Consider the following 66027-nt stretch of genomic DNA (forward strand, 5'->3'; position numbering starts at 1 on the left):
CCCTGCAAGGGCTCTTGAAGGATCACTTGGTTGAGAAAACTTCACACTTTAAGCGAACCTGGACAAGACAAAGTGGAATGAAAGGAGCTCTTTGAGGACTCTGTCAGGACACTGACTTCCCCTTCTTCCAGTGATGCTTGTCTTTTTTTCCACTAAGGAACAATGCTTTGGAGCACGCTGCCAGACTTGGTCATGCCGGCGGCCCAGACAAGAGCAGCAGGGTGACATGGCCACTCTGCTTTTCGTGTGGTTCAGAATTGCATCTCTGCAGCTCTGAGAGGAGCCTGGGCACGCTGATCCAAGCCTCCTTCCCAAACAGTAACTTACTGTTACGAACTGTGCCTGAAGATGTAGGGAGGCACCAAAGCTGGTACAACTCTTGCAAACTACGGCAGCTGCTCGGTAGGACAAACCTTTGAATCTGTAGGGTACCTGTCCTCCACTGAACTTCCACCGTGCATCCATCGCTTGGATGCAAAAGCCTTTGACAGCTGCAAATCCAGCTGTAACAAGGATTATTTACTAGCTGACGCTTTCTGCCTTCCCCTGTGAATGAATCGGGGGAAGAAAAGACAAGACTGAGTCAAAAGCTCCTTTTTTGTATGATGAGCTTGGAGTCAAGAGTGCTCTTTGTGCCTGTGCAGTAGCAGAGACCGGCAAGAAGAAACCCGTGGTCATGGGAGGATCACCAAGCTGAGGCTTTTCTCAAAGCAATGGTATCTCTCCTTGCCTAACCCTTGCATTTCCTAGAGTCTTGTTCGGAATTCCAGATGGGTTTTGCATTCGTTGCTGGTTGAATTTCAACAACAGGTGGAATTGTTTGGTGTCTGAGGTTTTTCAAACAGCTGCTGAGAATTGTTCTGGTCAAATGTCATCATCCTGGGAAGGATCCTAAGCCCGGTTTCTGTAGCTATCCTTGTAAAACCCTTCATCTTGTTACGGGTAAATAATCAGCAAAGCAGCTTTTGCTTAAAGACTATCCTGCAGTCAGGACTGTCTTGAGAGATCAGTGGGGTCCCTTGGAAATACTGAAGGTTTAGAATTTTAAAGCTGCATGTTAAAACCGGCTTTGTCAGAGGGAACAGGTTTTTCTTCATCTTGTCTTTAAAAGAAATGGCTCTGTATGTCTCAGGGGTACAAATTTAAGAGTCAAATCCTGTGGGTTTGAATAAGAAGTGTTTAGATGACAAAATACTTTTGAAGGGTCCTGAGAGAGCAGGTGTTTACCTGTGTGCAAGTAGGTATCATTTGACTTCTTAATGCCCAAGCCTAAGGGATAATAGAATTAAAACAACTGTGTCATGTTACTTAAAATTTCCCTTTAATCTACCTTTAGAAAGATGTGATGAGACTGGATTCCCTCAGGACCTAAATAGTGGTTGGGGCTTTTTTTTTTTTTTAATCAAGCAATTTTTTATAGATCCTGGGTTAGGAAAGGTAGAATACTGTGGTCCTGTTTGTGTAGTTTTCGCAGCTCAGCTCTTTCCTGAGTTGTGATGAGACTGGTAATAATTCGGACACTTGACTTCATGTTGTACACAGAGTGAAGCAGCACAAAGAAAGCTTGCGTTTTCCAAACCAAAAAGAAACATTTTTTAGAGAAACATGTTTTGGGGGTATTGAAGGCTTTTATTGGTACAAACTGGGAGGGGTGGATAGAACAGAAAGGGGGTTTCTTTCCCCCTTCTCCCTCCTTTAGGCAAGTACGAATTAAAATAACATCTGCAGTGGGAGGTCCTGATGCATTCGTTTTGGAGCAAAAGCTGTGGTGATCTGGGAAGCATCTGTTGGTCTGAAAGTTGCAGGGAGTTCAGGAAGCTCCCAGTCACCAAATCAAAAGCGGATTTGACAGACAGGTCAACAGCCAACATCTGGTAATTTAAATTCTCTGCTGTGAGTTTTGTGCTGGCCCTTGGTGGAAGATACAGGGCGCAGGAGCATGTAGCCTCATGGTTTTAAGACACAGGTGAGCAGCGTTGCAGGGCTTTGTGCTCCACCTACCATAGATGTTCTGGGCCTCGCCTAATTTTTACGGAAGAATCCACTGCTCCGAAATCCTCTGATATTGCAGATTGTTTTGTTCCACCACGTCCTGTGAGGTGACAGCGTTTCACACCAGCCCTGTGTGTGTCTGCAGGCCGTTGGCTGTGCGTCGGTCCTCGTTGGAGCCAACCTTTTGATGCCGCAGTGGCCTTGTGCGGACACCTTCGGCGCCTTGGTGGCCTCCATAGCGTTCATCCGTGTGCTCTGGAGTGGTGCCACGACACTGCTCGGAGGCAACTTTAAGGCTGGCCTGGGCCGGGCCGCCTCCCGGCGTGGCCGTAGGTGTGAGGGAGCGGGGATGGCCGGGCGGAGCGCCGGGGGTGGGCGCTGGGGGTCCGGGGGTACCGGAGGTGCCGGCCTTGGGGGTGGCTCTGGGGGCGGGCGGGGCCCCCAGGGGTGTTGCCGGGGGGGGGCGGGGCCCGCCCCTCGCCTGGGCGCTCCTCGCGGCGCGGCCTCCTCTCACGAGGGAAACGGCACCGAGACTTTTGTCTCGCCTCATGGGTGGCTTAGCCAATCACAGCTCACCGGAGATGAGCGACGGGCCTCCCGCCAATTATCAACAAAGGGCGCCGCCACCCCGGCGAGGCCAATCACGGCAGAGCAGACGTATTGCTTCACCAATGAGCTGCTACAGATGAGGCAAGGTGCCTCAGAATAGACGGTGAGGCGGGCCAAAGGGCAGAGTGGCAGGGCGCGGTCAAATAGAAGCTCGCAATAGGGTTTGAACCGCCCAATGAGGACGCTGTAGGGAGGCGGGCCTTAAGGTGGGTATAAAAGGCGCTGCCGGTGCGGGCGGCGGCCGCAGTTGTCACCGGCAGCGGCAGGGCAAGGCGTAGAGGGGGAGGGTGGTGCGTTCCCGGGACCGTCACTCCCCGCTGGCCTCTCAACGGAGCCCTTTCCCCTTCGTCCGTCTCCTCCGTCCCTGCCGCCATGACCACCACGACCACCTTTTCGGGCATGGATCCCAGTGGCAGGAACAGCTCCAGGTCCGGCGAGGGCTCGGGGGCCGTTAGGACCATTAGGGCGGTGGGGCTGAGGGCGTTCGCGGCGGGGCCGTCACTCCCCCTCGCCCGGAGGGCCCGGCAGGGCGTGCACCCGGCGGCTCTGAGTGGGGGTGGCGGGAAGCGAGGCGTGGTGCCGGGGCGGGTGGGAGCGGCCGGCGCTGGCCGGGTAGAGGCTCGGAGTGTCCGGTTCCTCTTCGCCGTTCCTCGGCCCCTGCCGGGCGGGTCGGCAGGAGGCGGGGGCGGCCGCACCCACCCGGGGGCAGCGGGCTGGCTGTCGGCTCGGCGAGACAGCTGCGCTGCGGGGGGGGGGGGGTGGGGGTGGGGGGTGGGTGGCGGTGGGGAGGCGCGGGGGGGGGGGGGGGGGCGGGCAGGCCGTGTCCGTGCCCGTGCCCTGCCGCAGCTGCCCGGGGAGACGGGGGGGGTGTGGGAGCTGCAGGGGTGGGAGCTGCCGAGACCCACCCCGGGCTGCTCGGGTGTGCGTGTGCGTCCGCGTCCCTGCCTCTTCCTAACAAAGAAGGGAGGCGACTCCCTGCTTCGCTGCGCGGCCACGCCGCCCCATCGCGGGGGGGAGGTGGGGGGCCAGACCCACGCTGCTCCCCTCCTCTGCCCGCCGCCTTCCCTTCCCCGCGGCTGCGAACACCGTCCTTACCCCTCGGCCTGGCGGAGCAGCCCCGGAGGCTGCCGCGTTCTGGGTGGGGCCGAGCGGGCTCCATTGTCTGCTCTCCCCGGCCTCCCACCTGCCCGCCTCGGCGGGAGCCCGCGGCTCGGCCGGTGTCGCGCCCCGCCCGCGGCTCCGTCCCCGCACGCCGCTGCGCTCGGCGGTCGCCCGGTCCCTCGCCCTGCCCGGCGTGGCCGTTGTGTTGAGCTGCTGCCGCTTCGACCGGCGGCTTCGCAGGCAGCGTGCTCGGGGGTGGGGGGCTGTGGCCTGCCTCGAAACAAAGAAAACTTGGCAGGTACGTCTGGCGGAGGAGATGCGCGGCACTTCGCCGGGCACCCGCGTTTGTGCAGGAGGAACGGCTGGCTTGGAGAGGGTCGTGTCGTTTTTTCAAGCTGTCGTGTGTTTTTGTTTTTTTTTTTCTGTGAGGTTTTGGCCTGACAAAGGAGATGCTTCCTGTTCGCTTTTAGCTTTTTGGGGTGCGTTTTAAAACAAAGCGGGTAAAAAAAAAAACCCAAAACCAAACCCTTTACAAGAGTGCTCCCTGGATGGAGGTGTGGATGAATTGTCAGTATACATCACTGGGCATCAGGTGCAATTTTAAGAGCAGTTCATTGCTCGGAGTGTTAAATGTGGCTTTGATGAAGCAGGTTACAACATCTTGAGGTTGTGAGAGGCTTCTAATAAAATCTGTCAGCCTTTAGCTGAGGTTGGCAAGAGGGATTGTTCCTCTTTAACAGTTTGAGTGATGGCTTTTTTCCTTCAATTGCCTCTTCTGTTAATTTCATTAAGGCCGTCAGTGGAAACTGTTGTGCCGTTAAGAGACTACTGGTTTCGCGACTCTAGTAAAATAAAGGTGATCTAAGATGTGGGAACAAGCCCTCCTTTGAACAGACTGTTCTTCAAATTAGTAAGTGCAGCACACCTAACTAAGAAAATAAACCTTCTACATGGGGACATTTGCTCTGGGAAAAAAGATAAGGGAGCGATTCATTCAAGACCATTATACCATATCTCTTGAGTCAGAAGGGAGACAAAGCAAGTAATAAAAATGTTCTGGATTTTTAAAACGTACTATACAATCTCCTGGGATCCTCCTATTAGCAGCTGAGCGTTAGTAATTGGAACTTTGGAGAAGAATTTTGTAAGGAAAAGTAGTTTGCCCGTTAGGTAGCGGTAAATATCCATGCCACACACCTTTGTGAATTTTTCTTGCTGTTGTGGTGTTTGAGCTCTATAGGCTGCGGAAGTGTTTTTGTGTTGGATCTGGAATGAAAGGGGCACAAAGTCTCAAAAGATCTGAAAGCTTTTACCAGTGGTGATGATGCTGTAAAATCAGACCCGTTCTTTGTGTTGAATTCCTGGGTTTGGTGCATTAACAGGCTGTGTACTCTTTTTCTGTCATGAAGTTCTAGCTTTATTAGATTATTTTTAAAGAAGAGGATGTGTGCACCATCCCTGGCTTGTTCTGGTCTTCGTTTCAGAGCACTGGATGCCTTGAAAGCCCAGCTCTGTTGGTGTACTTGCATCTCTCTGGGACTTACATGTTTTATTCTCCTGGCTTTTGTATGGCTCCTCCAGCTAACACACCAGCTGTGAAAAGATCTCATGCTTAAGAAAATAAGATCTGAAGGAATTTACATTTAAGATTTATTTTGCTGCTGTTAATTTTGGTTGATTTCTGCAAGTTGGAAAGCAAACCGCAATGTAGCTCATGAAGTACCAAGCAGGCTTCTTTTGTGCCTGTCTCAGAAGATTGCTAGATTTAGGTTATATATCTGGAGCTTTGTACACGTCTCTCTCCTAATAATAGTCTAACTTAAAATGGTTTAATTGCACTTTTAAAGTCTGGTCCAGTAGCATGCTGCAGACTGGAGGGTTTTTCTGATGAAACAAATCTAGATAAAGGCTGCAGCCCCAGTCATCAGTGATGCAACCAGTGCTTTGGCTTATGTGCCAAACTTCTGTCTTTCCTGTGCTGCCAGTCTGAAGATTAACGTCAGCCTTCTCAGGGTTCTCTTTAAAAAGCTGGAATTTGAAATGCCCATGGACTTAAAAATTTTTTTTTAATTGGCTCGGATCGAAGACTGGTAGCTGCAGCTCTTGTTGACACCAAATGAAGCCAGGGCACAAGTAGAGCGCAGGAGTGTGTTATTTTTGTAAGTGTCGCTAAAGAGAAGAGTAGTGGAGATACAATGCCTGGGTCGAAGGCTGGCAGGCAGCTTACCTTTGTAGTTCAAATTAGGCACTGAAGGCTTGATGGGCTGTGTCATTTGTTAAAGCCACTGCGTAATACAGTCATCTCACATTTGGAGAGGATTTAGTCTGCGTGACTGCCCGTTACAAGAGCCAACAGGGATCTCTTGGCTGGTTTCGTACGTTGGAGTGCAGCTTGGTAAGGGTACGCGCAAGGTTGTAAAGCTGACTCTCTCTCCAGAGTGCTGCGTCCTCCTGGTGGCGGCTCCAACTTTTCCTTGGGGTTTGATGAACCAAAAGAACAACCTGTGCGAAGGAACAAAATGGCATCCAGCATCTTTGGAACTCCTGAAGAAAACCCACCTTCCTGGGCTAAATCATCGGGTAAGAACTTCGTGCTTTGTTTCCAGAACTGCTGACGTGCATGAACTTATTTTTTGTATCAGCCTGAAGCTGCTGGTGGCTCAGTGTGGAAAACCAGAGTTTGCTTCCTGCTGGGTAGTTTAGGGCTAGAAATGGTGTCTGCTTGTGTGGGACTCTATTTCTGATAAGCAAGTCTTGGGTGTAGAAGTTGCAAGCAGAGAATTGTATTTTGGATGCAATTTCTCCAAGTCAAGTCACACAGTAAGGTGGACTTGTGTCTTCGTATTTGGAGTAGCACCGATTGCTCTTAATAATTCAGGGGAAGTTTAGCTTTGTGTTGGACTCGCAGCTGGGATTAGCTTCCATTTCTGCAGAGCGCTGGCACCATGGATGGCCTTGGCACCCTGGGTTCTGTCTGTTTACATGACACCCTCAACTGCATGGGGTGCTGTTGTAAGACATAACTTGCGAGTTATTATCTGAAGGACCAGGACTTCTTAGAATGACAAAACTTTAATTTAAAAAAGCAAAGAAAACCCCCCCAAACCACCAGGCTTCCCCCCAAACCCCTGACTATTTATGATCTGCTTTCCCAGTAAGTTTATCTTGCAGCCTGATTAGAATCAATCTCTGCTTATAGGGACTAAGCCAGGTGAAATCAGAGACGACTGTGAATCCTCTGGACCACAAAGAACAAACTCAACTGATGCAAACTGTGGAGACTTTGTAGATCCCAAGGTCAGTACATTAGCTGTGAAGAGCCTGATAATGGGACAATTCACGCTCTGTGTGCGATTGCTTTATCACCGATGTTCACACAGTTGGAAGCATTGTAGGATTTGAAGCCTTATTCTCAAATCTGTTTTTTTTCCTGAAGGTTCTCTTCCATGTGATAAGTCTTCCAGTATGTGGATGATCCTTTTTTCTAAAAAGACCTACTTTGTAGAGCTCTTAACTCTTCTTATTGATGAGACAGTAGATTTTTACAAACAATAGTTACCTACAACGAACTCTGTGTGGGCCTGACAAAGGACTTGGTTTCACATCCCAACAAGTTCTTACCTCAGTAGCCTGGATGCTTGTTTTATTTCTGTTTCTGTCTTTATTAACACCATCAGGTGTGGTACTTTCTATATAAACTGTCTACTTGGTAGCAATATGGAGCATGATTTGTAGCGTTAATGTGGGATTTGCTAGATGTAGGATTACGTTTACTGGGAAAAACAGGATGAAGAGTATAATTTCTCTGAATTTAGAAAAACAGGAACCTAGGGTAGGCTGCACTTGCATGAACTGGTTCTAGAAGTAAAAAGAAACCTTGTTCTTTAAAGCTCTTCAGCTTTAGGCTTTCTGAAAAGAATGGGGTAGGTGAACTGTTGATAGCAAATGCTGTGGCAGGTACCTTTCGCCTCAAGGGTTATAAACAGCAAGTTCTATTTTGATAAGTGGCATCGATCATCACTACCCATTTTTGTTATTAATAGGCACTCTGAGCTACAAAACTTCTTTGTTGCAGAAAATGTCTTGTTCCAATTTAGCGAATAAAAATGAGATGAAATTTATAGCTGCTACCACAGAAAACAAAAATAAACTGTTTAGTCCAATTCTGTTTTCTGCTTAAATGTTGTTTACCATTGCTGTGATTCTCAGCTTTGCAAACAGATTCTTCCAACGTGGAATATCTTAATTTTATGCAGTAGTTACAAAGGGCAGAAGCTGGAACTAGTGTACTGCAGCCCAGTGAGATTTAAGGCGATACATTTGTGTGAGTTTCTGTGGATTTAGATCCTGATGACTGCAGTTTCTCTATGTAATTAACAATGTTAAACCTATGATAAAACCTCATGCTGTTGGGGAGCCTTGGCTGCTGCTGGAAGGCTTTGTATCTTTGTGTCAAGTTGCAGCCTGTGAACAGGTTCAGTATGAAAAGAATGTTTAGCTGTTCATGGAGTGAAGGAAACTTTATCAGTAACACTGCAAACAAACTGATCTGTGTTTCAGAGATGAAGTTAAATATCCTTTTTAGAACGAATGCTCTTGACCTTGCTGACAGATAAATGTTTGGTGTTGGAAAGTTGCTTGGCAGAAAGGACACTGAGCTGCTGCTAATTGCTTACAGTATAACTTTCTTGTCACTGCTGCTCAGCAGTTACAATGTTCTGGTTACTGTCAGTGCTGCCTGGTGTAGGATGCGGTGTATAATAAAGTGTTCTTGCCCACCCACGTCCCCCCCAGTGTGGGAATACCAAGTGTGCTGCATGTTGCAGGTCATCGGGATTGCTTCTGTGGTATCGGTCTGTTCAAACTTTCAGAAGTACGTTGGGTAAATAAACAGCTGATGAACTTGCGTTAGTCACTCCCTAGGAACTGGCGCTTATAAATCCATACGATTAATCTGCAGAAATAATGTCTGCAGAACCCACCGTGCTGCTCGGATACCTGTCCCTGGGAGCCTGCTGCTGGTCTCAAAGTGCTTCATTGGGTCTGTCACTCAGAAAGTGCTGGTGGATGGAGCAGTGTGCCCAGCCGCTGTGGTCGTAACGTGGAGTACTGAGCACCCTCTTGATGGAAGGGGAAAATACATGGTGAAGTGTGAGATCTAATGTGTTTCTCTCTCTTCCAGGGAGGAGATGGTGGTGGTGAAATTTCCGGTGAGTAATTCTTTTGGACTCTTCTAGTGAAAGCCTTTTGGAGTTAGGGGTTTTTGAAATAGAAGAGGATATAGGATTTATAAACGGTCCTGTATTAGGAGAGAGACGGCTTGGAGTTGTTCCTTGAATCCATCAGATCAATAATGTGACCTGACTGCTTCAGTGGAAGTGTGGATATGGAATGAAATGGCGGAGTGCCTGTTAGTCACCAGGTTAAAAATGAGAGCAGTCCTGTTCATTTGTTTTGCCGGCAGCAGTTGGTGTCAAGATTTGTTTAAGTCCTAGAAGGCAAGGTGGGTACCCTCTTTCAAAGAGTACGGTGATTGAAAGACTATGCTACTGTTGTAGTAGCTTATACTTAGATAATACAGGCAACTTAATTGATTTTGGTTACTTCTTTCCTGTTGTCTTCTCCACTACGGTCACAGAAATGCTCAAACCCAGCTGCTGCATGTGGAAGTGTCTGCATTAACTAGCTTTTAAGTTCCTGTCGCTTTTTAAATGCTGATTTTTGCCAAGGAAGTTCATATGCATACTGCAAACTGCATGTAAACAGAGGCATTTCCCCCAGCAGCAGGCATGTTAGCCTTGAAGTGTTTGTTTCTAGCTCTGAGGCTGGAAATCTCTCCTTTGTAAGATTCACCTTAAGAATAGCTCACTTCCTGAGGAGAGGAGTGTACTCCCGTGTTGACTGCAAGCAGTGCTGCTTTCAACACCTCAGAGTTGTGGGTGATCACTAAAGCCATTAGCAGCTCCATGTCCTGAAAAGACTTCTACTGGGAGGGTGAGAGTTTTTCCAGAACGTTTTTAACTACCTCTAAGTGGTATCTGTGCCCAAAATAAGTCTCGCTTCTTTAGCAGGCTGCTTCGAATCAAACTACACAGGCTTCTCTAGTATTTCTTTCCCATGTCTGTCTCATCTTACTTAGTGCTGTAGGCATCTAGAGTTTACGTCTCAAGTAGGAGGATGTGGTTTGATAATAGAAGTAAACTGATCTAAGGGCTCCGCTGCTTCTCCTGGTGCTTGTTTAAACCAGCTCACCCTGGGGTCAGATGAGAGCCTGCAAGCAGCGGTGAGGGAGGAAGGGATGGGATGGGAGGAGGCAGAAATAGGGCTGCCTGGGTTAGCAACAGCTGACTGAGACTTTGAGTACAGAGTTGTATTCCTGACTCTTAGAAAAAGTTTGCATTTTCACAGGTGTCGTATTTGTTGGCTTTTGGTTTGTTTCTGGTAGGTGACAGTGAGGGAAGTTCTTAGCAAGTACCAAGTAGATGTATGCTGGGAGGGGGTTTAGAGAAAAAAGTGTTACCGGAAGGTAACTGGGATGGGTTTCTGTTGTGGCCATGACTAAAAATTAACTTTCTGAAGATGGTCAAGATGAAATAAAAATGAAAGGCAAGGGTTTGAATGTTAAACTTCCACTGATGGTACTTGGGAAGGATCAGAAAGTTAATGCTTCCTGAAATGACGTCTGTGGCAGATGCCTTGAGAATCCTGGTGAATTGTTAAATTAATTTCTACCATTGATAGCTTTTGGTATCGTAGCTTAATGGAGCACAGAGTCTTGCTGAGCTAGCAGTGTCACTCCATCACTTGGTCGTCCTGCTGTGTGAGATGGCAGGCATGTGCTGGTGAACGTCCTGCCTGTCACACACGTGATTTTTGTACTTGATGTTGGAGAATAGTTTCTGGGGTTTGAAAGGGGCTGAGTGAATACACCTCCAAGTAAAAACTGTCTGCTTACAAGTTCGCAGGTTAACTAGATTCTTAATAGGTTTCCATCATTAAAAAAAAATGTTAAGTCTTTTGAATTTGGAAATCATTTTCTTTATGTAACTGATTACAAAACCCCAAGTAGGCGTCGGGTGGGGTATGCATATTTATTAATTATGAAACAAGAAAACTTGCTCCTTCTGCAGCAGTGCTCTTTGCTTCCTCTTTGGAAGCTGTAGTCCCTTTCTGTGCATCAAAGTTTCCAGTGGTTTGTGGTATACTCAATAGAAAGCTGTTTTGGAGACTATACCCTTTTCTGATAAGGGAAGAACTTTAACGCTTGATCCGATCCTGTTGCGTTTACCACTTGAGTTCTTAGGTTGGCAAACTTATCTATACCTTGGTTATGTGGGAAGTACTAATATGTGTATCAGCTGGCTACACAAGCCTCTAAATGCTATAGAAACTTCCCCCCCAAGTCAGCTGAGGTCGTAATTCTTGTTTCTTTTGTGATTCAGTTAACGCTGTGTACTTAATGAATGTGGCTAGCTAAGGAGAACTAGCCAGCCCTCGATAGACTGTCACCAATGACCGACTTTACATGATCCACGGGAAGGTGGAGTCTGGCATTTGCTGGGCAGATCATCATCATGAGCGCTGCACGGTCCTGGGGCTGTCTGCGGGAGGCAGGGACAATGGCGCATTCAGCGCTGCGAGCGGGGGCACGGCCGTGGCTGTTCTCGGCTTGCTGAGTAAGCAGGCAGTGGGTGCGTGAGCTACGGCAGCTTCGAGCTGAAAACTTCCTATTAACTGTTCTGTTCAGACTGTGGATATTGCTGGTTGCAGGGGGGCTGTACGAAGCTGCTGGGCTGCTTTGCGGTGGTTGTAAGTGTAGATACAGGGTGTTCAGTGGGCATGAGTGGGTTTTCAGCGTTTCTGATCAAATTCTGCATCAAAGAATATTGAACAAAAACCTGAGTCGCGACAAGATGGGAGGAAAGCTGCTCCTGTGGATAGGAAGGTAGCGAAAGAATAGGAGGCAAAGGGTGGGGCTTAGTGATTGCTTTTCAGGTTGGAAAAATGAGCCATGGGAAGTGATGCTGGGGCTGGTTTTGTTCAGCGCCCTCATCCATGACCTGGAAAAGGTAATGAACTGTGAAGCCTCCAGTTTTGTTGGTGATATTAGGTCTTTCAAGTAGTCAAATTGTGCTGATGGTCAGAAAAATCTCACTGTCGGAAGGTCTAAACTAAACAAGGTAGGCAGGTAAAAAGGTGGCAGAATGATTTTGTATAAGTAAGTAGAAAGTAAGGCATCTAGGGGGACAAAAACCCCAACACCTAAACCACGCCAGTCTTGTGTTCAGGATCTGCCTTGGGTCTTACTACTGAAAGTTCTCCGAAATGTTTGGAGGCACCAGCGAAATACTGAATGTCATCAGGGAGGGAATGGGAAACAAGGCCGCATTTTGCCTCTGTAAACAATGACGTACCCACATCTTGAGTCGTGTATACAGTCCTCGAAACGTAAAGACCAGCAGGTTGTAGTGGAGGTAAACAAGGGACAGAGGAAGGAGGGTGCAGGAGCTGCCTTAGGAGGAGAGGCTAAAATAGCTGTGCCTCTTCAGTGTGAAGAGAAGGCTGGGGCAGAGGGAATGTGGTCAAGATTTCTGAAGTCACGAAGGTGGTGGTGAAGGTGGACGTGCAGCTGTTCCCTGAATCCTCCAAACCAAGAACCTGGTGATCATCAGATAAAACAAAGGGGTCTGTTAAAAACCGGTGCGGTCCATCTGCACAGAGCTGGCGGCGCAGCTTCGCTCCCCTCACCCCCCCCAGGTATCCGGGCCTCCTTGGTGGTGATTTGGGCCTTTGGCTCATAACTGATGGTGTTAATCCATAAAAATGTGAGATGCTAATGTACTTGCTGTGCTCCTTAATTAATTGTCAACGAAGCAGATACATTAGTTATTTGCTGCTACAGTATCTAAAGTGCTTCCTGTGAAGAATTCCTTCTGTGTCCTGTCTGCACTTGTGGTTGTTCAGAAGTATTTAAGATAGATTAAACTATCATGTGCTTTCCAGGGAGCGTACAATGCATGGCTCTTCCCTCGTCTCTTCTCTGTGAAGCCTCAGAAGTGTCTGTCAGATCCTCTCCCCTCTAGTTACGGAATTGGGAATGTAGTTTGAATCTGAGCTCTTGCTTACACATACTGGTGCTTCTGTGACTTGGGTTCCAGCACCTGCTCAGACTTGAGTTACAATAGTCACAGTCACACACTGACTGATACGTACAAGACTTAAGCTGCTTGTCATTTAAAAAAAAGGAAAAAAAAAAAAAAAGAAATTGCTGGGATCCCCTAAGCAGCTGAAGGAACGTAGCTCTTGAATGCCTGAGATTGAGCTGCAAGGCATCGGAGTTCATCTGAAAAACACTTCAGAGGGCTGAAGCCCACCCTGCCAGCAGGTTACAGCAGCACTCTGAGTTTCTGGAGAAAACTTAGAGGCGCTGATCTTCTGCTTAAGCCAGCAAAATGCCTGGCTTTCCTCATCCCCATCAAACACTTTAAAAGCTTCTTTTCTTCTAGAAAACACTGAGGCTGATGTAGAAGCTGCCCCAGGTCAGAATGAAGAAAAATCCCTGCCTGCTGCACCTGTTCCTAGCCCAGTAGCACCAGCACCTGCACCGTCCAGGAGAAATCCACCCGGTGGCAAGTCCAGCCTAGTCCTCGGTTAAACCTTTCCCTTCCTGACTGTTTTGAACTCGTGTCTGTTTCTTTCCCCCATGCTTGTGAACTGCACAACTTGAGCCTGACTGTACATCTCAAATTTCTTTCATTAAAAAGAAGCACTTTATGTACTCCATCTTTTTTCGAGATCAAGGTTTTTTTTCCACTTCTGTCCAGTGTTTCCCCCAGATCTACTGGAAGTGACATGAGTGTTTTCTAGTGATAGACTTGAGGGAAAGCTTTATGAAGTCTAGTAACGTAATTCAAAGGAGAGTAGATTGGTTCTAAGTGTGCTTAGAGGGTTTTTGTACTGAGATTTTTTTAGAACCCCTTAGCTTTACAAGGGTCTAGAGTCCTGGTTAAACAGGCCAGCGAACAATCAGCAAGAGCAGTCCCTTCCTCCACATGTGGGCTTTGGGGATCTTAAAGGCTTCATTGACTGCATGTGGTAAATGCCTTGAGCCCTGCTGTGCCATATAAATCCTAAAGTGGTTAGTGTACACCATGCTGCCTTCAAAAAACAAACAAAAAAATCTTGATACTGGACTACCATGAAGCAGGGTATGTGCCAAATAGAGGGCTGATGACCAGAGCCACCTGGCCTGATGCTAGGAGGGGATTTACTCAGTAAAGGTGGAGTGGATCATATAAATAAATAAAAAAATTACAGGGCATTTTTTTTACAACTGACTCAATGCTGTGCATGATCATGCTGGTGCTTGACCATGAGGTGAAAATCTCATCCTTTAAAGTGTGTGTTGTAATTTCACAAAGCTGGACTGTTGCTTAAAAGTAAATAATATAGAAATTTTGAAGCAGTGTTTCCTGTGTGGGTTTTATTTCATGGGTTTTGGTTTTGCTTTGTTCTCAGTTCTTGTCTCAGCCGATCTGCGCTGCTCTAATAGAGGTGGAACGCAGCAGAGGAGGAGAGTTCTTATACCTGGCCTGAGGTCACCATCACCTGCCGTCTTCCCCTGAAGAAAGTGTCTGACTTTTACCTCATTGTTTTTGTCTTCTAGATCAGAGAAGCGTGGAATATGGCTTGGTATATCTAACCTGTTTTATCCAAAATACTTGTTTCTCAAGGAAATAGAGGGAAGTTTATTCTCCTTACCAAAAAAAAAAATAAAAAAAAAATTAAACAATAGGCCCTGACAAGGGAGGGGGTGGGAGGGAGACCAAACCATGAAGTTCTCTACTGTCCTGGAGGGGATCTGCTGTGGTAAGCCGAAGCGCTGGATTTGTACAGAACTGGTATGTCCGGTGGAGAAAGTGTGGCTTTTCCACCCTCCTCCTGGAAGATCCAGTGCCTAAAAATACCCTGGCTTTCCAAATCCGTTTTGGAGAAGCCCTAGCCTTAGGTGCTTGACCTACAAAACTGGATTTTCTCTGCCGTGCTTCTCCTCTCCTGCGGCTGGGGGGTGGTGTTCCGCACAGCCGGTGGGAAGCGCGGGGTGGCAGCCGGCTGCCTCTCTTCGGGCCCGGCAGGAGGAGGAAAAGGATCCGCTTCTGTTTCCCCTGCGAGCCCCGCGGCCCGGGGAGCCGGTTCAGCCTCCCCTCGGGGTGCTGCGGCTTCGGCCAGGCCGGGCCGCCTCTCTCGGGGGGAGCACGGCGGCCGCTGACCGGGCCGGTTGGGGGGGGTGGGGGGGGTGGGGAGCGGCTTTTCCTGCCGGTAAACCCGGCTTCGGCGCCAGCGGGATCCCCGCCCACGCTCATGCATAGTCATGAGGCGGAGGCCCGCCCCGCTCCGGCGGGTGGCGGCGGCGGCGGCGGCATGGGGAGCGCGGCGGGGCCGCTGCGGGTGCTGGTGGACATGGACGGCGTCCTGGCCGACTTCGAGGGCGCCGTGCTGCGGGGCTTCCGCGCCCGCTTCCCCGGGGAGCCGCGGGTGGAGCTGGCGGCGCGGAGGGGCTTCTCGGTGCGGGAGCAGTACCGGTGCCTGCGGGAGGACCTCGGGGTGAGCGCGGCGGGGCGGGGGCCGCGGAACGGCGCTGAGGGGCGCGGCGGGTCTAAAGGGCTCTGCCTGCCCCCCCCCATGCCTCGCCCCCGCTGTGGGCAAAGGAGATGTCCTCTCCCTGCCGGCCGTGGGTGCGCGCAGCGGTGGGGGGGTGGGTGAAGAGGGTGCTACAAAGGGTTGTTTCATGCTAGCGGCCTTAATTTGTAGAGGAATAATTAGTGACTTCTTCCAGGAGGATTGCCAGCCCTGTACAAAGGGATGTGTGTGCGGGAGCTGGGAAGGAGGGATTCTGTCGTAAAAATAGCTGGACGAGGCTGTTGGCTGAACCGTCTTCAGCTCGGTCTGTACCTGCTGGTGAACTGCCCCTGCGACGCAGCGCCGGTCACACCCTGCCTAAAGCGCGCTGAGCGCTCTGCGAGGGGGTGTTAGCGGGGCTCCGCAGCAGGATGAGAAATGTAAATATGATCAAGGGGGGTTTGGACAGTGAACGGAGCCCTGGCTCGATACCATTACCTCGGCATGCTCCAACAAGCGAAGCGCACGGTAGGTACATCATCTGCAACAGTATGTAAAAAGCCGGTGCTACACCCTACATGGGCACAAATGGTTGCTATTTTTAATGTTTGTTAATGACTGAGTGAATATAAGAGACGTTTGCAAGGCAAAATCAAACATACTGTGAATCCAGACTTCGCACTTCCTTCTGGTTACCACAGGACAGTCGGGGACTCTTAAGAAACCGGAATGGGTGCTGGTCCAGGCTGTGCCATACGCTTTCCCTGAGAGGTTCATTGATAATTTTAAGATCCTATACCGAGCCTGGGTTTTTTGCTGCTGAGAAATGAGGATTCACATTCATTTGCCTCCTGTTCCATAGCGAGGTACGGGCTCCTGCACCAGTGTGATGGACAGGAGTGCTGGGTCCAGGCAGCATTTCCACAGGCTCCAAACTGACTGAGCCCTAGTCGGTGATTATTGATGCTCAAAACTTCCTGGAACTAGGAACCTGGAAATATAGGGGAGGACGCATGATTGGTTTATCATTTTATGTAAATAGACATGATTTATTGCTTCAGTGAGCATTCCTTAAGTGAATCCCATTTAGGTATATTGGGACAAAAAAAAATCAGGTAATTTAAGAGGTCGTGGCTTTTTATTTGTTCTTAGTTGGAAGGTCTACAGTCTGATCTGTCCTGAAAGGTGCGTTCAGTTCTATTTCTGGCATTCCCATTCCCTAACTCGGTTCATGCTCATCCTTTCCTTCCCAGACCTTACGTGTGTCAATGAAATAACCAGATAACTGGTTTGAATCCCACGCAGATCAGCAGTGGCAGAAAGCTCTTCTCTTGCTGTTTGTTACTAGCCTGGCTTCCTAAGGAAATTAGGTTTATGCAGTTGTGTGTCTGTCTCCCTCTTCAGTAACCTCTGGATCTCTGGGCTGTTTTAGGCACGTTTGGCTCTCTGTGGCAGGTGTCTGCGGTGTCTGTCCGAAACCGCTCGTGGGTGAAGATGCTGTCAGACCGGGGCTGCGGGAGGTTGTGATAATGATTTCCCCGTTGCCCTCTTACCAAGCGTCGATGCTTTGTTAGCGCTCGGCAGCTGCCTCTTGAAACGTGAACCGTTACTTTGTTTTTTCTTTCTTTTTCGATCGTGAGTTGATCATTAATTTCACGTTGTAAATCCATTTCGTTTACAAAGTATTTTGCTCAAGACTTTCTTTACTTGCCTATCTGGGCTCCTGCGTCTGTAGCGATTTTGTTGGTGGGGGTTTCTCTCCCAAGCGTTTCGGATGTGTTACCTGGCCTCAGACAGCTTCAAAAAAAGGGATTCAACATCTGCAGCGGTGGCAAAAATTTCTAGAATTATTTTTAAGTATTGCAAATGGGAAAGCTTAGGGATAGATGTAATTTCTCCAGTTTTGTATCCAAATTGTTATCTTGCTAATGGAAGTTAAAAGGGAATGTTCAGCAATGATGGCACGAGAATGAGGAAAGAAAATTGGTTTACTTTTTTTTTTTTTTTCCCCAGTCACTTTTTTTTGTCAGGGGAGAGGGGAGAAATTTGGTTCTAAGAGTCATCAAATCAAATTTTTTTCTCCAGTAAAGCCAGACTTTCGTGACGTGGTGGAAACTTGCCAGTTTCTGGTGTCTTGCTGTAGGATAAAAGAGCTTTCAGACACAAGCCCTGATTCTGTAATTGAATCTCCTTGGGAATTGCTCCAGGGAATTGTTGCAGAGATCAGTGGGGCTTTGCATGGAAACGGAGATCTGGGCAGATCTGATTGCCACGTCTTCACCTAGACCCTGACCCTCTGCTGATTTGCATGTGCAATCAGGCAGTGCTTCCAGATTCCTGCCTGTTGATTTAGGAGCATTTGTAAGTTATGAGAGCTGAGTGAGCTCCGTGGGCTGGGAGACTTGTTTAATGCTGACTCCTCATCGCTGCTTAATTGAAATGGGTTTTATGTTGATGTTCCGCTGGTGATACAGACCATCAGCTGGACTATACAGCAGTCTGGTGCAATTTCCAAGCGAGGGCTGCCAGCCTGCCTTTGAAGAACACTTACTGAGAACTAAGTTTCCCAAGTTGTTCCATGGCACAGGAACAGACAACTTCAATGCTTGCAGAAAAATGCTATCTTGACACCTCTGAAGGTCACTGCGTGACCCTAGGGAAGGTAAGATTCGTGTGTCTTAGGGTGGAGGAGATACTGGAAGCTTAACCTCTCTATCTGAGAATGAAACTTAGGCCTGGAAGTGGACTCAGCCCTTAATGCTGCTGGGATGGCAGCTGCTGCTGCTGGTGCTTTGTCCTGATGGGTTGTGTGATAAGGGGAGCTGCCTGCTGAAGTGCTCTGATTTAACACAGGCCACGGAACGGTCACCAGGGAGCAATTTTTTAAGTTAACCAACCATAGTTAGATTCGAACCAGTGAACTTCCCCATAAGAGAAGGTACAAGAATGTCTTATCTGTAAATTAAAAAAAAAAAAAAAGACTGGAAGGACTATTTAGAGTCTAGAGACCCAGGAATTGCCCTGGAAATAACTACTTTTCCTTTTAGAGATTAAAGACGCCTCTGCACTGTATCATATTAAATTCCTTTTACCTTTGTGCACCATTTTTGGCTACTTTAGCCTAGGAAAATGTTGCTCCTCCAGTAATCTTGTTTTTTCGTACTTGCACTCACTTAAAAATTATTCTAACTTTAGAGGGAACCTCCTTTGCCACTTGTTTATCATTAATGACTTCTCTGATTCGTGTGGCATCCCACATGCAGGTATGGAAGGTGGGTTTACCCCTGAGAGCAGGTGAGGAGGGAAAAGGGACAAGGCTGTAGTCCCCTTAATCGCACTGCTCAGTCCACCACTAAGGTTGTGTGCTCCGAGCCAGATGAGGGGAGCAGTAGGTGAGACCCACCTGTATCCCCACCAAACTGGGGCTCCTGGGGGCGCACAGGTCAGTTCACGAAGCCAAAGGTTCTTGGGGCAGCACAGGGATCCACCTCGGAATTTCCTGCTGCGGTCTCGCACTCTTTTGAGTAGACTTTGCACCAACACGTTACCACCGAGGAGCAGCTCTCCATGCTGAAGTCAAGATCTGCGCCCTTAACAACTTATTTTAGTGTGTGATTGAAAATCGTAGAAAGCGACACAGAAATGTAGCTTTCCTAGTTCTCCTGTCCTCTTCCTTCCCTCTTGCCCAGTTGTTCTGGTCTAAAAGGATTAACCCCAAATGTGTGGGTGTGCTGAGCTGGCCCCTCTGCTGGGGATGGTCTTTCGCACGGTCACCATATTGCCCTTTTTGTTCTGAAGGAAAAGCGGGCTATTGGGTGGTACGTGTGTCTGCCCACTCATCCCTGGTAAGCTCCTGAGCCATAAGCACATTTCAGTCAAATGTGACAGAGGAGCAGAAGCCTCAAGCTTGTTCCCTTGATTTTCACCAGAGTTAGGAGAGAGAGACCTGCTGGGGAGGGGTGAGGCGTGAGCCACCTCTCTCAGCCACCAGCCAGTCGAGCTGTAGGGCAGTGCTGCGTTCGTGGTGCCGCTCGTGGAGCGGCTTGTAGAAACAAAGCCAGGTCAGGATCAGCTCTGCCTCCTCACTCCAGACAAGCCACCGGAGAGTAACTCCTCGTTCTTGTATGCCTGAGCTGGACTTTTCCTGGATCCCTAAAGGTGAGAAACTCTATAATCCACTCTTGGTGTAAAGCATCACCTCACTCTCTAAAGCGCTGGCCCCTTGATGGCTCTTACTCACGGGGTAACTGGACAACTGTTGTGCACAGGGCTCGGATAAAAGCACGGGCATTGCTAATGGTCCTCGTGTCTCTTGCAGGCTAAGGTAGCCAGCGTCTATGAATCGCCTGGCTTCTTTCTAGGGTTGGATCCAATTCCAGGAGCTCTTGAAGCCATGCAGGAGATGATCCACATGCAGGAGTAAGGACACTTTGCACTCTGCAGCCCTTTTCGATTATCCTATGCACTTTCCCCTGACTGCTAACGAAGGCTGTTCCTTTTCAGCACCGAAGTTTTTATTTGCACAAGTCCTCTCCGGAAATACGAGCACTGCATCGTGGAAAAGGTGGGAGAGAATTTATTTTACGGGTTTTAATGCCGCTTTTGCACAGCCGTGCTGTTTCATACCACCCAAGTTGGAGTCATTCATTTATAAAGACAGTAGCTGGCGCAGGCTGCCAGGCTTCCCTGCGATCCCCGTGTCTGAGGGGCAGCTGCCCAGGCACAGAGTAATAGCGCAGGACGAGGAATCTTGGAGTGATCCGAGCCTTATTGCAGGGCATGTGAGCCCTGTGCTCTTGGAGCTGGCACGTGACGCTGCAGGTGACAGCAAAGGAGCTGGCGTAGCGTGGCCCACAGCGATGGGATATTCCCGGGGGATTCCACACCGGAGAATCCTCAACTGACAAAACCTTACTCTGTCTAAATCCGGAGTCTGAGGTACCCAGCTATGCTGAAAGAGGCCAGTGCTGAGTTAAGAGGAGGCCACAGCATTGGAATTAGTCCAGTCTGCCCCTGGCACAAGGACGGAGCGGGGGACCTTAATCACTGGAATGACTTAGATGGACACAATCCACGTGCTCTGGGCAAGCCGCCAGCGCCGCTCGCAGACCCGGCAGCAATGAGGCATGGCAAGCGCAGCGCTGACTGAGGGCCCTTACAAGTGCAGGTTAAATCAGCGTCCTGGGCCGTGGCCAGTCTCTGCGGTGGGGATTTGCAGACGCAGATGTAGGTTTACGTGGGAAAAGATTGCTGTGCTAGGGCTGATCCGACTTGAGCAATGGGCAAACGGAAAGTCACGGCAGAATTTTCTCCTCTCTTATTTCTTGCCTCCGCAGTATAAATGGGTAGAAAAACATCTGGGACCCGAGTTTGTGGAGCGGATTATTCTAACCCGAGATAAAACCGTCGTATCTGCTGACTTGCTGTTCGATGACAAGGATACCATCAGAGGTTGGAGAAGCATTTGCATCGCTTGCTGTTAGCTGGGGAGGAAACCCACCCTCCCAGCTGACTGCAGCTTTCCTCCCTTGCCCTCCTCAGGCGCGGAGCTGAACCCGAGCTGGGAGCACGTCCTGTTCACCTGCTGCCACAACAGGCACGTCCAGCTGCAGGCACCGCGCCGGCGGCTGCTGTCCTGGGCGGATGATTGGAAAGCCATCTTGGAGAGCAAGCGCGGGCAGTGAGGGAGGAAGGGGGTGCTGTGCTGTTCCCACTGCCGGGGGGAACGACCAGCTCATCCGCTGGCAGGGAAACCCGTTCCCAGGAGGCAGCGAGCACCGTCCGCCCGGGGGTCAGTTACAGTAAGAAATGAGCTGCCCTCGTTAGACGTGCTGCGGAGCTGACTCCTCTCCGGGTTTCTGGAAGATTGCTCTGCATTCCATTAATCCCTGTAGAGTTTTGGATGTTTGCTGTTGGTGAAGAGACACTATAAAATACAAGCAGTTGTGCGTGGTTCGTTGGTTGTTTTTTTTTCTTGCACGTGTGTGCTTTTAACCTCGCTCTTGTTTCTTCTGGGCTGACTGGGGGTGGAGGGGGGAAAAGAGGAAGAAATAAAGCTCTGAAACTTGAGCAGACAGCGTGGGTGTCTGTCAGGGAGCACTGTGCTCAACAGCCAAACCCTTTTAAATTTTATGTATTTAGCCACCCTGGCTTTTGGGTTGCCTTTTGCATCATTGGCTGATAATGAAAGGAGCCCAAGCTGGCTTCAATCTCTGGCCTGTGTGCATGAGTAAAAGTGGGCAAAGGCTGGGCTGCAAGTGCTGTAGAGAAATATTTATGAGCTTATACAAAACTGTTTACACAGCATTTGAGTTAATGTTTTATTAAGAGAAGGGTTTACAAGACAGCTGTTCTCGTGAGCCAGGCTGCCATGAGCCTTTTTTTTTTTTTTTTTTAAATCTTCACCTTTCTCACTGGTGGTAATGAAAGAAAAACAACTTTCCACTTCCTGATTTACAGGATAGCCACAACCTGCCCTGTGTAGTGATTCACTAGCCTGTGCCATGATGATACGATGGTAAGATCGCAAACTGCCAGGGCAGGAACTGCAGGAGGAATAAAGCTTACGTGATGTTTCAAAGTCATTTGAGTTGACACTGAGGAGGAGAGCTGCAGCAAAACCTGCCAGGAACTGGAGGGGATATAAGCTGCCTGATAACCCAAGCAGAAAACTCCCTAATTGCTGGGAAAAGGGTTATTTGTGCAAGCTGGGGGCTGGGCTGCACTTGGCAACCTGCTCTCTAAGAGCCATGACCTGTTCTGTTTTAAATATTTGCTCGCAGTTTTAGCTGCGTGCTTGGCCTGACTGACATGGTAGTGCCCTACCGTCCTCTTTATTAACTAAAATCCGGTGCTGGTATGACCAATTTCCCTCTTTAATGTTTTTCTTGACATGCTCTTGACCTGCTGAGCAGAAAGCGGAGGCCTGGGAAAACAGAGGGAGGTCTCTCTTTCAACAGCTCCGCGCTGTTCTGACAGCTTCAGTCCTTGGGGAGAGGAATCCCCACCGCTGTGTGTTTGCTTAGATTCCTGGCCTCTTCCACTTGCAGCGGCGTGCAGTAATCCTCCAGGAAGACAGTTGCCAGATTGCTCAGCCTTCTGCTGGCCGAGAGAGAGAAGCGAAGCATGCACTCCACCACGGGGAGAGCCGTGGTCTGCTGACGCGACTGCGGCGTGGTCAGGTACATCAGCGTCGTGACTGCCGACATGACCGTCTCCTCGTTGGAGCTGGAGAGGCAGTTGATTATGGGCTCTACCCCATTCGCCTCCAAGATGTAGTCTTTGTTAGTTTTATCCAGGCACAGGTTACAAAGACCGCCTGAAACAGCAAAAGAAAATGTCCAACACATGCAAGACGAACTATTCTTTCCACACCCTCATCTTTTTCATGCTAAGATTCAAATTCACCGCTGATCCCTTTTTTCTAATACAGAAATAAGCATCCAGATTTTCTGTGAGATTTGGATGGAAAATTCTTAACGGCTTCCTGGGCAATCTCTTCTTGATTCTTTCCCCAGATTTTCCACCAGCACATTCCTCCCCCGGTACGTCATTAGAGGGCACTGTTACTGCTGGACGTAACCTCTTCCACGGAGCGAAGATTTCCAGTATCACTTAACCCTAAAGAGGGCTACAAGCCAGCAGTTCACTGCAGATGTTTTAGAGAGCAGAGGTAACAGTCCTAGCCAAGAGGTACAGAAGCTTTGTACTTGAAGCTTTTCAGATGCAGCCATCCCCTGGCATAGCTCAGCCACAAATCTTAAATATCAAATATATTTACTGTCATCTCATGGCATCACTCACAATGAGGATCTGGACCCTTAGTTTATGGTCAGACCACAAGAAATCACCTTAAGGCAGTTCCTCAGAGGACTTAGTAAAAAATTTCAAGTAAATATTCTAGAAGACTGGTTGTCAATAGCAGAATGATAACACTGGACCTGTACGTTATAAATAGAAAAAATGTATGTATTTATGACTGCTTCTCTATAGAAAAGATTTTGATAAACTCATTCAACTACTGTTTACTTACAGTCTTAAAAAAGAAACTAAAATAATTTCTAGAAAGAATAATTTTTAAGCACAGCAGCTATATTAGGGTGAAGAGGAGGTGCCTACCTCCTACCCCTCATCCCATTCCCATCATTCTCCACTGAAGGAGCCCTTACCAGCGCAGCGTGGCTCTGTTTTTCCAGCACAACTCCCACCTGCCTCCCAGGGGGGAAATAACCCCCAAACCGAAGCGTCAGGCCTGGCGTCCCCTGGCCTGTCAGCCCCTTACCAGGGCATTCAGGCGCAGTCCTTACCCATCGCAAACTCCACAAGGGTCTCGTTGTCTTCGGTGAGCATGTCGAGGAACAGATCCAGGACCTGGAGCTGCCGGAGGTACTCATAGTTTTTGGGATCGTAGGCGAAGTTGGCCAGGTTGGCCAGCACCTGCTCCTTGGCCTCTGCAACGGAGAAGCATCAGGTGTGGGGGGAAACACACTCAACGAGAAGAGCATCAGCAAGCAGCGGTGCCCGGGGGTTACCTGGGCTGTCTGTCACCTGGAACTCGGTGACGAGGGCCTGCAGGTACTCCAGCCGCCCCAGCTCCATCCCGGGCACGGCCGCGATGCGATGCTCCAAGCTCAGCCGCTAAAAACCCGGCTCCTGCGAGACACCCCGCGCTCGGCTCGGCTTTCCCCTCCCCTCCCCGGCAGGCCGGGGCACGGGCAGTGCTTCCTCACGGCGAGGCTGCCCCACGGCCGCGTCCCGCGGGGGGGAGACGAGCCGGCGGCGGCGGCAGGGACGGTGGGGACCGTGCGGCGGCCGCCATTTTGTGGGCGCGGCGGCCGCCATTTTGTGGGCGTGTCGCGGCGGCCCGTTGCCCTCCTCAGGCGGCGGCGGCGGCGGCGGCGGCGGCTCCCGGTGTGCGGGGCCCGGGGTCGGTGCTGTGAGGCGGTTCCCGGCTAAAGGCAGCCGGCTGGAGCGCAGGTCCCCGCGTGGGGCGGCAGGCGAGCGCTTTGCGCGGGTGTTCCTTTGCCCGCGGACCGTGAAGCCGGTTACCGATAGCAGCAAATAAATGTGCCTCGGGGTGTCCGACTCTGTGCTTCTATGTGCGGCAAAACTTCGGTATTTAAACACTTTGCTGTGGAAAGGAGCTAAGCTTTCCACACCCACGAGTTACTGGCTCAACAAATGTTCGCGTGTATATATTTTTCTTGCTTGATTCCAACACCGCCGTCCTTCTCCGTTCTTCAGGGTTGGAGCAGCGCGGATAAAGGCCGAGCTGCCGCCAGGCCATGGCCCTGCTGACCAGCTTCAGGGGTGAACCAGTCCTGGGCCGAGCTGCCCGATGGGTCTCGGGGGTCTCCTGGGGCGGTGGGTGTTCGTGGTGGTAAATACGGGACAGGCAGAGGGGAAGGCGATGGCTGTGGAAGGGGCAGCAGGGAGAGGCGGTGGAGGGGATAAAGGTTTGATTGGTTTCAGTTTTAATACGGGATTGTCATTCGTGGGCTAAAGAAGGAGATGGAAGGAGATTTTTTTTGCCTTTTTGTAAAAAGGTGAAAAGATTAGAAGCTGAGGGAAAAGGTAAAAAGAGGGCACGGTATGTGCACGGTAAGATAAATTATCCGGGGGGAAAAAAAATGAGGTGAAGCCAAGGAGTGAATTAAAACAGCAGCAGGTAGTTCAACCCTGGTTGTACAATGCCCTGGTCTCAGCACGAAGCAGAGCAATTACGTGATTCTGAAATAGCACAGTTCCAAGAAACCACTATGATTATAAGTGCTGCAAGTGGATTCAATTGTGGTTCGTGTCATGTAAATCTATAAGGTAAAGGTACATAAATATCATAAACTGGGGGGGGAGTGGACTCTGCAGAAATTTCTGTGGCTTTTATTGAAGCAATTAAATGCATGGATGTTCTGTAGATAAGGTAGGAAGCAGGCTGTGAGCAGATGTGGTCTGTTGTATTATCTCAAATGCAGTTGATTTTCATACAAAACAAATTGAACATGGCCTGGTCTGCCAAATGCGTGGCGTCACTGGCAAGCGTGTTGGGTTGATGATCTCTCCTAGCACCCAGCTGGGTGTAGTAAAATATCTGCCCGTGACCGCATTAAATAGAAGGATGAGCAAAGAAGCTCTGCGGCGTGCGGTAATGCTAAATCTTTTAACGTTGCAATGGTGTGGGAAGCCAGAGAATGTGGAAGTGACGATATTTATTTCTACCTGGTATAGAAGTTTAAGCCAGGCCTATGCTAGCAGCTTCCCCTCTCGTAATTATCAGCTGAAGTCAGTGTATCTCTATGTCTATGTACATCTCTATGTATATGTGTATGTGTATATATATCTGTATATATGTGTATATATATCTGTATATATGTGTATATATATGAAAATGTTCAGCAAAGGTGCTACAGGCTACTGTATTAGAATGTTTTGGTAGTGTATTAACAAATCTCTTTTAATGTGTGCCTTTGTAAGCGGTGTTGACATACTTTAAAGCCACCTCTGTGGGTACGTAGAGAGTGAATGACTAACGTGAGAAAGCAGGAGCAGAGAAAGCAAACACAGAGGAGCTAGTCGATACAAAGAGAAGTGATTAAGGGTACTGGGATTGACTAATAAGGGGTGAAACCCCATATTTAAAGAGGAAAAATGCAGTGACTTCGGTTTGTAAGTACCACCTTTGTGGTCAGTCAGTATAATTTTGCATGCACAGAAGCTGTAGGAACTTTGTCCCCTGGAGTGGTTCCTCAGACAGCTTAGAAAAGGCTGGTGTCTGTGCTGGCTGGGTTTCGGCTGATGCATCTCCAGGTCATGCTGTTCAGTGCGTGACAAGAAGTAACCAGGAGGAGGGGAACACCTGTACTTGTCCTCCTGGGAACTGTGAGCTGCGCTCCTCCTGGCCTTTGCCTTGTGTCGAGTTTAATGAAAGCTGGTTCAGAGATGCGAGAAACATTTTACATTTCATTTGCTGTGTTGGAGCTGCCTCCTGGAGGAGAGTTTGATAACGTCCCCTGGTTCTGAGGTTTTCTGCAGGAGTTACAGACCGTGCTAGTACTGATTACGCGGCTTGCTGTGTTACCAGCTGAGTGCTGGTCTTCGTGCAGACTTACTGCGGGGAGTTTGTGCTGATCATCCAGAAAGATCACTTGGCAGGAGGCAGAGTTGGCTCTTGACTCACACTATATTATTTAATCGCCTGAATGCTCCGAGCACTTGCTGATTGCCAGAAGAGTTAGCACAGAATGGGCTAGTGTAGCTGGGGTATCCACAGCTCCAGGGGCTGGTCTGCTGACACTGATAGCATACCAAAGTCAGGATTCAGTGAATTCTCATTTCTAGTAGTTATTATTTCTTTTCTTGCAGTTACTAGCCAGGTCTGCAGACAGGATGCCAAGCTCTTAATTTGAGTGATTTTGCACTTCTGAGTGAACTTTAGTGTGTCTAAGTTTACTGTGACCTTTCTTTGGGTTTTTATTAAACTTTCCCAGGAATCATAATGGCAGAGCATCTAAGGCTTTTAAGGATCACAATCCTGTAATATTTCAGCATGAACTTCCTGGTGAATGTTTCAGTGCAGTAAGGAAAGGTGCTTGTTGCAAAAATGCTTGCCTTGCAAGGTTAATGATACTTCAAATGATAAAGGGAGCAGGACGGGGTGAAAGGGGACTAGGGAAGCAGGGGCATTTATTTCTGGCCATTTTTTGTTGCTCTGCTGGTTCTCAGAAGTTTATAACCTGGCTGAGGTATTAGTGTTTGTCCATAATTAAAGGCAGGGATATTTTACTGTCTGTAGGTGTTAAAAAAACTGCTTCAGGGGGGCTGTGGCTGCCTTGCATAATGGGACAACCTTAAACTAATGAGAGGAACTTTTATTGCTTTCTTTTTCTTTTGGGCCTCAAGGTTCTTAAGGACTGAGTGTTACTGCTCTGGTACGATAGCTCTGAGGGGGAGTATTTCTCCTGTAGCACGCTCAGTATGCCTGGTCCCTTCAATTACGCTTTACAAAGCTCCTGCTCAAGGCAGCGTGGAGTTCAGCTTCAAAAGAGAGGTAGGAGACGAGAGGAGAGGGGTAATTTTCTTTATTATGGGAGCTCAGACATCTTCTTTACCTGTGGAAACATAGCCTAAAATGTTACCTCTTACCTATCCACGATTTGTTTTCAACTTGTGGTTGTGGATTACTTCTAAAGGGTCTATGGCAAATGACCAGGGGAGACAACCCTGTTTCCAGGCAGCTTAAATTCTGTAAGGCTGTTAGAAAGTTTGTAGTCACCAAGTTGAGAAACATTAAAATAATGGATTGGTGAATTCTTTGTTTTTCTTCCCAAAGCCATCTCTCTGCCCCTGCAAATAAGTCCCAGTGACCCTGGTGTTGAGCCTGGCAGTGTCAAAAAGCAGTTCGATAGAGCACTCTCCTGACTTTCCATCCGAAATTATCTTGCACTGCAGTGCACAGCTAAGAAAGAGTCAAACCAGATTTCTTTGGCGTGGTGTGGGAGGAGCTGATCTCTGTGTGTCAGCTTCAGTTGGTGGGTACTTTATTTTTTTTCTCCCCTCCCTTGTATCTTGCAAGCCTGTGTTAAACTGTGCGTTTCCTTGCTTGTGAGCCAGCTAGGGCTAAAGCGTTGCAGATAGAGCAGTTGGCTCCACACAGAAGATGAATTCTATCGCTCCTTCAACTAACCTTTATTTTCCTGTGATAAATTTTGATGGGTTGTAGCTTACACCATATCTTGCCTGTTTTGCCCGGGACACTTGTAGCAGTGAGAGGACTGGGGACAATATGACCCCGTATTTCTGGAAGAAAACAGAAAGGGAATGTAGAAAGGTGAACAGAATGTAAAACTGAAGAATTACACGCAGAAAAGATGGCAATCTGTTCAGCTGCTTAGCTGTTTTATTTGCAATAGCTAGAAGAGATTTGTGACTTGGTCCCTTTTCATTGTGTTTTTTGAGAGGGAGAAAGCCCCCTCTTTTTCCTAGGAACATACAGCAGTCATTGTTTTGGTAAGCTGGGAAGCACCGGTCCTTGTTTACTTCGTAGTTATGGACTATGTAAGCATTACCCAAGTTAATAAACATGTGTGATGAGAGATTAGGTATGTGTGTTTCCCACTAGTCATCTTATTTAAGTATACGTTTGATTAGGAAATGCAAAGCCTGCTGGTTCAGTAATCCTAGAGCGGTACTGGAGAAGATACTGAGCTGTGGGAGCAGGAACCCTTCTGAAAGGCTGATGCACCTTCCACTGTGAAAGCCAGCTTGAAGCCATTATATTCTCTGAAGACCTTGGAGTCAGTTTTCCAGTGGTTTCATCCAGTGTGGGTTTTTTTGGTTGGTTTGTTTGTTTTGTCTGGGGAAAGCCACGGCTCTAATGAAAGCTGGTTTTGTTGCTAGGGGCTTGGTATAACAGTTCTCAAGAGAAGCACTGCAGTTGAGTTGAAAGCTGTTACTTCTTCCATTTCACTCCCGTTTTATGCTTCCATCTTTCTGATGGTTCTAATGTGTTGGGTAATCTTCATCTGCGTTGCTTTGTGAGCTATTATCCGCTCCTGTCAGATCAGGAACGACACAGAATATAAACTGTTTGCAACTCGAGCTATCATCTTAGTGCTTACAAGTGTAACTCCTGGGAGTGTAGCAAGAAAAGCCACTTACAGTCAAGGCTGCGTGGATATGAAACGTCAGTATCACTGACTTTTCTCAGTGTACTTTCCCCCACAGATTTCTTCGTGCAACCTTCAGCTATAATGAGAATGCTGGTGTAATTAAGTCTGAGTCTAAAACTAAAGAGAGAAATTAATTTACACAAGGGGGAACTACAGTGGCTTTGAATTTGGCCCTGTATAAGGATGCATACATTTATTCTTAGGTCTAGTAATACCTTCACTGCCCCTCCCCTGCAGAAATGGGTCCCAGTTAATGCTGTACAGAAGTGTATTTACACAGGCCATGAATGCTGTTTTATGATACATCGAGAAGCACTTGAGATATCACTAGTTATACAAAGCAGGCACTCTAAGGTTGGGTTTTTTTTTCTTTTTGGTGCTCTGGAGTTGGACCTTTGAGGGTTTGAAAATGTCCTTGGCATGAAGAACTCACGTATATACCTTGTAGGAGAAAATATTTGATCTTACTGGAGACTTGGCTGAGTTCTGCAACCCCTGCAGCAGCCTCCGTATACCACTTAGAGATGTGGAAAATAATAACGCTCTTCCTGTGGAAGGTGTTTGTCTTGCCACCCCCAACATGGGAAGCAATCAGGAAGTTTCGTGTAAGTCTGCACCTAAATTGCGTGTTCAGACAAGGCAATAATACTTCTTCGTGAAAGAGCTACCATTGTGCACAGACATTAATACATTAAATGGTCCAGTGCTACCAAGTGAAATGTGCATGTGAAATTCCAGTGACTTCTTAAAGGCAGTGACTCAAACCAATCGCACGGACAGAGCTTTTGTCCCTCGGTGCTGGTGACCGTGGCTGTTATCCCGTAGTTTGCTCTGGGAAAGCACAGTTCGCTTTGTCCTTCGGCTCTTTGGCGCCGGGTTCTGGGCTCAGCCTGTGGTCTGGATCGCTCGTTTGGAGTCTGACACGGCCCCACAGTGCAGAGCAGAAGGATGACGGCAGTTGTGGAAAGCAGATGCTTGTTTTCTCATCTGCCACCCGGGCTGGGCCTTGTGTAGCTTTGTGCAGGCCACATAATTGTTTGTGTTCCTCTTTTTTGTTTGTTTTTTTTTTTTTTCCCCCCCTCCTTCTTTTCTTTCTTTTCATATGCTTGTGATGTACACGACTGCTGGAGGAGGTTGACTTTCAGACTGTGGTTCAGTTGACATTTCATTGTATTGATACCTGGAGGGATTATCCAAAGGTACTTTTGAAGCCTCTTTCAATTTGTTTTTTTTTTCCAGAGCACAGAAGCTGAGCCCCATGAATAATGCAGCTGATATCAGGAAGAAACTGGAGTTGTAGAAGACATAGTGGAAATCACTAGTTATGTCCACCAAGAGACCTGAAAGAGAAGCCACAGCTTAGGCAAAGAGAAGGTGCATACTGAAGGCGAGTGGGTGACATTGATGTAAATGTTAAACCTAAATCATTTGGCAAACTGCCATATACAAACAGTAAGCATTCACAGACAGTTAAGTTCTCTTCTCTAGGTTCTAGGAGTTCGGGTTTTTTGTAGGCACCACTCAGGTGATGTTTCTGTATAAAGTATTTCTCTGTACACAGAGAAATCAGGAAAGAAAGGAAATTGTAACTTTTCTCCAACCTGCTGATTCATTTTGTTTACTGAGCAGAGGACCCCTGTGCCACTGCCACTCACTGGATTTTGGAATGAGTGACCCCTGTTACATCCTCGGTCAGAAAACACCACAAATAATCAGGGAAATCTCTCAAAAACTGACGTTAGGGTCTCTAAACTGAAAACTTGTGTCTAATAGTGTGTACTCGGGGAGAAGGAGATTCACAGCACAGCAAGCATTGTGACTGACATGGAGTGCCCTCAATATAAAACATTTAGGAGCATGATCTATCAAATGCGTAATTTAACATCAATGTTAGAGATGGAAAGGCGATACTCAGGTCGGATGTGTGAGGCCTTCTATAGGCTGCTTATTTATATGGAAATACAGGAATAATGTTTGTTTGCTGGTATTCTTCAGTAAAGGCTGGTGATGTTTCTTTTCATAGTGCACTTTTCTTTAGCAGATTTTAGGACTACACGTAGAAATGGTGCTGCTTTAACTGTGCTTTGTTTTGCCCACCTGCTACTCCTACCAGAGATGTCCAAGAAAAGACCTTTTTTGCACTTTGGGAAAAATGACTTGACACACTAATGCCAGGGAATACCATGAAATACAGTGCATGTTATCATCCCATTCTTGGAAAAGGCAGTATTTTCCTGCTGAATAGCACACAGGTCATTGTCTGGAGAAGAGAACTAAAGCCTGAACTGAGGATTCATGCTCAGCTTCACATTTCTTCTTTGTTAGTCTTTTGACTTTGCTGCTGTACTGAAGGAGCAGGTGCCTCTTAGACAGTTCACTTAGTGGCATTTGGAGTGAACTGTGAAATCTGTGAATAATTTATTGTTTGGGGGTCATAACTAGCTACTTTCTTGTCTCCAGAGAAAAATTAATACACTCTAGAACTTGGAAAGAGGAGTGAACAGAAGCTTTTACTATAAGGCTCTTGAATAATGTAGGACTGGTAGTAATTCTAATCACTGTTAATTTGTTTAATGGGATGTTAGCAATTCTTTGAGACTTCATGGATAAAACAATGCAAACTCAGAAAGCAGTGAAGGAGTTCAGAGACAGAAAGATCCTACCACAGTAATTCCTCTCTGTGTTCTTGGAAAAAAGCTCTCATTGCTCCCGTAACTACCAAAGCTGCCTACCAAGTGGGTGACCTTTTCGCTGCCTGCTGTTGCTGCAGTGACACTTGGGCAGGTGCAGAAATGACCCTCCTTCAGCTGTGAGAAGGGGCTGGTCGTTCCTTTCCAACTCTCCCTTTTATATTTCTCCCTTTACGTAACTCACCTGACTGCATGGGTTTGGAAACTCCCTTATTTCTCATCTTTACGCTCCCAAACGCTTGTCACCGCTGTCTAAACAACCAATTTTTCCCCAGCCTCCTTTAATCGCTTCTCTCACCTGTGAGAGGCGGTCCGATGAGGAGTGTGATGCTCTCCAGGATGGTGAAGAGCCCTAGAGCACTTGAGAACCTGTCCATCTCCACCACATCCATCAACACCTGGAAGACGAGTGCCCCAGTGCCACTCATGGCTATACTGAGGATGACGCAGTAGATGATGAGCACGCTGAACTCAGCTGAAATGACACAAATGAAATTGCTCAGCCCGCAGAGGAGCACAGCCAGGCTGAACAGGTAGATGCGTCTCCCTGTGAAGACTCGGTGTCCTGAGAGCAGCCCCGTCAGAGGGCGTATGAAGATGTTGATGAACCCGATCACGGAGATGAGGAGGGCCGCCCTGCGCTCCTCCACCCCGTTCTGGATGGCGTAAGGCACAAGGTAGACATGGGGTAATGCAAACCCCATCATCATCCAGGTCACTCCAATAGTGTAAATCTGGTAACCTTTGTTTTGACAGAAGATGTCAAAAGCCAGGTACTTCTGCAGCATCTGGAAGCATGCAGTCCTTCTGGTCTGCTGCTGGAGCTCGGGGTGGGGAGAAGATGCTCCGTTGGACAGCTGCGCCTCTTCTGCTCTTCTCCCTGCCTCCTCTCCAGGCTTGGGTGACTGTAGTAGTGACCCTGATGCAAGCTGAACCGGTCTCATGATGGTTCCACAAACACAACAGTTCAATAGTATTCCTCCAAAGATAAGAAAAGTGTTTCTCCAGCCCATCTCATCCAGCAAGTATTGAGAAAGCAGCGGCCACAGCGTGAAACCAAGAGAGACGCCAGTGGATGCGATGGCATTGGCCAACGTTCGCCACCGTACGAAGTAGTAGCCCAGCACAGTCACTCCTGCCTGGAAGCTGAAGCATGATCCCAGACCTAAAGGTAGGAACGAAAGAGAAAATGACAGTGCACGATCCCTCTGCCTTGTCTTAAACGGCTAAAAGAGCCCAAATCCAGAGTGTACCCACAGATGACTTCATCTGCCACTGAAGCATTTCCTCACCTGCCAGGAAGCACAAGCCCCAGTGATTAATACTCGGAAACCCCGCGCCAGGGAGGAAGAAGGATGTTGTGCATAAATTAAACTACTTGTGTTCCTGGGTACACGAAATATACTGATCTAAGCCGCCTTTTGTCTGGGGCACGCTGCCGTTCCTAAAATTGTTCTGGAATTGTTCGTTAAAAAGTTGTTTTTTATCCTGCATGCAACAAGCAGTGCTGCTTTCCTGACATTTTCATCAGGGCTTGGGGAGTTAGTTGTTTTTCTCTCTATGCAGTGCACTCGGCTTAGCTTGGAAGATCCAACAGGATCAGTCCCAAAGTGACCTGGCGGCAGAAATTAATTTCTCTGTGTTAGAAAAGAGCAAGAGCTGAGCAACAGTCCTGTAGGAGAAATATTTGGAAAGGAAAAGATCCCATCTGTTACTTCTGTTCAAAACCAACACATTCTTTTGTTAGAAAAAGTTGTCTCTGCATTTCCCCAGATTGGGAGTGGTGAAATACAAGCTCAGGGAACTTGGAAAGGACATTGTCCCAACAAATTACCTTCCAAGATTGAAAAAAAACCTCCCTTCTTCAAAGACAAAAGGCTGAGAAGCTGCTAAAAAGATCAGACATATTTGCTCTCCGATTTGCCCTCTGGAGACCTGGAGCTTTTTCCAGAGAGAAGCACTTTGCAGTGAGCTTGGCTGGATGAGGTGTGTGTTAAAGGGGTGTGAAGGGCAAGTCCAGCTGCTCTACGGTTCCTGCTGCGCTGTGGGGCTTTTGATTTGTCCCGTTTCACAGATGAGTGGAAAAACGTGAGCACTTAGTCGGGACTTTCAGCATTTCCCGTCTCTCAGCAGCTCTCAGTCAAGCACAGCAGCTGGGTTTTCCTACCTACCATCTACTCACCGGTGATGAGGCCGGCCGTTAGGTAAAGCTGGCTGATGGAGTTGCAGAAGGAGCTGGCCACCATGCCCACGCCGCTGAGCAGGCCTCCCAGCATCACGGCGAACCTGCAGCCAAAGCGCTTCACCAAGATGCTGCAGAGGGGCCCTAGAAGCAAAGAAGCAAAAGGGGAGCAGTTAGGGAGGAAGGAACTATTTCGTACCTGCTGGACTGCTGCAGTTATCAAACGATTTAGTCTGGAGACCCTGAGAATTGTCCCAGCAGCATAGTATAACAGGGGAGCCGGGAACAGAAAATATATCCCCTGATCCTTCCAAGTGTGGGGTCAACGTGTTAGCTGAAGGGAAGGCTCCTGTGATCTGCTTGGGTTTTGGTCATTAGGTAGGATTTCTAAGCTTCCCTATGATGGATTTTAGTTAAAACTCTTGGAAGTGGAATGGAAGAAGGACCTTCAAGTGCAATTCTGTTCTTACATGATACTGTACAGACCTCCAAACCGCCAGTGGGAAACATGCTTCTCCGCATGCTCTGGCAGAAGAGGATCTGACGGTAGACTTTCTTTGCCTGTTCCTTCAAGCATCCTCAAGGTTTTCCAGGTTTTATTATCCCCCCGCCCCACTTCTGAACACTTAAGGTTATATAAGCAAGTGCAAAATGACCGTAATCTTCAGAATTAAGAGTCAGTCCGTGTAGGGAAAATAACCTGTGGCACATTTGTGACCTAAATCAACGTCTGACTTGAAATAAAATCCACATAGTCCAGCAAACAGTGGCACATTATTAACATTAGGAGTGCAGCTGTCTGTATTTTGATCTGCTTGGGACATTTTCACCTCAGATTTCAACTGGCCTTTGAAAAAGTGTTCAGCAAACTGGTGACTGGATTATTTTTCCTCCTGCTGAAGACATTAAGGATGGCACTGCTGTTTAACCAACCCAAGTATCCAGAAGTCACCAACTGAATACTCCAAAGTAATGAGATTGCCTCTAAAAATCATAAGGGTTTTTCAATATTTGTTCCTGTTAACTTGCTTTCTAGGTTTCAAACATTATTTCTCGCTTGCCTGGGGCTTTTGTGCTTTCCTTTGCAAAAATAATACCAACAAAAGTGCTGCATTTGTATGAATGAATGTCCAGAGAGTTACGTGCGCGTGAGCATCTAGGAGCAGGAACCTGTGAGGGCCCGAACCCGCCTTTCGGAGACAGACAGAGGATCCTGAGGTCTCTCAAGTGGTTCTTACAACAAAATAATCATTAATTGCTTTTACCTAGGAGCACAGCATGGGTAATGAGAGACGTTTGGCTTACTAAGTTATGAGCTATTGTTTGCACTGTGCCCTTCCCTGTTCCCTTCCATAGCTCTGCTGAGCTGAGGTTAGCTCTCCTGCGTGGGACCTTTTCACTGCACTGACCGCTCTGAGAATGGGCTTCTCTGTCCGTTCCCCTTCCTGTTTCCCAATTTTTTCAACAAATGTTTGGTGGTTTTTTCCCTTCAGTTCCTCTGAATTGAGAAGAAAAGAGAGAAGCACCTTTAAGAGACACTGGTGACGTAGCAGAATGCCGTTTTGGGAAAGATTTAAGTACCAAGGTGATGCATGTAACTGGAGAACCTGAATCAAACAGAGCCTGGCCCACCACAAAGGAGGTCAGAAGTGGTAGCAAAAGCTGTACATGCTTGCCCTGAGAGGGAGTTTATTTGTTGTTTTTTCTTCCTGGTTTATGGTCGTGCTACTCCTGCCTTATGCTGTCGGGGGACAAGAACAAGCACTCCTCTGCTGTAACAGCCTGCAGTAGGGGACATAACTGGCAAGCGAAGTAACAACTCTCTTGCAATTCACTGGCTATGCCCTGACAAATTCTGATAGTGAATATAATTAACATGAGGCTATTCTATCCTTGTCTAATTTATAACTTTGGGATCTCTTTTATTGTTTGCCTTTATATTACCTTTTAACTGTGGTTCCAGCCTCCTACAAAACAATTACTTCATTAAAGAAGATAGGGTGGTTGATATTTTCTTGCAGACACTGCCAGACTTGAACTTCCTGGACATGTTGGGACTGAGCTGCTTCTGAGACCCTTTCCCAGAGCCAGCAGGCCCAATTTGGCTCCTTCCCACTAACCGCAGCAGGACCACAGGGGATGGAAGGCAGCACAGGGAATGCCCAGCAGTTTCCATATTCAAAGACCCAAGGACACTGTTCCATTTCTGCTGACCTTCAGTGATCATTCTTTCTGTAGTTGACTTCCCCTGAGGTCTCTTCCCATCTGCACCTTGCAATTCTGGACCCAACTGCTTCTGCTGAGGTGCAGACTCTCGCTCCCGTGTCAGGTGGCTGTCAGCCAAGTCCTGCACAGGAGAGACTGAACCTGCCACAGCCTTCACACCAGCATGACTCAGGACTCTGCTGTTTGGTTTGGTTTGTTTTTTTCCTTCACACTGTAGAGTCACCTTTCACCAGTATTGGAAGGGGGCAGGTATGAACCCAGGGAGCAGCTCAGATACGTGGGCGTCACTGGATATTTTGCTGCTTTTGCTTAGGTGGGGTTTAGGTAGTCTGCCAAATCCGCATGGGAGCTGCACGTGGAGAGGCCAGCAGCAACGCAGACCGTTCATTGGGAAGTCCTTGAGCTGCTGGGATTTGGTTTTCTCTTCTATGCAGAAATGTCCACCTGGGTGGGGGATGCGGGGACCCTGTCCTGTGTAGCTCCCACATTTTCTTTGGAGGGAAAAACAGTGGTTCACTCCACTATCCACGAAGCGCAACCCTCCTTCCACCCCCCTTCACCTGGAGGGTTCTGCCTGACCCACATTCTGCATTAATCCAGCTGTGCTCACGTCCACCCTGATGCCTGCTAGGGTGTGCATTCCGTGCCACCGCCCAAGGAGTTGCTTTTAACACTCTGCCTCAGCTAGCAGCTGGAGGAACTTGGCTTTTGGCATCTTTTCAGCCGTGAAGAACGCAGTTGTCATGTGGCACGTGGAAGGAGACGTGCTCTCGTGGACAGAAGATGACTCAAGAAAGCGCCCAAGCTCCAGTGCTACCTGCCAGCTTAATCAAAGAGCTGCTGTGGGAAATAGTTAAGTTCTTGCTGGTCTGGAGAAGCTGGGCTGAGAAAGGGCTTCAGCTCCTTTGACCGGGGGTCTTGGTTGTCTCTTAGAGTGGCAAAAGGGAGCTTGGTGTCTGTGGACACTTAGCTTTGGACTGCGCGGGCGTGGATCAAAGCGGCCCGGAGATGCTGTGTGCTGCTGACCAGCCAGTCTGCTCAGACCTCCCAGTCCCTTCCACCGCCCGCCCTAATGAAACACTGAAGTGCCCTCGTCATGGCCCTTCACCAGCCCCACGACCACAGGAGGGGGTGGAGGGCGTTCCCTGCGGCCGTCACTTACCGCCTCCGTGCAGCAGGGCCACCATGATGGAGGGGAACCACGACGTCTCGCTATTGCTGGCCTGGAACTCGTGCTGGAGGTCCGTGAAGAAGACACCGATACAGGAGGGGAAGCCCAGCGTCAGCCCCTGCAGCAGCGCTGCGGCAAGCAGGACCATCCATGCCCATCCCTGGTCCTGGGGCTTGGCAGCTTTGCGTGCTCCTCCTCCTCCTTGGGACATGATGGCTTCTTTCTCCTCCTAAACCAGGCTGCTGGGGACGGGAATGCAGCTACCATGCGACCCTCAGTCCAGCAAACAGACCTACGGAGAAGAGCTGGTGGTATTCCCGAGGCTCAGAGGCACCCGTGTGTCCCACACCTTTTGCAGCTGACACTCTAGACTTCTTGCTCTGCATTTCTTCTAGCACCTCCCTTCCTTCTCCCTACAGGATCCTGGCAACAGATTGCTTGAGAAATAACTGCCTTCCCCTTTTATATTTCACAAGACTCTGACCACAGCCAGGTACAGAACAGGACCACACCTCCTCTGAGGTATGAATTGGCCTTACCTAATTCCCGCCCTTATTTTCCCTTTCACCTGCTTTCATCATATGGAGTCCCCTTGCTGGCAATTCCTAAGGTCACTCAGTCCTCGTGCTGAGAAGAGAAGGAAAAGCTCTGCAAATGCCAAGAAAAATAAAAACACACAAAGTTTGCATGTCACAGCTGAGCTCAGTGTGACCCTTTCAGGAAAACTGCACCTAGCTACACAGCGCTAGCAGTGAAAAAATGTTTTTAAAGCCATTAATTAATTAGGATCCAGTGATTGCAGATAGGCTTTCGCTTTACCTCTGGTTAGATCTAGAGCTTCTTCTGAGAGATCCCAGCTCTGATTTCTTTGAGGCTGGCAGCGCAAAACATACAGCAATAGCATTCCCCGTCCTCTCCACATGAATAAACATGCATTACAAAAAAAAAATATATTTGGCAGCTGGATGAGCTTAAAAATAGTGCCTGTAAGGTCACTGCACAGTGCAATATTTATTTAGCACTCAAAGAGTGGGTTTCTTCCAAAACCAATAACTACATTTGAGTTTTGTGTGCAGCTTTAAAAATGAATAATAGGTTGATTTTGCTCATTATTTCCAATATGCCGTGGTGGCAGAAAGTTAGTTTCATACCTCAGGCTGAGACCAGAATTGGCCAAACGAAGGGCAGCGAGCGCGTGGCTGCGTGTGCGGCGCGGGCGGCTCAGCCCCTGTGTGCGCAGCCCGGTCAGCTCGTGGCCCGCGGTTCGATACTTCTGCTTCAGTAGCGACTAAAATCTTTGATGAAGCCTTTTCCGATATTACCCTAGGCATCGCTTCTGTAAACAGGGCTGCTAGGCCAGCTGGAGCACAGCCAGGGGAAAAAAAAAAAAAAAGGGGTGGAGGGGGCCCGTGGGAAGGGGCTCTGAGATGCAAATCACGGTGGTGGTGCTCAGCGCACTTTAATCCTTTGTCCACTTTAGCTGGGCGCAGATAATGCAACTGATTCAAGTGCTTGTCTCTCTGGTGTGAATTAGCTGGATGACAGCCTCAAACCTCTCCCCGGCAACAGCAAACCTGCAAAAAAAGGCAGAAGCACAGCTCCTCTCTGTTCCCAGCCGCCCTGCCCAACTCTTGAGTTTGTCCAGCGGAAGATTTCTAGCTCCTCTCACATCTCCCTGTGCGCCTGCTCACTGGGGAGGACTCTCAAGTGGGGCTGCAGACCCCGTGGCTTTCGTCCACCTTCTGCCCCCGGCTGCAGGACACATTTTCCCTGGGCGGCCCGACCTGCACAGTTGCTGCAAGGACCCTGGGGATGTGCTGCCAAGCGCTGCGTGGCCTCCTTGCTGCTTTCTGCCTGTGTGAAGGTGAAGGAACAAGATTTTTCCAGCACTGGCTTAGCTGGCTGCGCCACACCGAGAGCAGTGCCGCAAAACCTTGGTTTAACCCATCCCAGAGAGGATGGGCGGTGCAAACGTGGAGGGCTGGTGGTGTCGTCGTGCTCCGTGGGCTTGATGTTCTCAGGCAGCCGGCGCTTGGTGTTGAGCAGTGAACAGGAGAGACCGGGGACACCTGCGAAACAGGGAGATTTTCACATCCGCATGGTCATATCATGGTAACAGCACCGGGAATAGGATCGAAGCTCACAGCAATAGCCACACCTGGGTGCCTACTGCAAACAGTGTGCTTTTGTTGGGAGCAGATCAACCGGTGCAAAGGTGCTTCCCTCTACCAGCCAGTGCAGTGCCTGGGGACGCACGGGTGCCCTGGATGGGACAAGGAGGAGCATACAGCGGGTTTCAGTCTGTCTTTCTGGCCACCCTCTGCCAGTCACTGCCTGCCCTGATGAGCTAATTCTCTCTCATTCAGGTCTCAAGTTGTTTCTTCTTCCAGTGACCCCCAGGACACCGGTATTCAAACCTTCTTGGCTTTCCCTAGCAGGAGCAGCCCTAGTAGATGTTCGTGGCAGCAGAGCGGGAGTGCTCACACAGTGATGCTCCCTGCCGCTTCTGTGCCTCAGCTGGGATGGGGGACAAGCAGCTGCTGGGGTAAGGGTTGCTGGCTGCTCCCTGCAAGGGCAGGCAGCCCTGGGGCGGGTACGTAGCTCACCTAGGAAGAGGTTTACGTTTCGCCCCCAGATGATGATGGTATCTATATATTGTCCTCGGTGAGAGCTTGCAGCTGGTGGGTACCTCGGTGAGGAGAAGAGGAGCCCGCTCCTTCCCTGCAGCCGCTCAGGAGGGAGAGCCAGCAGCAGGGAGGTCAGGAGAGTGGCTGGGGTGGAGGGAGGCAGAACCGCTGCCCCCAGCGATGGGGCTTGGAGGGGCGTTCAGAGGCTGGACTGGACGGTGCCTGTGGCTTGGGAGCAGGGATGGAAACGGGGAGGGAAGTTTCTTGTTCATGGTACGTCAGGTGTCTGCATCCTCCTGCCACCCCAGCTCAGCCCCGGCGTGCGGCGGACATGTCTTTTATCGATGTGTAAAATAAGCTGCATGCACAGAAGCGAGATGTTTACTGTAAACTGAGCGGGGTCGTAAACTGTTTTTCGGGGTCACTCAGTGTCTGTTGGGGGTAGGAAAGCCAAGCACTTCCCTTGGTAAATACCTTTATAAGTGACTTTTTAAGTACCCTTTCATCCTGAGATCTTGGCTTGCTTTGTCATCCTCTCCCAGGTAGGGTTTATGATGTCCCTGCTGACTTTTCCAAGGTCAGCCATGAAGCTGACACAGAGAATCCAGATCTAGCTCTCATTAAAGCGCTGGCCCAAGTGGCGCAGCCTGGCCTGGCGCTACGGTCTGTCTGTGGGACGTCACTTGTCAGCCATCACTTGCAGCCTTTAAGGGGCAGGTTGTGCCTGGGGCACGGCGGAGGTGGCTGCAAGTCCCCTGCTCCGTGCCCGTCCTTACTGGCACGTTCTGGCTCTGTAAGCCAGTGCCGAGCTCAGGACCCTCAGCAGCAAAGCAGCAAATGCCTCAGCGCTTGCAAATCGTTTTTGAGAGAGACTAGTTGAATTGGTTCCAGAGATCCAGATTAGCAAATTGTCTGACAGATTGAATCTTGTGGAGGAAGTGGGGGGAGGTGTGTGCTTGTTTGGTTTTGGGTTTTGTCTCTTTTTTTTTCAAAAGCAAAGGAAACTAGGTGACATTTCAGCTGTGGGGTTGCAAAGCAGTTCAGGGCAAGGAGGTATTTGTGCCCCAGGTTGTCCCAAATTAGACTCCTGCTCTGATCCCTCCCTTGAATCCAGACAGACCCAGCAGAAACCAAGCTCTCAGAGCACCTGAAAACAGATTCCTGGCCTGAGACTGAGGCAGGGACAGGATCTGAAGAACCCTGGCAAAACCCCTACAGACCAGCTCTGCTGGTGCTGAGAAAATGGGATGGTGCCAAGGATGGGGAAAGTGCTGGTTTATCATGAATTTCCCAAGAAGTTCCTCTAACATCACTCCCACATCCTCATCCTGCAAAGAGCATCAGTCCTGCCTGCACTAATAGGTCTTAAATAGCCTGACCAGCCCCATCTGGGGTCTCCTCCCATAACCCCTCCACCCAATTTGTTCCTCAGCTGCATTTAAGCCCAGCTCCTTGCCCAGATCAGCCTTTGATCCGTCTCACCACTGTCTTCTGCTCTCCTGGGCTGACTTCGGATCTGCCTGGCTGCTTTGCGCTCGTTAGTCACCAGCAACACGGGTGTAACACCAGGTGAGAAATCCCACTTTTGGGACCGGGTTTAATGACCATTAGTCAGTACTGGGGATCACACTGCTTGGCACGGAGATGGGAAACGGGGGATGAGGAGGCAGCTGGCATCAGAGCATGCCCTGACAGCTCCCATCAGTTTGCAGGAATCCAGCAAGATGTGGCTTATCCCTGGTGGCAAATCTCCGGCTGGTGGGTGGTTGCAAATGGTTTGTGCTCCAGCTGGCCCTTGCCTTCCTGCCTGCTGCCTCCCCCTGCCCCGGTCGCTGCCCGTGGCTTTCCCAGAGCCTGTGTGTCGTGCAGTAGGTGGGAAGGCTGGTACCAAGAAGGGCGGCTTTCCCTGAGACAACAGGGATGGCTCTGGAGATGAGTCTGAAAAAGATGTGTAAATTCACGCTGGAGGTGGCTTTGGAAGTGGCTCTGGCTCACACTGTGTGACACCCTGACCTGCCACGTTACTCTGCGCTGCCTTGGGAGCGGGGCGGAGAGGGGGAGCGATGCCAGCATGAGGCTACCCAAACGGATGGAGGTCTTTGCTAGGAACCTGGCTGAGGTCATTGAGAATATCTGGAAGAGGCTGATGCTTTTCTTCCAGCAATTTCCTGCATTTGTGAAGGTGAGGAAGGTGACGTGTTCCCTGGAAAGTGGGGCTTCTGAAGAAATGGAGTTACCTTATCGTTAGCTGCATGAAAACTCTAGTCAGCAGACAAAGATGTGGCACAGGGAGGGAGCGATGGGCTGTGATGTGGCTGTGAGTGAAAGTCTAACCCTGCCGCAGCCCCTCTCTCCCATGCATTGACATCTGGGGACCCTGGGCAGCGGCTGGCCGGGCCCTCTAGCAGATCCTGTCTATCAAGCTCTTAATTGTCATTTGTCTTGACTTTTATTAGTGAGGAATAAAGGACTTAGTGGGGGAAGGATCAAGAGAAGTGTTTCCCTGTGGCTGGGTACTGGATCCTTGGAGCAGGCAGAGGAGGTTGTGGGGGGTTGCAGGTGTGGGGCCAGAACTTGGGGAGCGTGGTTTTTAGGAAGCCAGCAAGTTTTGGGGCTCCAGTTAGCCAAGAGAAGCAGCTTTGGCTGTGCTGCTCTCAGCAGATGCTCTGCCACCCCAGCCAGGTCTCTTGTCCAAGGACAATTGCTCCAAGGAAGGTGCAGGTGATGCCCAGAAGCCACAACAGGACAGGAAGGAAGATCCAACAACTTAGTGCCAAAACCTAAGCTCTCCCTGCCCACACCCAGAGGGAGGGTGATGTTGATGTTCAGCCTTGTGATTCCTGGAAAAGGAGAGACAGGAGCTCTTCATCCTTCTGGGAAGTGCAGGTCACTGTGCACCTTAGGGTTCTGTTGTCGGGGGGGTGTGTGGAAACAGTAAATCACGGCCTTGAGCCTGTTTCGTGGGCAAAACCCTTTTGATTTGGCAAGTCCCTGATTACTTTCTACGTGTTTCTCTGCATTCAAATTTTAGGTGAAAATCCACTGAAATATTAGGACGAGGATGACTGTTCATTAGGTATTTCCTAGCCCTTTAGTGACTACTCTGTCTGCTTTTATGAGATATCTTGAACTCAGCGCCTGGGTTAAGGGCCTGGCTCTTTGCTTGGTTGCCCAAACAGTTTTCCTCCTTTTTAGCCACTGTCATTTGAATTCATCAAGGTCGCTGGTGCGTGTCTTCCTGGCTGTGCTGAAGGACCTGCTGCCCAGACTGCCCTGAGCTAAATCACGGGTGGAAGGTGCTCACCTTTCCCAAGGGTTTTCTTGGTGATGCAAAGACCAGCTGAGCTCTCAGCTCACTGACAATCTGTTTGAGACCCATGAAGCTTGAGAACTCCTTGCAGTTCAGGCTGATGGTGGACTTGTACCGAACTCCCATCTGCTGAAGTCTGGGGAACCCCTAGGAGGTATGGTGGCCTCTACATATTGCCAGAAGGTCAAATATCAATGCCTTTGCTTATCTGTTACACCACCATCTGAAGGCAATTGCTAGGGGATTGCAGTTCCTTCTTTCCTGTGGTTTGGTGAAAGCAACATCTTCCTCCAGCCCTGGAAGGGAGAGGGTACATGGGGGTTATTCCCCCACGTGGAAGTTGGGTTAAACCTTCAGTGACTGTCTCTAAACCAGATCTAGGTGGAAGGACATGGCTAAGGTCCTTGTTTCCCAAACAAGTTAGTAAGCTGGACTGAAAATATCTGCAGGCTTTCTGTCTGCAAATAGATCTGGCTTGATTACTTTGTTCGGGGTGAAGGTGGGTGGGTTAAGTGACGAACCGACATTCGTCTTTAAGCGGGAGCCTGAGGCAGAGCAGAAGAGCGTCCGTGTTGTGCAAGATGCACTTACGGCTGTGGCCAGACCTCTGCACCGCTGGGTTTCGCCCTCCCAGACGTGTGCGGAGCGGGGAAGCGCAGCAGCAGCTCCCACTGCCTTTTGCTGGAGCCCCTGGCCAAGCAGTTGGATGCCAATAGGTGCCTCGATGCTGCTAAAACCCTTTCCTATCTAACGTCAGTTCAGGTTTCCTCTTTGTTCAAGGATGGGAGTGGGCAGGCCAGAAAACCAAATTGTGCTCCCGGCAAAACTGGCAGGGGCAAGCTGAGCTGCCGGCTGGGGTGGCTAATGGGACTGTTGTGGTTGAGGTGAGGTGAGCCCCAGCCCTGGGGAGCCAGGTGGCCCTCGGACACAGCGTGGTGGCCAGGGTGGGCTCAGCCCTGGTGGGAGCCTGAGCTTTTCCTTGCAGAGGAGGGATGTGGGACTGCTCCTTTTATGCGCTTTCTGATATAGAAAAGACTGATAAAGGGGTTTTAAAGTCTCTCTGCCACAGCTCGGATGTGTGTACTACTTACTGACTCTGTGCCTATCAGAAAATCTCAGTGATGTTTCGTTCCTCATCTTCCTCCCAACACCTGGCAAAGCCAGCTGGGGAATTTATCACATCCTCCCCCCCTCTGCTGTTGCCTCTGGAGGGGGTGTGAAGGACCAAATCCTGCCACGGGTAGGCACTAAGCTCTTTGTGTGGCTTTCGTGCTGCCATCCACCTCCTGCCTTGGTGGGAACACAGCCCCAGGGACGGAGCAGCTGCTTGTTCCTGGGGAGGTGCCTTCACTGGGCAGCCCACATCTTCTCGGGGCAGTGGGGTTCAGAGGCAGCCTGGGGTGCTGTGATGGGTTTGTGTGGCAAGGTTTTGGTAGCGGGTGTGTGTGTGTGTGTTACAGGGGAGGCTTCTGTGAGAAGCTGCTAGAAGTTTCCCCTGTGTCCGATACAGCCCATGCCACCTGGCTTTAAGACGGACCCGCCGCCGGCCAAGGCCGAGCCCATCAGCGACAGTGTTTTTCGCCTCTGTGATAATGTATTTAAGAGAGTGAAAAAGTTGTTGGGCAGCAGGAATTGCAGCGAGTGAGAGGAGTGAGAATATGGGAGAGAAACATCCTGCAGACACCCAGGGCAGTGCAGAAGGAGGGGCAGGAGGTGCTGCAGGCGCCGGAGCAGCGATTCCCCTGCGGCCTGTGGTGAAGACCACGGTGAGGCAGGCTGTCCCCCTGCAGCCCATGGGCGGTGGAGCAGATGACTGCCTGCACCCTGTGGAGGACCCCACACCGGAGTAGGTGGATACCTGAAGGAAGCTGTGACCCCGTGGGAAGCCTGCTCCGGAGCAGGCTCCTGGCAGGACCTGTGGCCCGTGGGGAGAGAGAAGCCCACGCTGGAGCAGGTTTGCTGCTGGTGATCCCATGGCAGGGGGCTCACGCTGGAGCAGTTGATGGAGAACTGTAGCCTGTGGGAAGGACTCACGCTGGAGAAGTCATGGAGGACTTTCTCGCATGAAAGGGACCTCACATTGGAGCAGGGGAAGTGTGTGAGGAGTCCTCCTCTGAGGAGGAAGGAGCGGCGGAAACAACAGTGTGATGAACTGACCCTGACCCCCATTCCCAATCCCCCTGCACTGCTTGGGGGGAGGAGGGAGAGAAATTTGCCACAAAATTAAGCCCAGGAAAGAAGGGAGGAGTGGGAGAAAGGTGTTTTAAGATTTGGTTTTATTTCTTATTACTCCTCTCTCAGTTAATTAGTAATAAATCACATTTTTTCCCAAGTTGAGTCTGTTTTGCCCATGATAGTAAATGCTGAGCGATCTCCCTGTCCCTATCTCGACCGCACAAGCCTGTTGTTATATTTTGCTCTTCCCTGTCCAGCTGAGGAGAGGGAGAGTGATAGAGCAGCTTTGGTGGGCACCCAGCATCCAGCCAGGATCAAACCACCACGGGTGCTCTGACAAACCCAGCCTGGGCCTTAACCCTCTGCTGAGGCCAGTTCTGCTGCAAATTGTCCCCCTCTTTCCCTTCTGCTGCTGCAACAGATCTAGAGCAGCTTAGGTTTGGGCAACAGGGAGAGCTGAGCTTTGGCCTGGTCCCTGGCAACAGCAGGACCTACTTATGGAGCCCTCTGCACTATCTCTGAATTTTGTTCTGGGTAAGGTAACGCAGCGCTGGGGGCTCCCCAGCACAATCTCTCGCCATTTGGTGATGCTGAGGCGTCACCTCTGTTTTCTGCAGCAAGAAGTAAAGGAATTCTTTTTAAGAGGAGTTAAGCGGGTTGCACAGCCTCGGATGGGAGAGTGAGGGATGGTGCAAAGGCTCGGTGGCTCCAGCTTGTGGTTTCTGCAGAAACCGCTGAGTGACACTTGCGTCTTCGGCCGGGTGATGTAGTGTTGTGTTAGAGGAACCACCCGCCTGGCAGACCTGGAGCTGGTTAAAGGTCCTGCACAAAGGCCTTGTCAGCCCATGTGGCCTCAGAGGACAGCCCTGAAGTGGGGGAGCAGGGAGGTTACGGCTGCAGGCCTGAAGTGACGGCTGTCACTTGAATTTCTGCTGCCAAGTCCTACCTTGTGAACGCGATTGAACAGGCACGGGGCGTCAGCAGTGCCAGCCCTGCAGCTTCCCTCGCTGCCCAAGGCGCTGCCAGCACGGGAGCATGGCTTCGCTTTAGGCAAGTTCACTGGCAGTCACGTCTGGCATGGAGATACACGGATGGATCAAGGAGGCTTGAAAAATACCATCTGAAATCAACTTGTGCGTCGTGGTGACTCGGCTCAGCCATGGTTTCCGCTCCCCGTGCCTGAGAGCTCCCCCTGCGTGGCCCCATGGAGGGGGGGGGAAGAGTCTCATCTTCCTCTGTGCTGGTGTTAAACCCTGGTCTGAGGACGTGCCAGCCCCCTCCCTGCTTGGTTGCTTTGAGGCTCCTGTGGCGGTGGGGATGCCGTGGAGGCAGGCAGCGTGGCTGCTGGGCAGCCTTCAGAGCCGCTACGGTGGTCAGCAGCCACTTGCAGTCCAAAGTGGGACTAAATGAATCCAAATTTTCCCATTCTTCACTTATGTCTTTGCTCCTCTTCCTGGATTGTCAATGTTATCCAACATTCAGCAGCATCAAAGCTTGAGTATCTGGTTTGCCTCTGCCTCCCCGCTGCTTGTCCATCTGTTGGTACCTCTGTGTTTCAAGCATTTCCGAGTTGTGATGCTCTGTAACCAAGAACGAACCTAAATCTCAGCTAATCCACTGGTCTGGCTAAAAACACTGACACGGGGAAGGCTGGCAGCTTCTGGGGTGGAGGCAACAGAGCAACTACTTAAAATATCCTCCTGGGTTTCTGGGCTAAAGCCCAGGGCAGGCTCTTGCCCAGCAGCCAGTTGCAGGCTCGGAATGCAAGGCGAAGCTACCGGTAAGAAACTCTACTTATTTTTTCTTGTGTTCATTCCATTTGTCTTGGTCATGTATCTTTGGTCTTGTGTGGGAAGCAAAGAGCTGTTTGCAAGCTTCTGCAGATGTTCCACGTGGGTCTTCTGTGGTAGAGGAAGGGGCAAAGCTGTCTGAAACGGTCAGGCTTTTTGTGCTGTGTGTGCACAAAAGTCAAGTAGGGGTTTAGCAAACGAAAGCCAACAAAAAATCCTCTTCCTTTCTTAGCTACTCACATTTAATGCTTGTACTACTGTTCTACTTGCTTGTGGCTGTCAGTGGAAACCATAAAGATAAACGTAGAAGTTTAGATTCTTTTGTATAACAGAAAATCAGAAACACTCTTCAGTTTGTCACTGAAAGTAACCTAGAAGGACTCCAAAATCTAACGACTGGCAAATCATTGTTATAAATGAATTGGGAGACAGAAGCAGGTACCAAATTTGCACATTCCTTTCCCCAAAATGCAGTATTTGTGTGGTAAGGTGGCAAATGGATGCAGAGAAAGCAGCAGGCTGCAGACTGTTTGTTCAAACTTTTCAAACCCACTTCAGAATCTTTATTGAAAAAAAAAACCCAAACAAAACTTAATCACAGCATCTCAACTGTTATTCAAACACATTTAATAAACAAAGAGAAACAGTAGCAAAGGGCACTGACACGTGACAAACTGTACAAAACCTCCGGGTTTGCAGGTAAACGCGAGGGGAGGAGCCCACGGCCCAGCTGCAGGACTGGGGAGCTGCTCTGTCCCCTCGCCCTGCAGCAAACCATGCCCCCTTTGCCTCAGCCCACTCAGTCACCCCTGAGAAAAATCGATTTCTTTTTTTTTTTTTTAAATGTGCAGAAACAAAGACACTTCAAGAGGTTATTTCCAGTCTTGCCATAATGGAACAATTTAGGCCACTGGGATAGTTTAAAAAAAAAAAGTCATATTCTCTATTCCCAGGACTAATGCTTTAAAGTGAACCTTCCCAAGAGGCACAAGAGCCCTTGGCTATCCAGTAGATCTACCCCTGCTCACCTACCGGACTCACCACAACATGCTACCTATTTTAGAGTGAATGGGACAAATTTCATCCTAATTCAGCGCTAGTTTTGATATAGTTGTGACTGAGTGAAAGGCAATGGAAGGAAAAGCCCTGTCTTGAGCACAGAAGGGATGCAACTGGTGCATAATGCTGAGACCAGCCTTGGGCTCAGGGTAAAGGTGACCTAGCAGAGTCAGGAAAGGAGAAATCCTCCACTGGGAATGTACCTGCTCTGGATGGACTTCATGCCTGGTCCTAAATATCGCCCGAGAACTCGAGTGTCCAGTACCAACGATTGGTTTTCTACCGTAAACTTGTTCTGTTGAACTTAATGACCCTGCAATCGAACCCAGAGTCTTCAACCCCCTGGCACGTCCCTGCTGCAGAGAGCAGTGTGCAGGGGAAACCCAAGACGCAGCTTTGATAGTCTGTCTTGTGCACGTGAGTTAAAGAGCTGTTCCACTCAGCTGGCAACGGTCATTTTTAGACTCTCTGGCTCAGAGGGGAGAGCGATGGCAGCACTCCTGCACCGGGCAATCCTCTGGCGGGCTTCACCGCGTATGGCATTTTTGGTGACAGGAAAAAAAGCAACGAGGTATCGTTTTTATCTACTTGAGCTGTACTGGACAGAAAGTCTCCCTTTGCAACCAGGGTTGCTTTGAGCTCCATGGTTTGAAGAGCAAGGTGCTCAGCTGGCATCGACGGGACACAAGCAGCTCGACCAGTTCCTGTTGCCTTTAGTTTGATACTTCTTGGCCAGTTCCCAGAACCTCCCTCCTCTGAGGGAGGGAGAGAAGACAGACGAGAGTGTTAAAGGGCTTTTTAGGCTGCTAGCTTGCATACGTGTGCTTCTCGATTTCTTAGCTGTGAGCACAGAGGACAGTGACTGAGGCTACAAGATACTGACAGAGGAGAGATATCTATACACATCACAGTGTTATTTAGGCCCAGCCAAGGCATACGGTCTAATCACACCAATACCATCTCACCACACCATAAACAGGGAAGATGGAGGGAAGAAGAGCTGGGTTCTTCAGCGCGAGGGCAAGCCAGCTGCATTTCAACAGCCTGTAACTGACACAACGTGAATTCAAAGACATTTGGCACAGTCTGTTGTGACCAGGATTAAACTAGCACAGAGAATTAACCAGTCTTTCTTGAGAATGAGGCAAAGCCTCCACCGGAGGAGGTACGTTGGCAAAGCAGGATGGGAGAGGACAGGCAAGAGTACGTACAGAGGGACTGAAAAGAGGCAGAGTGCAGCCGTGTCGCTCAGTCTTTGCTGCACGTCTTGTTTGCCGAACTGGTGGTTGGACCGTCGAGAACGCTGCTGCAAGGCCCTGTCAGCAACAAGGGATAAGGTGGGGAAACCTGCCTAATTCTATCTCAAAACTTTAAGGAGACCACAGGTAGGCTGAAGTCCTCCAGAAAGGAGCCCAACTCCTCAGTTCAGGTGAGGGATTTTTCCGATACCTTAGTGAGAGACATCTGCTCTGAGCTTGTCAATGTCTGTGAATTCCAGCATCTCTGAAGCTTTGCGTTTCATGTCAGTTTGGGACTTGACTCAAAAAGACCCAAGTGTCTGGACACTTGGGCTACAAAGAACAAAGCCAGGATGAAAGGGGAAAATACATGCAGCAAATTCCTAAGAAATTCCATCTACCCGACTAGGAGGGACATGCCCTTGGTTAAGGATGGCACAGATTAACAGAGGGGAACCGGTGACTGCAGTTTGGCTAAGATCAGAGTTCAAGAGAGGCACAAACGAACATTTTGCACATCCATCCAAGGCATTCCAAAAGAAAACCAAAAAAAAAGGTCACAGAAGTCAACACATCACTTTGAACAAGAAACATTACAACAGTTTGGCAACTTCTCACCAACACCCCCCCCCCCCCAGCTCTGTGATGCCCCCCTGTAATTCAAGGTGATCTCTTAAAGGTGGGGACGTGAGGGGGCTGCAGATAAACCACTGCATGTAAATAGGGGATCTCCTCCGCAAAGGATCTCGTGGGTTCAAACCAACCTACCTGCTTGCTACAGTACAAAAAGAAAGTTCTGCCTGAAGTCCTCCCTCGGCGAGAAGGAAGGCGGCAGAGAGCCCGCGCTGCTGGAGACAAACAAGGCAAAGCTGAACTCGGCAGCAACAAGTCCCTAAAACCTTGTGACTCTGCACCAGGCGAAGGTACGGCCGTGGCAGGGTGCTGGAGGGGGAGATGTCACCACTCTTCTTCAGCAGAGAAGGGTAAAGGACAGAACGGTCACTCTATCACTACTCGGGGTGAACACGGGTCTCTTTGTTCGTGCATGCGGAGTAACGGGCTTTGGGAAGTGCCAGGAGCCCACGTGGAATAGTGTCACCAGGGAGACCAGCGTCAGATGTACGTGCAACTCCCTCCCCTCAGTATCTACACTCAGCTCTTAGGAACTGAACAAGGAACAAATACAAAGCAAGGATGGAAAAGTTTGTGTGGGGTTTTTTTACAAGTGGTGGTTTTGTTCCTCCTTTTAAAGCCCTGTTGTTCTGATTGGGGGGGGGGGGGGGGGGGCTGGCTGATCAGGAGGGGGGGGAGCATCGCAAGGTCTCTGCACTTTTCTGGTGGCAAGACCTGGGTGCAAGAAATGGCACAGCTCAAATACAGATCTGCCCACCTGCGCCAGCCTGTGGAAGGTGGGACTGATCACAAGGGCCCGTGGACCTGAGCAACCTTCACAAAGGCTCCGACTGGGAATCCGGCCCAGCCATTGTTGGAAAAATTCAATACAGCGCTGGCCAAGAAAATAAAACAAATACTTGTGGAAAGGACCATCCCACTGGAAGAGTCTTTTCCTTCCTTGGTTTCCAGGGTAAGAGGGAAGCCTTTGGTTATGACCAGAATTATTTGCCGTTGGCAGGACAGGCTCGGCTTTGCTTTGCATTAGCTTGGCTACTGTACGGGGGCGAGGTTGCACTGCGGAGAGAGGCTCTGCCCAGCCAGACTGCCCTTCTGGCATCTGGGAGTTTGAACGGAGTGGGCACTCGGATTACATCCGGGATCCTCGCTCCTGAAGAATCTGAAAAAGAGGAGAGCTTCTATAAATGCCTTGGACAAGTTTAGATGCAAAAGTTCACGTTCAGAGTCCTTGGGGTTTTTTTTTTTGCAGAGAAAGGAAAGACAAAGTGACACGAGAGTAGCGTGCTGGCTTTTGGGCTACCATAACAAAGGACAGGCTGGTTAATCTGACTGAGCCCCTTCTCTAGAAATTCTGCTTAGCTGCCAGGAGTTAAGAACATCACCTTGTTGCTATCCTGGGGGGGGAAAAAAAAAGTGGATTGAAAGAGGAAAAAATAGCGTGTCTCTTCCTGCAACATCCTTCAACCACAAAACGTGACCAGTCTCAAAGGTCCTTGCTACGCTGACCTCCTTTTTCAAGTCTATCTCTTTCCTCCAATGTTTTGTCTTAATTTGAAACATACAAAGAGCCTTACTCTTGCCCTACAGTAAAACATGAAATCTTCTAAGAGGGGAAGATCACGCAGACAGGAGGCAGTAGGAAAGCTGGCACACAGAACTGCTGCTGCAAACGATGGATCCGCTAGTGTGAGAAGAGCTTTTTCTTTGCAGAGGGGAATTCAAGCCAACGCATCTGAGCAGACGCCTTACCTTTGCCTTCTCGCTCGGCTCCTTGACGATGCCATTGGTAGAATTGTTGAGCTCCCTGGACACGACGCAGAGGAATTCCGCCTGGTCTTCGTTTCCGTAGTTATAGGAAGATCCAATGCTGATCAGCTGCGCAACAGGAGACAGCCAAGGTAACGATCAGCAAGTCTTGACTTTTGCTTTATTCCTACAAGTGCTTTGTGAGGTAGGACTGGCTGGTGAGACCTGTTCTGGGCCTGAAGCCTCTCCCCGGAGCCTCCTGGATCACAGGCTTTCCCGTGCGCCCAAGGCAGGGACGCAGCTGAGCTCCAGGGCGCTCTAGCGGCACCTGGAGCCCCAGGGAGAAATTCCAGCCTCAAACTGTGCAGGGTTTTCAATCACCGAGGGCAGAAAGAGGAAAAACACGACAGATTTTGCAATCTATAATATCCAGCTACTTCAGCCACGGGGCAGGCAAGGCAGACGTCCTGGTCCGGACTAGACTGACCTCAGCGCTCAGCCTGCCTGCGACTCTGATGTGTAAAGCCTGGAAAGGCAATTCCTTACCGTGGACAGACGTTAGATTAACCAGGGGACACGTGGCAAACCGGCACCATTCTTTACCTAGATGTTGTCAAGATGGAGTTTGATATCTGTATAAATGAGATTATATTCTGGTACTGTTGTGATGAGGGGTCTGGACTCGATCCAAGAAATCCCATCTGTCTCATTTACTGTTATTACATTAAAAGGACATCCTGGAGAGCAGAGCTAATTTGTCATTTACAACTCAGTTCTGCTTTCCAGATAATAAATCTCAGTCATCCGAAGAAAGCAATGTGAATCTTTTCAACTGTGTATATCCAGGAAACTTTAACATGCAGCGTGCACCCTAACTTCCATGTCCTAATGGATTTTAGAAGAGACAGCTCCGTATTTATAGGAGACAGATGCAGTCCACAGCCTGCCTAGACGGATGACTATGTCTGTGGTTACAGTGCAGCTGCAGGAATACTTGAGGTGCTGTTGTACTGACTGGCCCCCAGCCCTGTTCTAAATAGGTTTGGATGTTTGTGCTGAGGGCAAAAGATAGACACATGATAAAAAAAAGAGGGTTTTTTTTTTTCCTTTTGCTTTCCTGCTCCCTGTCATGCCTGTTTAAGCTCTTGGATATCTCAATACCACACACCACTATTTACTCAACAAACACAAAGTATCTTCTGATGAAGACAGCAATTTTCCAGACTACTGAACTGTAGCTGGACAGGAGAATGGATTTCTGTTTCAAAAAAGCAAATTTCTATTCCAGCCTTCATTGAAGCAGGACTGAACGGTGCAAGGCAGAGAACCTGAAAGGCCGCCTGCTCCTCTGAGAACCCAAGCCTGACAGACAAGGAGGCTTCTACCACTTCTGGCTTCCCTGCAGGTTTCTGAGCCAGTCTTTGTGACGTTATGAAGTGACGGGATCCAAAGAGCCCACGAAGGGAACGTCTGCTCTGTCCAGTCACTGGCACCCAGGCTAAGAGGTAGCAACAGGCTCTCTTTGTCCCCACCATGTAGACCTGTGACTGACTTTCCTGACGTGTCTCAGCACGCCCCGCGGTGTGATGGAGGGAGGGCAGGAGCCAGGCTGGGTTGCACATCTGGGGAAAGCCCTTGGCAAGAGGCTGCAGCTCCAACGTGCCTCCCAGCAGGGCCCCTTTCAGCACGGGACATACCCCCTGCTGCCCCGCTGCCCCGTTCCTGCTCTGTGACCCAGCCTGGACCGGGTGGCAGCTGGAGAGAGGCTGTCCTGCTGCGTGAGGTCTGGCCCAGACCAAAGCACTGGATCTGGCCTCTTCAGCCTGGCTGCCCTGGGGGGTGTTGGAGCTGAATTTAAGTCCTGGGGAGGGCAACAGCTCCTGAGGGTGGCAGTGTGCTGGAGCGGGATGTGCAGGAGATTTTCCCGGTGCCTGCGGCGTACAGGAAGGAAGCTGGTAGGGATCTTGGTGGTTTGTGCCAAGGTTGTGGATGGCAGAGGGAGGGAGGGAACTGGAAGGGAACACACTAGCATTTGCTTCGTTTTAGCATTTTGACCCTCTCATCCTAGATTTGAAAAGCAAGACTAGGAAAGATGTAAAGGTGCAGATTCCCATGCAGGGCCCTGCCTATAGCCTCCTGGGTTTGGGGGTGGAGACGTGTGAAAGGCAAATTCTGTTCAGTAAATTTCTGGACACAAAACCTGGGTGTTGGAGAAGTGCATTTCCATAAAGCAGCTAGTGGCTCTTGGTCACAAGATTTCATTACCGGCTCACAGGGGCAAGAGTTTTTGCCTCTCCACTATGCAACAGGGGTTTTCAGGCATCACACAAGAGATAGATAGATACATATGAACAAGTGATGCAAAGTGCCATTGCCAATCCTAAGCCTCACTTTGTGTCAGCACATTTCCCACAACATCCCCTTGAACTGAAGCTGGACTAACTGGGAAGACAGCAGAGCTGTAACCCACAGAGCCTACTCTGCAGTTTCTTCATACAGCGTTAACGTGCGGGCCAGCTGGTTTCCAGTCCTCCATCCTCTGAAGAGGAGACTGTGTTTGATTCCAGAAGCCAAATCTGGAACTAATGCCACATGCAACTTCACTGACACCTGGCCCCGAAACCGGCTGCGTGACAAAGGCACCTGCAGGGCCCGTGTTTCTCATGTCACTCAGTGCTGCTTTAGCAAATGCAGGAGTGAGGGACTTTCAGCTTCCAGAAGAGTCGTGCTGTGTTTTTCCACGGCTCTGCTAATTTTCCTGGATAAAACTGTTGTACTGGGGCCTGGTATGTGTGATGAAATGCAGAAGGGAAGAATTGCTCTGGGATTTGAGAGGGATACAAGAAGTCCTGAGAGAAAAGGAAACCTCTCTTGGCAGTTTGAGTGACTTCTCGTTTCCCTGTCAGTTATTTTACACAAGCGGACTGCTGCTCAGGTCAGACTACTTATTCAGAAGCGAAGCGCAGTGTGAGCCCCAATTCCACAGCAAACTCTGCTCATTCCGTAAGCAGCTTTCCAGGGGATTCTGCTGTGCTTTGGCAACGGTACCTGTTCGAATTTCCACCCGTCGGACATAGTGGACACCATCTGTGTGAGCTCTTCCTCTTGGCACTGCAGGACTCTGTACACGTGCTTCACAGGGCCCTAAAGCACGGAGAACAGAACCACGTGTGAGCTTAGCCATTGTTATACTAGTGTGAAGCTAGAAAATGATCCAGCCTCTCCTGCTCTGTTGTCTTATTTGAGGAAGTCTGAGCCCCAGAGGCTTTGAGGTTTCATCCTTCTGACCACCCAACCGACTCTAGAACGGGTACATACGTTGGCACACTTCTCTTAAAAGCCTTCTAGGCGCCTAAGGGCCAGGGAAAGCAAAACTACTTTGGCTTTCAAAGCCATTTGCTGCATTTTGAAAACATTTCTCTTCTGAAATTGAATCTACTGGGTATGTTAATATCAGCTGAGCCGCAATGGGACAATTGCCAGAGAGACAGCTATAAAGGGAAGAAAATCGTTTAGAGAAGGAAGATTTGGAGCTATTCTTTACCTAAAAAAGCAGTATGTTTTGCTTTATAACTACCCATCTTTGCTCCTGGCCCCTCTTGTTTAACTGCCTTTTCCCTGCAATGCTAACAAGATGACTCAGTGGGCTGTGCTTATGAAACCAAAATGGATGCTCTTTCCTAGCTGTGCCCTGGATCTATCTAAAAGCACTTATATCCCCGTTAAAGATGACAGCTAAACCGAAGAACTGCTACCAGCACTGTTGACAGCCACTCCTGTCCTGCTGTGCTACCGAAAACGACTGATTTCATACCCCAAAATGTCCTTGTGCATTACCTGGGAGGTTCTGTTCTCGTTGTCCCGTATCCGCTCCTTCACCAGCCGCACCAGAGATGCGATGTTGTAAAACTCAGCTTCTTCCAGTACCCCTAAGAAAGGAACCAAAAGCAAGAGACAAATTCCGTTACTTTGTACAGGGCAGAGTGCAGGTGACTCTGCTACAAGGGTGCAACGCCTGCTCCTGACTCCCAGTCTGGCCCAGCTGGGAGAAAATCCCCAAATGCTGAACAGACTGTGCCACTGATCCCGTGCTGCCAGGCTGGAAGAAAATGACCAACTAGCTGTCACCTCCTTGGGTGACTTGGGATGGTCTGTCTTAAAGTTCCCTCCTTTCTCTGGGATTATCAGAAACCTCGTGGCACGACCTCTATGTTGTTCGCACAGCCCCGTTCGGGGACAGTCCCCGAAGCTGCCGGCCTGCAGAGACCTGCTGCCTGGGGAGGGGGAGGAGAGGCGCTGACAGATCTCTGCTCACAGCAGCCTTTGAGCTAAGCAGCACAGGGGTGGGTTGTGCTACAAGCTGCAGGCCTCTGCTTTCAGGAAGATCCAGAACTTAATGACTTAATCCCTGTTAACGAGCATCCTTCTGAGAAGCTCCCGGCGCTAACAGCACCGCTGGGAGCTGCAGCTCGCTCCCGCCCTGGGCACCGTTTCGGAGGAGGCTCTGGGACGCTGCTGTCACGCAGGGCTCGCAGCTCTGCCCCTGGACTTTTCTCTCACCTTCTTCTGCAAGCTCCTTGTTGATGATGAGCTTCCCGTGTCGGAGGTAGTTCAGTATCGGACCAAAATACGTGGGGTCTCTATCGATGAGATACGCCCCTGTCTCATCCTGTGGAGTGTGTGCAGGGATAGAGCAGAGATGGTAAAGTGGCACCAGGAAAAAAATCATTTCAGTTGAAAACAATAAATTGAACAGTTTGTCTTTGAGAACCTGGATTAATTGCCTGTGAAAGGTGGACTAATGACTCCACGTTTAAACCAACATTTTGTTTTCAGCCTCTGAACTCAGCTACAAACGTTGCAGCTCAACGCTGCTGGCAGATGCTTCAAATTAAGCCCTTCTATGAACAGAGATTATATATCCAAAAAGAAAAGCAGGGCTTGGCAGTTTTTCTTCACTGCAAGAATAAAACCAGGAAGCTGGCCGTTGTGTTCTGTCTAAATTTGTTTGCCAGACTAGTCTAACCAGAAGACTACGGAGGAAAACTGGCTCTCCAGTTCCAGCTAACAGCGTATGATGGTTTAAGTAGCTCTTTTTTTTTTCTTTCTACTACTGCAAATGCACGCTGGGATGCACCAGCCGTGCCTCTAGCCATACAATAACTATTGGCATCAAACAACCAACAATTCACAACCAAAAGCATTTCTTGAGCCAGTGATGAAGCCCTGAGAAATCCTGTGCAGAACCCTTTCATCTCCCTCCCTTAAATCACTTTAAAGCAACATTTGTCCTGCCAATCGATCTGCTCCAAAGCAACAAAACACTCTAAAATGTCATCTCCTCTGCTCGCTGATGCTGGTGACTGCTGTTTTGATCATGAGCAGGATTTTTCTTTCAATTAAACTCTGAACAGAGTGGCAAGAGACCCAACTAATTCTCACTCTGACCTACCCACAAGATATTAGCACAACCTTGCGCAGCAGATCCTACAGAAAACCTGCAATTACAAGAATAACTGTTTGCCAAATCCTCACCATAAACTACAATGACTTCAAAACTATCCACTCATGCAAGAAACGTGCATTGTGATCTTTTATGAGAGCAAAGTGAAATACATTTAAAAAAAAGTACATGCTCAGGGTGAGAAATTGTTAAATTCCTGTTTCTGGGAAAGTTTCCTCCTAGTTCCCTCTCTGCTACAGCCACTGTGGGAAGGTGCTGGTTTGCTCCTTGAGGGGAGCCACGTCACCGTTGGAGGTGGAGGGCATCGGTGCCTGCAGCACCTGCGTGTTCCAGGCACAAGGGCAGGCTCTTAAGCCCCGTTCTTGGGGATGTGGCCAGGTCTGTGGCCCTGTAACGGGACACGAGGGACAAGGAGACAGTGTGTGTCAGAGCTACGTGTGCCCCGGGGATCGTGGGAGTGGGGCTGCTGTGGAGACCGGCCCATCCCCACCACAGCGTCAGCGGCTGCTGGGGCTGCAGAGCAGCGTCAGGGGGTGCTGGCCCTGGGGACACGGGCAGCCGAGGCTGTCACCCCGCCCGTACCGCGGGGCTGGCCCTGGGGACACCGGCAGCCGGGGCTGTCACCCCGCCCGTACCGCGGGGCTGGCCCTGGGGACACCGGCAGCCGGGGCTGCCACCCGGCCCGTACCGCGGGGCTGGCCCTGGGGACACCGGCAGCCGGGGCTGTCACCCGGCCCGTACCGCGGGGCTGGCCCTGGGGACACCGGCAGCCGGGGCTGTCACCCCGCCCCTACAGCAAGTCGGGGCGCTGCTCCCCGGTGACACCGTCTGCCGTGGGGATTAAGGCGGCTCAAGGAGGGGCGGTCGCCACCCGGTCCCGGGGCCTCGCCGTCGCGGGGTAGGGGCCGGCCCCCGCCGCGGCCTCACCTTGTCAGAGCCGAGCTCGGGCCCGTCCTGGCAGCAGAGGCGGCACAGGAAGGACTTGGGCTCCCGGCACAGCGTCTGCCGGGTGCTCACGAAGTACGTGCCGCCCACGTTCAGGCGCACCCACTTGGAGGCGGCGGGCGGCCGGGCCGCACCGGGCGGGGACAGCGCCCCGCCGGAACCCGCCGCCGCTCCGGCCGCGCGGGGGCTGGGTGGCCCCGGCGCTCCCCCGGGGCCCGGACTGGGCGTGCGGCCCCGCGGCGGCCCCTCCGCTGCCGCCGCCGCCGCCAGCTCGGCCATGGCGGCGCCGCTCAGAGCCGCCGCGTCGCCATCGCCGCCCGCTGCACCGCCCCGCTCCGCCGCCGCTTCCGGCGCGAAAACCACTTCCGGGGCCTCAGCGGCGGTCACCGGGAAGGAGGGGGATGACGCTTTCCGGTGGGACTGCGCTCTGATTGGGTGGCGGGGGCGGGATTTCCGGCGTTGCCCGCCTCTGCGCCTGGGGACGGCGGTGGCGGTCAGTGAAGGTGAGAGCGGGGCAGCGCCGCGGCGGGGCCGGGCCGAGGGGGCGGGAAAGGGGGGTCCTGGGGGCGGGGACCGGCCGGGGAGGGGGGGATCCGGGATCCCCGGGGCTGGGGGAGGGTCAGGCCGGGCGGCGGTGGAGGGGGCGTGAGGCCGCGGCGGGGCCGGGCCGAAGGGCGGTGCAGCGCGTCCCGGGCCCCCGCGTCCCGGTCCCCCGCGTCCCGGTCCCCCCTCCTGCCCCAGCCCGTACCCCCCCGGGCCGGGGCCACCTTCGCCCTGCTCGCCCCCGCCGCAGCGTTAACCCACCTGGTGTCCTCTCCCCGGGGCGCAGCCGGGAAGCATGGCGGGCCGCAGAGCTGCCGTCAAGGCCCTTGACTGGGCGGCCTTCGCCGAGAGGGTGCCCCCCAACCAGAAAGCCATGTTCAACGCCCTGAAGACCCGCAGCGACGCGCTGTCGGCCCGGTGAGTGTCTGCCCCGCCGCCGCTGACCGTGTGGGGTGGTTCGGTCCCTCAGCTGAACCGTTCAGCCTCGGTGCTGCTGGGTTGAGCCAGCGTCGGTGTCCGGGGTTTCTGCAGAAGTGTCCTGGCAGACCTTAAAGCAGGTCACCTTCAAGGCAGCTGGTGGCTTTTTTTGGCAAATCGTCTTTACTTAATCCTCCCCAGAGTAAAACAGTAGCTGCAACGTCGAACAGCAGTTGTGGGAGAGCGGTTTGCTCTGGCGTGCTCAAAACAGTTGGCAAAGCTTTTGTTAGTCCGTTCAATGCCGTGCCCATTCACAGGCCTCCTCAGATCCTTCAGCATCCGCCCCGTGGTACAGGTGGCGTTGGCTGTTGCAGTGAACATTGCTGATGGCCTCCAGCTCAGCGTGGTGAAAACTGCCCAATCCTTTCTGGCAAGGCTGCACCCGGAGGGGCTGCGTAGCAGTGCGAAGTGGAGCAGGGCCCCAGGCTTGTGGTGGGTTGACCCTGGCCAGGTGCCCACCAAAGCCACTCATATCACTCTCCCCTTCCTCAATTGGACAGGGGAGAGAAAAAAAAAAAATAACAACAGGCTTGTGGGGTTGAGATCAGGACAGGGAGATCACTCAGCCTTTACCGTCACGGGTGAAACAGACTCGACTTCAGGAAAATGTAATGTATTACCAATTAACGGAGAGAGGAGTAATGAGAAATAAAACCAAATCTTTAATCACTTTCCCCCCACCCCTCCTATCTTTCCCGGGCTTAAGTTTGGTCCCGATTTCTCTTCCTCCTCCCCCTCAGTGGCGCAGGGGGACTGGGAATGGGGGTCAGGGTCAGTTCATCACACTGTTGTTTCCGCCGCTCCTTCCTCCTCAGGGGGAGGACTCCTCACACACTTCCCCTGCTCTGATGTGGGGTCCTTCTCATGGGAGAAAGTCCTCCATGACTTCTCCAGTGTGAGTCCTTCCCACAGGCTACAGTTCTCCATCAACTGCTCCAGCGTGAGCCCCCTGCCATGGGGTCACCAGCAGCAAACCTGCTCCAGCGTGGGCTTCTCTCTCCCCACGGGCCACAGGTCCTGCCAGGAGCCTGCTCCAGTGCAGCCTTCCCACGGGGTCACAGCTTCCTTCAGGCACCCACCTACTCCGGTGTGGGGCCCTCCACGGGGTGCAGGCAGTCATCTGCTCCCCCGCACATGGGCTGCAGGGGGACAGCCTGCCTCACCGTGGTCTTCACCACAGGCCGCAGGGGAATCGCTGCTCCGGTGCCTGCAGCACCTCCTGCTCCTCCTCCTTCACTGCCCTGGGTGTCTGCAGGATGTTTCTCTCACACATTCTCACTCCTCTCACTCGCTGCAATTCCTGCTGCCCAACAACTTTTTCCCTTTCTTACATACGTTATCCCAGAGGTGAAAAACGCTGTCGCTGATGGGCTTGGCCTTGGCCAGCGACGGATCCCTCTTAAAGCCGGCTGGCATTGGCTGTATTGGACATAGGGGAAACTTCTAGCAGCTCCGTGCAGAAGCCACCCCTGTAACCCCCCACTACCAAAACCTTGCCCTGCACACACAAACCCGTCACAAGGCTGAACTCCTTGTCTGTGGGGAGAGGTCTGTTTCATGGGCAGAGGGACGTGCAGGACCGCTCTGTCGCTGCTTGCTACAGACAGACCCAAAAAGATTTACCCCAAACTTGGCAGGCTCTGCAGAGGCTCTGGAAAGTCCCTGTGGCAGAGAGCAAACGGCAGCGCCGGGTGACTCGTGGTGCGGGCTGTGACTGGTGTCCTCTGTCCCCTCAGGCTGGCCGCCCTGCCGGAGAAACCCCCGGCCATCGACTGGGCTTACTACAAGGCTGCTGTTGCTAAGGCTGGCATGGTGGATGACTTCCAGAAGAAGGTCAGTCCCTCTGTCAGCTGGGTGTTGCTCTTTGGAGGTTTCAATGGGGAATGTCTTTGGTGGCGAGAGGAAAACACAAGAATTGGCAGGGGGGCTTGGTTTTGGCTGGCAGGTGCCCCAGCTTCACCTCCTGCAGATCAGCACCATCTTTTGGGAGGAAACCTGTGGCACTGTGCGGTGAGGAAGGTGGTGAGAGAAAATTTGGTCAGTTGTTTGGGCTGCAGGAGTGTATTCGGGCAGTGCCTCTCCTGAAGCGAACGTTGTAAGTGTTTCTCCAGCTGACTGACTGGGAGGTCGTGGTGAGTGGGGCTCTGCACGCTGTGAAACGTGTCGAGCTGACGGATGCCTGCGGGGTTGCCGTTCTCTTTGTAAGCAGGAACTGGAAAGCACGAGGGGTGGTGTCACTGGGACTGTGAAAATTGTCCTCCCGAGACTGGGAGGACCCACTGGCCTCGGATCTGGGAACTTTGTTTTGGGGGAGTGTCTGCGATACACTAGGTCTTTGGTATGAGACTTTCTCGCTGTGCTTTGCTCTCTGCGGTGCTGTGATGGATGTGTGTAGCTTTCTGGGTCCTGTGGTGGTGTGCAGGACGGAATAGATGGCTTTGAGCTCGCAGGGGAGCAGTGCTGCTTGTGAAGGGCACAGTCAAGCTGCAGCAATCAGTTTTAGAAGGCTCGTTCACTGACACACTTGTGGGCCTGTCCTAGGAAGGAACGCTCCCTGCTCTAGGGAAATGACCTCGGTGGGAAGGATTATTGCAATCAAACCAACCCTGTAAAACCATTTTTCTCTTTCGGTTTGCAGTTCAGCGCCCTAAAGATTCCTGAGCCAGTGGATACCCAAACTGCCAAAATTGATGCCCAAGAGAAGGAAGCTGTGAGTGTTTAAACTGTTCCCTGATGCTGGGGTTGTCTCTGACTTCTGTGGGGATGGGAAGGGGTCGGAGGGAAGGGATGTTCCGTGTGGGGGTGTCTGCGCAGGCAGGGCAGCCTGAGCTGCGGCGTGGCGCTGGTCTTCACCCCTGCGTCTGCCCTTTGGCTGAGCGAGAGGATCTCTGCACGTGGGACGGTTTGGCTGTTTGGGGTTTGATCAAGGTTCTGTCCGCTTACCTGGTGTAATGATGATGAGTTTTAATTGAAAGCCTGGGGTTGCAGGTTCACTCTACGTCGCTGTCTTTGTCCTAACCATATTCACCCCGTCCTCTGCCCTCCTGCAGGCGAAGAGCACTGCTGAGTACGTGCAGGCTTCCAAAGCTCGGGTTGCCCAGTACGAGCAACAGGTAAGTCTGGACTTCGCTTAGTGATTATTCTCTTTAACCCAGCCTGGTTCTTACTGGTGTGGGCTTTGCTCTTGCCTGCTGACAAGTGACACGTTTGTCTCTGTTCCCACCTCAAGCTTCAGAAGCTCAGAAGCATGATTCCCTTTGAGCAGATGACGTGTGAAGACCTGCATGAAGCCTTCCCCGAGACCAGACTGGACAAGGAGAAGTATCCGTACTGGCCCCACAAACCCATTGCTGATCTGTAAACTGGTCTGGAAGCAGTTTGTCTAGCGACTGTCAGACTCTGTGATCTTCTGAATAAAGTGCTTTCCTTCCTGTCCGTGGCTTAGACCTTAGGCATGAGGTTGCAAGGTTTTGAGACACGGGGAGCAATGCACTGACTTCCAAACAGCCTGGTTTTCCGGGGTTTTGTCTTTTCTACCTGTGAGCTTGTTTCTGTACAAGGACCAAGATCCCAGCTGGAAGTTTTGATCAAACTGAGTCTTACTGCATCTTCTGTAACGTAACTGTCCCTCTGTGTAACCACGTGGTGCAGGGGATGTAGTTCTGCCGTCGCAGGCAAGTAGTTGCTTCGAAATTGAACGTACAAAGCCTTCTGAGGGGCTGGAGGGGTTTTGGTAGTGATCTGCCACGCAGTGGGAGACGTCTCAGTAGCTCTACGGGCAGAGGCCTCGGGCTGTTGTCTCGGTTGGCTGCGATGGTTTAGGTGCAGCCAGTTGCAAAAGGGATTGAAGGAGTGTAGATGTGTTGAGATACCCTTAAACCCCCCCAGTTTTGTTTTGTTATGTTTTTTAAACCTCACAAGTATCACCCCTTTAATCCTGGGGATCCTGGTCTCTCTGTCCTGGGTTTCTGAACGATGTGGATCTCGCTGAAACTCACCGAAACAACAGCACAAACGCTTCAGGCTTGCGCTGTTTTATTTAACTATCGGAGGTGGAATTATCGAACACCTTTCCCCAAAGTGGAAACGCCTCCATAAGAAAAGAAGAGCATAAACTCCCTTTTCTGTTGGTCGTGTTTGTGTTAAGAATTACAGGCGCATAGAAGGAAGGTATTGTCCCCAGGTGTCACAACTGTTTTATTCAAAGACCTTGCTAGCCCGTAGAATACTTAAAAACATAGGTAGTTCTACTGAGCTAGAGTTCAGAGCACTAAGCATGCAGATCTCCTGCCCTGTAGGTTTGACTTTTTAATATTAATTATTTTTCGTGGAGGCAACTGAAACAACTGCAGCTCTATGAATCAAGCAGGAAAAAAACCCCATTACAGTGGAGGGGTTAGAAGCAACACGATGGGGAACAACGGGACTTGCACAGCGCAGAGGTGGCCTCTAGCTGCTCCATTTTATGAAAATAATAGCAAAAAAACCCAGGGACAGGAAGAAGTGACTGTAGAGAAGCACCTTCTCCAGAACGGGCAGAAACGCGTCGTGCTCCTGCGGTTGCCCGCAGGGCTTGGCCGGCTGCCCTTTCTCCTGGGCCTTCGCGGGAAGGTTCCGCAGTTGGGCGCCTTCCTTGGCGAGGTGTTTGGTGCTCTGGTTGCTCAGGGCTCTCGCCACCAGCTCGGCGGGCACGTCTGCAAAGAGCCAATGGCACGTGTCAGCGTAGGGGGGGTTGGCAGGTGACCCCTGTGACTGATCCTGCCTGGGGCACTGGTTGCCCTGAGGAAACCCGCCCTGGCTCAAACGATCCCGCAGTAAACGGCACCGAACCGACTGGTTGAGGAGGTTATGGGTGGCTTTACCTTGCTGGAAGCTTCTGAGAACCGTTTCTAAGCGTAGGGATTTGTGCTGCTGGTGCAAGAGGAAGAAGGTGTCCAGCACGGCCATGATCATCAGCAGGAAGGTGCCTAAGAAGAACACCACTGCAGAACAACACAAACACAAAGCAAGCCCTTGGTGATCGGCATCATTTTCTCGAATGTAATCCTGTCTGCGTTCAGTTGCCTGGTGGGGAAGGGGGGGACATTTGTGACCAGCAAGCTGGTAAAGCTTAGCTGCTCATGCCTTCGGTGTTCATGAACACCCAAAGACCTTCCTTGGGGTTGGTACCTGTGTAAAAAATCAGTTAGTTTTTGTTCAATAAAGATGGGTACCTATTACGGGTGGTTTGTTGGAGGAAGTCGGGAGGATGTCGTTGAGAATCACAGCTAACATGGAGCTGCCAAGGATGATGGCAATCTGGAAGCTGATTTTCTCCTCGAGAGAGCTGGGTCCGAACAACACAGCCATATCCAGCATATACATGGCGCACGTTGGGAGGATCAGGTTCAAAACGTACAGAGTGGGTCGTCTCTCCATGGAAATCTGTTGAAGGAGATGGACAAAATGTAGGTGAGCAGGAGGTAACTTACTGTGTCGAGCAAATGCTTGTTCCGTAATGCAGAAAATTACTGGGTTTTGTGGCAAATCAGTGCAATACAATGTGAAGGTGCTGCCGTACCACATAGGTGACCACAGAAAATTTGTCATCATCCAGCTCTTCTGTGTATTCAATGATGCTCAGGTTGGTGAACTTCCATTCTCCATCAGTTAGGAAGTAACTCTGGCTGGTTTTCATCATCTCAGCTGTCGTCCGTCTCGTCTTCATGACAAGGTCTGCTACTGCTTGGGCAGGAGGCATGGGAGGAGAGAAGTTGAAGAATTTAGGTGTGTATTAGAGGTCAATTATTTCCTCTCCCTTTCCCTCCCAAACAAAGGTGCTTGCAGATGGGGAAAGGCAATGTTTCTTGCACTGCTGGGGTTTCTTAGCCCATCAGGGAGAAGTTAAAAAGATTGTTGGTGAAGAGACTTGGCGGGGCCTCTGGGAATGTGGATCAGAGGGGCAATCTCTGTTGAATTTAGGACAGTTGCCCTTTGCAGATGAGAGCTGGAGGGGTTTGTGTCACCTCTGCTTGTGTTTCAGCCCCTCCTGTTGGGATGAGCTCTGTCTGCAGTTTGGATCCCTGAAACTGTCCTTAATTTCCTCTTGTTTCCACGGCTTTCAGGTACGTTTAAAGACCAGTCCTGCAAAATTGTATGTGGACAAGCAGCCTTGTTGCAGGAAGCCTCCTAGTCTCTGTTTGTAGAGACCAATCCTGGGGGAAACTTGCCACAGAACGTTCGTGCAGAGAAGTCGCTGGGAAACGTGCCAAACCAGAATGGCAGAGTTTTAGCTCATTTTCCCTGGTATTACATGACCTCAACCCTGCTAACCCAGTGTGAGTGTGTGGTGCTGCTAAGGGAACCCAGGAGTTAGCCAGGGTCCCTCTCATCTATTCCTACATCTGCAAATGTAGCCCAGCTTGCTGCTGTACCTGGGTAGAGGAAGGAAGCTATGCTCAAGTTGCATGTCTGGGTGTCAAAGGGAAACTTGAGGATCATCAAGCTGCACGTTAAGGTGACCTGGAAGGGCTGGGTGGAGTTGAAGCCGCCGTTGTGCGTGATGGCCAGGTATTCCAGGTTCGAGTTTAGTCCGTTCACTCTGGAGGAAACAAAAGTGGAGAGCGACCGAGCTCCAACGCTCCTCGGTCCCACAACAGCCTGAGCTCTGAGCATCCTTTCGGGAGGACTCTGCGCCGTCACCCAGCCATGGGACGCAGCGATGAGGAGAATAAACCTGGGGCTGGTGAGTGCCTCTGGAGTAAGGTTTGTAGTAGCTCTGCACCTC

The 66027-nt window shown here is 50.4% G+C and overlaps 7 protein-coding genes across 7 annotated transcripts in view; 3 read left to right on the plus strand and 4 right to left on the minus strand.

The window, feature by feature from the left end:
• The first annotated feature begins 2882 nt into the window (after window positions 1–2882).
• Window positions 2883–13485, plus strand: JPT1 (Jupiter microtubule associated homolog 1). Its single transcript, XM_086473702.1, has 5 exons — window positions 2883–3029; window positions 6140–6282; window positions 6902–6999; window positions 8885–8912; window positions 13209–13485. The coding sequence occupies exons 1-5, from the start codon at window positions 2974–2976 to the stop codon at window positions 13355–13357; spliced, it is 474 nt and encodes a 157-aa protein (XP_086329828.1). The 5' UTR covers window positions 2883–2973; the 3' UTR covers window positions 13358–13485.
• Window positions 13486–15123: 1638 nt separating this feature from the next.
• NT5C (5', 3'-nucleotidase, cytosolic) lies at window positions 15124–21005 on the plus strand. Its single transcript, XM_086473692.1, has 5 exons — window positions 15124–15306; window positions 19640–19740; window positions 19825–19885; window positions 20658–20772; window positions 20863–21005. The coding sequence occupies exons 1-5, from the start codon at window positions 15124–15126 to the stop codon at window positions 21003–21005; spliced, it is 603 nt and encodes a 200-aa protein (XP_086329818.1).
• A 1262-nt stretch (window positions 21006–22267) lies between these two features.
• Window positions 22268–23919, minus strand: ARMC7 (armadillo repeat containing 7). The gene is made up of 3 exons (XM_009948281.2): window positions 23853–23919; window positions 23628–23771; window positions 22268–22639 (listed from the first exon to the last, which is right to left on the minus strand). The coding sequence occupies exons 1-3, from the start codon at window positions 23917–23919 to the stop codon at window positions 22302–22304; spliced, it is 549 nt and encodes a 182-aa protein (XP_009946583.1). The 3' UTR covers window positions 22268–22301.
• A 6164-nt stretch (window positions 23920–30083) lies between these two features.
• SLC16A5 (solute carrier family 16 member 5) lies at window positions 30084–37465 on the minus strand. The gene is made up of 4 exons (XM_009960565.2): window positions 37246–37465; window positions 33858–34001; window positions 31974–32840; window positions 30084–30325 (listed from the first exon to the last, which is right to left on the minus strand). Exons 1-4 carry the CDS (start codon window positions 37463–37465, stop codon window positions 30084–30086), a joined length of 1473 nt encoding a protein of 490 aa, XP_009958867.1.
• Window positions 37466–50735: 13270 nt separating this feature from the next.
• Window positions 50736–58520, minus strand: KCTD2 (potassium channel tetramerization domain containing 2). Its single transcript, XM_086473426.1, has 6 exons — window positions 58224–58520; window positions 56393–56501; window positions 55670–55761; window positions 54881–54976; window positions 51836–51961; window positions 50736–51245 (listed from the first exon to the last, which is right to left on the minus strand). Exons 1-6 carry the CDS (start codon window positions 58518–58520, stop codon window positions 51216–51218), a joined length of 750 nt encoding a protein of 249 aa, XP_086329552.1. The 3' UTR covers window positions 50736–51215.
• A 191-nt stretch (window positions 58521–58711) lies between these two features.
• ATP5PD (ATP synthase peripheral stalk subunit d) lies at window positions 58712–62694 on the plus strand. Its single transcript, XM_086473670.1, has 6 exons — window positions 58712–58744; window positions 59071–59201; window positions 60998–61094; window positions 61900–61971; window positions 62312–62374; window positions 62491–62694. The coding sequence occupies exons 2-6, from the start codon at window positions 59080–59082 to the stop codon at window positions 62620–62622; spliced, it is 486 nt and encodes a 161-aa protein (XP_086329796.1). The 5' UTR covers window positions 58712–58744; window positions 59071–59079; the 3' UTR covers window positions 62623–62694.
• A 1016-nt stretch (window positions 62695–63710) lies between these two features.
• LOC104341903 (5-hydroxytryptamine receptor 3A) overlaps window positions 63711–66027 on the minus strand; it is a 3966-nt gene continuing 1649 nt past the window's right edge. Inside the window, exons 5-9 of the mRNA XM_009954714.2 lie at window positions 65675–65841; window positions 64822–64982; window positions 64475–64685; window positions 64124–64243; window positions 63711–63955 (exon numbers count right to left, since the gene is read on the minus strand). Coding sequence (XP_009953016.1) covers window positions 63711–63955; window positions 64124–64243; window positions 64475–64685; window positions 64822–64982; window positions 65675–65841 — 904 coding nt within the window. The remainder of the gene's footprint in view (window positions 63956–64123; window positions 64244–64474; window positions 64686–64821; window positions 64983–65674; window positions 65842–66027) is intronic.

The sequence above is a fragment of the Leptosomus discolor genome, chromosome 15 (assembly GCF_034619465.1).
Source record: "Leptosomus discolor isolate bLepDis1 chromosome 15, bLepDis1.hap2, whole genome shotgun sequence".
Lineage (NCBI taxonomy): Eukaryota > Metazoa > Chordata > Aves > Leptosomiformes > Leptosomidae > Leptosomus > Leptosomus discolor.

Excerpts from the sequence above, each read along its gene's own strand:
- JPT1 (XM_086473702.1), top strand. The coding sequence starts at position 2,974 with ATGACCACCACGACCACCTTTTCGGGCATGGATCCCAGTGGCAGGAAC. Across the intron at positions 7,000-8,884 it reads GAGACTTTGTAGATCCCAAG|GGAGGAGATGGTGGTGGTGA; the intron begins GTCAGTACATTA and ends TCTCTCTTCCAG. Across the intron at positions 8,913-13,208 it reads TGGTGGTGGTGAAATTTCCG|AAAACACTGAGGCTGATGTA; the intron begins GTGAGTAATTCT and ends CTTTTCTTCTAG.
- NT5C (XM_086473692.1), top strand. The coding sequence starts at position 15,124 with ATGGGGAGCGCGGCGGGGCCGCTGCGGGTGCTGGTGGACATGGACGGC. Across the intron at positions 15,307-19,639 it reads GCCTGCGGGAGGACCTCGGG|GCTAAGGTAGCCAGCGTCTA; the intron begins GTGAGCGCGGCG and ends TGTCTCTTGCAG. Across the intron at positions 19,886-20,657 it reads AGCACTGCATCGTGGAAAAG|TATAAATGGGTAGAAAAACA; the intron begins GTGGGAGAGAAT and ends TTGCCTCCGCAG.
- ARMC7 (XM_009948281.2), bottom strand. The coding sequence starts at position 23,919 with ATGGAGCTGGGGCGGCTGGAGTACCTGCAGGCCCTCGTCACCGAGTTC. Across the intron at positions 23,772-23,852 it reads CCAGGTGACAGACAGCCCAG|AGGCCAAGGAGCAGGTGCTG; the intron begins GTAACCCCCGGG and ends TCTCCGTTGCAG. Across the intron at positions 22,640-23,627 it reads CCTTGTGGAGTTTGCGATGG|GCGGTCTTTGTAACCTGTGC; the intron begins GTAAGGACTGCG and ends TTGCTGTTTCAG.
- SLC16A5 (XM_009960565.2), bottom strand. The coding sequence starts at position 37,465 with ATGTCCCAAGGAGGAGGAGGAGCACGCAAAGCTGCCAAGCCCCAGGAC. Across the intron at positions 34,002-37,245 it reads GGCCCTGCTGCACGGAGGCG|GGCCCCTCTGCAGCATCTTG; the intron begins GTAAGTGACGGC and ends CTTTGCTTCTAG. Across the intron at positions 32,841-33,857 it reads AACGGCCGGCCTCATCACCG|GTCTGGGATCATGCTTCAGC; the intron begins GTGAGTAGATGG and ends TCCTACCTTTAG.
- KCTD2 (XM_086473426.1), bottom strand. The coding sequence starts at position 58,520 with ATGGCCGAGCTGGCGGCGGCGGCGGCAGCGGAGGGGCCGCCGCGGGGC. Across the intron at positions 54,977-55,669 it reads ACGAGAACAGAACCTCCCAG|GGCCCTGTGAAGCACGTGTA; the intron begins GTAATGCACAAG and ends TCCGTGCTTTAG. Across the intron at positions 51,246-51,835 it reads AGCCGAGCGAGAAGGCAAAG|ATTCTTCAGGAGCGAGGATC; the intron begins GTAAGGCGTCTG and ends CCTCTTTTTCAG.
- ATP5PD (XM_086473670.1), top strand. The coding sequence starts at position 59,080 with ATGGCGGGCCGCAGAGCTGCCGTCAAGGCCCTTGACTGGGCGGCCTTC. Across the intron at positions 61,095-61,899 it reads TGGATGACTTCCAGAAGAAG|TTCAGCGCCCTAAAGATTCC; the intron begins GTCAGTCCCTCT and ends TTCGGTTTGCAG. Across the intron at positions 61,972-62,311 it reads ATGCCCAAGAGAAGGAAGCT|GCGAAGAGCACTGCTGAGTA; the intron begins GTGAGTGTTTAA and ends GCCCTCCTGCAG.